General features: G+C 42.9%; 1 protein-coding gene across 3 annotated transcripts; it reads left to right on the top strand.

The window, feature by feature from the left end:
• The first annotated feature begins 15,808 nt into the window (after positions 1-15,808).
• On the top strand, positions 15,809-49,953 carry BST1 (bone marrow stromal cell antigen 1). Of its 3 annotated transcripts, none has more exons than XM_060011790.1 (9): positions 15,809-16,100; positions 17,645-17,771; positions 19,919-20,054; positions 22,999-23,081; positions 26,131-26,207; positions 26,554-26,646; positions 30,638-30,724; positions 34,031-34,090; positions 49,680-49,953. In XM_060011790.1, exons 1-9 carry the CDS (start codon positions 15,907-15,909, stop codon positions 49,951-49,953), a joined length of 1,131 nt encoding a protein of 376 aa, XP_059867773.1. In that variant the 5' UTR covers positions 15,809-15,906. The 3 variants fall into 3 exon arrangements, with proteins under 3 accessions (XP_059867773.1, XP_059867772.1, XP_059867771.1); XM_060011789.1 differs by lacking the exon at positions 49,680-49,953 and adding an exon at positions 44,145-45,637; XM_060011788.1 differs by lacking the exon at positions 49,680-49,953 and adding an exon at positions 37,564-38,351.
• The last annotated feature ends 19,793 nt before the right edge of the window (positions 49,954-69,746 follow it).

The raw sequence follows: 69,746 nt of genomic DNA, 5'->3' as shown, positions 1-69,746 counted from the left end.
CTAATCTGCAAACATCAACTTCATTTGAGCCATGTTTCAAAAAGAAAAAAGTAACTGCAAGGCGTTATAATGAAGATTATTTAAAATATGGTTTTATCAAATGTGAAAAACCCTTTGAAAATGACAGACCTCAGTGTCTTATTTGTAATAATATTCTTGCAAATGAAAGCTTAAAACCTTCAAAATTAAAAAGGCACTTAGAAACACAGCATGCTGAACTTATTGATAAGCCTCTTGAATATTTTCAAAGAAAGAAAATAGATGTAAAGTCATCAACACAATTTCTTAGCTGCTCTACTACTGTTAGTGAGAAAACCTTATTATCATCATATTTAGTTGCATATCGTGTGGCAAAAGAGAAAATGGCTCACACAGCTGCTGAAAAAATTATTCTTCCAGCATGTTTGGATACGGTGCGTACAATTTTTGATGATAAATCTGCTGATAAATTAAAAACGATTCCTAGTAATAACACAATATCTCTTCGAATTTGTACAATTGCTGAACATTTAGGGGCAATGCTTATTACTGGGTTACAGTCGGGAATGGATTTTGCAATCCAGCTTGATGAAAGCACAGATACTGGAAGCTGCACAGCACTTTTAGTCTATGTCAGATATGCGTGGCAAGGCGATTTTATGGAGGATTTTTTGTGTTGTTTAAACTTAACCTCACACCTAAGTGGATTAGATATTTTCACAGAATTATAAAAGTGCATTGTTGGTCAGTATAAATTAAACTGGAAAAACTGCAAAGGAATTACAAGTGACGGAACAGCAAACATCACTGGAAAACAGAGCAGAGTAATTAAAAAATTGCTAGAAGTTACTAGTGGTGCGTGGAATCATTGTTTTATACATCATGAAGCATTAGCATCCAGAGAGATCCCACAGGAGCTCATGGAAGTATTGAAAAAGGCAGTGAAAGTTGTTAACTTTATTAAAGGAAGCTCATTAAACAGCCGACTTCTTGAAACGTTTTGTTCGGAGATTGGAGCTAATTATACCCACTTACTGTTTCACACCAAAGTTCGTTGGTTGTCTCTAGGGAAAATACTGAGCAGGGTTTACGAACTTAGGAATGAGATCCACGTTTTTCTTACTGAAAAGAAGTCTCATTTGGCAACTATTTTTGAGGATGATATTTGGGTAACGAAACTGGCATATTTAACTGATATTTTTGGCATCCTTAATGAACTACGTTTAAAACTACAGGGGAAAAACAGTGACATATTCCAACAGGCCGAATGTATCCAAGGATTCCAGAAGGCGTTACTGTTGTGGCAAGCGAAGCTTAAAAGCAATCGTCCTAGCTACTACATGTTTCCAAGGTTTTTGCAGCACATTGAAGAGAATGTTATCAATGAAAACATTTTGGAAGAAATAAAACTAGAGATATTGTTGCACCTCACTTCTCTCTGTCAAACCTTTAACCATTTATTCCCAGAAGAGAAATTTGAAACATTAAGACAGAATTGTTGGGTAAAAGATCCGTTTGCTTTTCGAAACCCAGAATCAATAATTGAGTTAAACTTGGTGCCTGAAGAAGAAAATGAATTATTGCAGCTCAGTTCTTCATATACATCGAAGAATGATTATGAAACACTAAGTTTATCAGCATTTTGGATTAAGATAAAGGAAGACTTTCCTTTGATAAGTCAAAAGAGTATCCTGCTATTATTACCATTCACAGCAACTAGTTTGTGTGAAATAGGATTTTCGGTCTTAACCCAGTTAAAAGCAAAGGAAAGGACCGGATTAAATGGCGCAGCAGATATGCGACTAGCATTATCCTCCTGTGTTCCAGACTGGAATGAACTTATGAATGGGCAAGCACACCTACCACGTTAAATAAATCTTTTTTTTTTAATTGGAGTATAGTCACTTTACAATGTTGTGTAAACAAATCTTACCTGGTTTTTGTTTCTGCAGTTCTCATTTTGTGATTTTTTTATCTGTTGTATTTAAATGTTAATATAGCAGTGTATGTGATAACTTTGTTTTTATTTTTGTTATATTTTAATACTAATAAAATCAGTGTAATTTTATGTTCATTGAACAAAAATTTAATGAACTTCTATTAGAGGTCAGGTACCGTTCTAGGCACATTTGGGATACGAAATGAAGAAAACAGAGACCATTCTCTAGTGGAGCTTATGTTCTGGCAAGGAGAGAGAGAAACAATAAACATAATAAATAACCTTTATAATATTTAGACTTTAATAAGTGCTATAGAAAGTAATAAGAAAGGAAGTCAGGGAACTATTTGGGGACCAAATCATGAAGGGCTCTAGACCACTTTAGGGGCTCTGGATTTTTGTCAGTGAAATGGAGAGCAGTTGGGTTCTGTGGAGGAAAGACATGATGTGAATTCGGTTTTAAAAAACTCACTAAGTAGGCTTCCCTGGTGGCGCAGTGGTTGGGAGTCCGCGTGCCGATGCAGGGGACGCGGGTTCGTGCCCCGGTCCGGGAAGATCCCACATGCCGCGGAGCGGCTGGGCCCGTGAGCCATGGCCGCTGAGCCTGCGCGTCCGGAGCCTGTGCTCCGCAACGGGAGAGGCCACAACAGTGAGAGGCCCGCGTACCGCAAAAAAAAAAAAAAAAAAAAAAAAAAGAGGTAAAAAACTCACTCTGACTTCTATTTTGAGAATAGATTGAATTATATGTTACCTCTTTAAAGAGGTCTTTCCTAACCACTTTAGTTTGGGTACATCCTTCTTTATTCTTCCTTTTATTTCTTTGTTTTCTTGGTAGTATGTAATTTGTAATAGTTGTATTTATTTATGTGATTACTAGTTCTGTCAACCTCACCTTGAAATGCATGCTCTATAGGAGCAGAGATCGTGTCATCTTGCATGATACATAGTAAATGGACATTCCATTTACATTTGTTGGAGAAAAAAATCAATAACATCTAATACCTGTAACATGAGGTCATAGTCCCAGGAATAATAATTAAATGTATGGCAAATTTCTTTGCCATTTTTACGTTAAAAAATCTGATTTTGTCAGATAATCTCTATAAGCATCCCCAAACGGCATTGATTGATGTTGCTTCCTCACATCATTGCTGGAAATTAAGCAATTTAATTGCTTAATATGTCTTCCTCAAACTAATTTCAACTTCTGCCTCTCTTTACATATTTCCTGACCCCACTGGGTGATGTTTCTTTGGGCGTGGTCTTTCTCTAAAATCATATAGGTTGGCAGCTCCTTTCCATCAGCCACTCTTGGCATTATTGAAACATTTGATTTTTCAGATTTTCTATTCTATTAAAGGTAATAGATTTTCCCCCCTTATTCATGCTTAAAATACAGTTGGAAGACAGTTTTCCATGAATAGCTCACATTTCTGCACAGTCTGGATCCTCTGAATGAAAGTATTTGTGTTTAAGTTAAGAACACTTGTGTAAGGAGACATTCCAGAATGGTGAAACTAGAGACATCTTCCCAAGAAACATCCCAGGGAAGTAAATATAAAGCCTTTTCCTACCTCCCTGGAGACATTTGCGTGCATTCCAGAAGTAATGAGTGATCTCCCTGTAGGGAAGGGTGAGAGGATATACCAGCAGCCCCCACTGTGTGCAGAGCTAACACCTGTGGGAATTGGGGCATGGGAAACCAACCCACGATGCTGATCTGGCTCCTTTTTTTTTTTTTTTTTTTTTTGCTATGAGTGACAAATTGTATCTCTGACCCAAAGGTCTTGTGTCTTTATGTCAGTATATGTCACTTCTACAAAATCCCTTTTACTATGTACAACATATTCACAGGTTCCAGGGATTAAGACTTGGCTATCTTTACGGGGGACCATTATTCAGCTTATCACAGTCCACTGCCAGTCCGCGAAGACTCATACATCCCACATGAGAAATACCTTCACCCATTCCAAGGCCCCCCAGAGTCTCAGCCCATTACAGTATCAACTCAAGTCTAAAATCTCATATCTAATCATCTAAATTATGGGTGCAGTTCTGATATAATGTGTCCTGGGGCAAAATCCTCTACCTGTGGAGCTGTGAAACTAGAAAGCATGTTTGTGCTCTAGAAATACAGTGGTGGGACAGGCATAGAGTAACAGATCCATTCTCATTCAAGAAGGGAGAAAATGAAGAAAAAGAGTCAGTTAATTACTTTTGAAGTCCACCTAGGCAAACTCCATTAAGTTTCAAAGCCTGGAAATAAACTTACACGGCTCATGCCTCTGCCCTCTGGACCCCTGACTCCACTCTTTGGAGCTTTCCACCCTTGGAATCATCCTTTTTCATGAAGAGTAACACATGTCTGCCACTGGGTGGTTTTTCTCAGCATGTTTTCTGCCTGTAGAATTTTGAGAGTCTTTTCATTTTTGCCCTCTGTCCCTCTTAGTCCAATTTGACAATGTTTCTGTTGGTATAGCCTTCTCAAAAACTTTGTGGGTCACGGAGATTCACTTTACTAAAAAACAGGCTACTCCACAGATCTTTCCTGAATAATTTCATCTGTTTTTGGCTTCTGAGTCTTACACCTCTTCAGAGAGCCCTCTATGTACTTGAATGTACTAACCTTTTGTACTTTCCAAGTACTAGCAAAAGTCTATCTACACTTAAAAATGGTTAAGATGATAACTTTTATGCATATTTTACTACAATTTAAAACATTTTTAATCAAAAAAGAAAAAGCTGTGCAACTACATCATTGGCTTACTCTGCAGAGCATGCTTTCTTGGCAGTGGATCTCTTAACTTCAGCATTGTTTGCAATCTGTGTAGGCTGAGAATTTCCCAAATCAAATTCTGCTTCCTTTTTGTAACAGTTCTCTCCGCTCCTCTCTCACATTTTACTGAAAGCAACCAAGAAGAAACCAGGTCACACCTTCAATATTTTCCTTGGAAATCTCAACCAAATACCCAAATTCATTGCTTAAAAGTTCTGTTTTCTGTATAATTATAGGACACAATCTAAGCTTTCTACCATTATATAATAGATCCCCTTCCCTCCAGTTTCCCAAATCACATTCCTCATTTCCTCTGAGACCTCACCAGCAGTCTTTAACACCCATATTTCTACTAACAGTCTGTTCAAGGCAATCTAGGACTTTTCCATCATGTTCCTCAAAATTCTTCCAACTTCTACCCATTACCCACTTCCAAACCACTTTCATATTTTTAGTATTTGTCACAGTAGAGTTGCCATATTTGGAGCTAGAAAAACATCTTTTTTCTGATGACTGAACTCACCTCACCCCTTCGCCAATCTCTCTTCTTCTTTGGGGCAGCCTCCTTGCAGACTCTGGCCAAGACTAGCCAAGAGTAATAATCCTGTGCTAATGATGTCCCAAGCTCAGTCTTGGAACTGAGGACAAAGGGAGGCAGAAAGAGGGATACTTTCAGATACCAAAATCTGTACTCATTTCCTACGGCTGCTGTAACAAATTACCACAATATTAATGGCTTAAAACAACACGAATTTATTCTCTTTTGGAGGTCAGAAGTACAATGATAGTCTCATTAGACTAAAGTCAAGGTGTCAGCAGGGTTTGTTCCTTCTGGAGACTCTGGGGAAGAATCTGTTTCCGTACTTTTTCAAGCTTCTAGAGTCTGCCTGCATTCCCTGCCTCACATCTTCAAAGCCAGCAGCAAATCACCTTCAAATATCTCTCTGCTTCCATCATCACATTGCCTTCTCTGTACGATCACCTCTCTGGGTGATTGCCCTTCTCTTATGATTACATTGGACCCATCCAGACAATCTACTGTAATCTCTCCATCTCAAGATCCTTAAATTAATCGCATTTGCAAAGTCCCTTTTACTATGTAAGGTAATGTATTCAGAGGTTCTGGGGACTAGGACACGGACATCTTTGTGGGGCCATTACTCAGCTTACCACAACCCAAAATAAACAAGGAACAAATAAGCTGTTAATAAGTATTTGAAACATTCCTTGAGGGGACACTATGAAACACTGTTCTAAAAACTTCAAATTCATGATATCTCTTGCTTCATCCTCAAGCAACCAAAAATGCCAACTAATAAACAAGACAAAATTTTAAATAAGGAAGTTCAGAAAGTATTGAAAGCTCTTGATGTTCAAGAGCACAAATTTCAGAGAGCACTGAAATCACAACTAACTGCTGAACAATCATTGACAGAAAGACACCGGAACTCACCAAAAAAGATACCCCACATCCAAAGACAAAGGAGAGGTGACAAAGAGATGGTAGGAGGGGTGCAATCACAATAAAATCAAATCCCATAGCTGCTGGATGGGTGACTCACAAATTGGAGAACACTTATACCACAGAAGTCCACCCACTGGAATGAAGGTTCTGAGGCCCACGTCAGGCTTCCCAACCTGCGGGTCTAGTAACAGGAGGAGGAATTCCTAGAGAATCAGACTTTGAAGGCTAGCAGGATTTGATTGCAGGACTTTGACAGGACTGGGAGAAACAGAAACTGCACTCTTGGAGGGCACACACAAAGTAGTGTGCGCATCGGGACCCAGGGGAAGGAGCAGTGACCCCGTAGGAGACTGAATTAGACCTACCTGCTAGTATTAGAGGGTCTCCTGCAGAGACGGGCGGTGGCTGTGGTTCACTGTGGGGACAAGGACGCTGGCAGTGGAAGTTCTGGGAAGTACTCTTTGGCGTGAGCACTCCCAGAGTCCGCCATTAGCCCCACCAAAGAGCCAGGTAGGCCCCAGTGTTGGGTCGCCTCAGGCCAAAAAACCAACAGGGAGGGAACCCAGCCTCACCCATCAGCAGACAAGCAGATTAAAGTTTTACTGAGCACTGCTCACCACAGCAACAGCCAGCTCTACCCACCAACAGTCCCTCCCATCAGGAAACTTGCACAAGCCTCTTAGATAGACAGAGGGCAGACAGCAGAAGCAAGAAGAACTACAATCCTGCAGCCTGTGGAAGGAAACCACATTCACAGAAATATACACAAAATGAAAAGGCAGAGGACTTTGTACCGGATGAAGGAACAAGATAAAACCCCAGAAAAACAACTAAATGAAGTGGAGATAGGCAAACTTCCAGAAAAAGAATTAGAATAATCATAGTGAAGATGATCCAGGACCTTGGAAAAAGATTGGAGGCAAAGCTCGAGAAGATGCAAGAATGTTTAACAAAGACATTAGAAGAATTAAGAACAAACACCTAGAAGAATTAAATAACAAACAAACAGAAATGAACAATAAAATAATTGAAATGAAAAATACACTAGAAGGAATCAATAGCAGAATAACTGAGGCAGAAGAACACATAAGTGACCTGGAAGACAGAATGGTGGAATTCACTGCCATGGAACAGAATAAAGAAAAAGAATGAAAAGAAATGAAAACAGCCTAAGAGACAACTGGGACAACATGAAACACAACAACATTCACATTATAGGGGTCTCAGAAGGAGAAGGGAGAGAGAAAGGACCCGAGAAAATATTTGAAGAGATTATAATCAAAAACTTGCCTAACATGGAAAAGGAACTAGCCACCCAAGTCCAGGAAGCGCAGAGACTCCCAGGCAGGATAAACCCAAGGAGAAACATGACGAGACACATAGTAAACAAATTGGGAAAAATTAAAGACAAAGAAAATTGCTCAATGCAGCAAGGGAAAAACTACAAATAACATACAAGGGAACTCCCATAAGGTTAACAGCTGATTTCTCAGCAAAAACTCTACAAGCCTGAAGGGAGTGGCATGATATACTTAAAGTGATGAAAGGGAAGAACCTACAACCAAGATTACTCTACCTGGCAAGGATCTCATTCAGATTTGACAGAGAAATCAAAAGCTTTACAGACAAGCAAAAGCTAAGAGAATTCAGCACAACCAAACCAGCTCTACAGCAAATGCTAAAGGAACTTCTTTACATGGGAAACACAAGAGAAGAAAAGGACCTAAAAAAACAAACCGAAAACTATTAAGAAAATGGTAATAGGAACATACATATTGATAATTACCTTAAACGTGAATGGATTAAATGCTACAACCAAAAGACACAGTCTCGCTGAATGGATACAAAAACAAGACCCATATATGTGCTGTCTACAAGAGACCCACTTCAGACCTAGGGACACATACTGACTGAAAGTGAGGGGATGGAAAAAGATTTTCCATGCAAATGGAAATCAAAAGAAAGCTGGAGTAGCAATTTCTTATCAGATAAAGGGGACTTTAAAATAAAGAATGTTACAAGAGACAAGGAAGGACACTACATAATGATCAAGGGATCAATCCAAGAAGAAGATATAACAATTATAAATATATATGCACTCAAAATAGGAGCACCTCAATACATAAGACAAATGTTAACAGCTATAACAGAGGAAATCAACAGTAACACAATAATAGTGAGGGACTTTAACACCTCACTTACACCAATGGACAGATCATCCAGACAGAAAATTAATAAGGAAACACAAGCTTTAAGTGACACAATAGACCAGATAGATTTAATTGATATTTATATGACATTCCAGTCAAAAACAGCAGATTACACTTTCTTTTCAAGTGCACATGGAACATTCTCCAGGATAGATCACATCTTGGGTCACAAATCAGGCCTCAGTAAATTTAAGAAAATTGAAATCATATCAAGCATTGTTTCTGACCACAGTGCTATGAGATTAGAAATCAATTACAGGGAAATAAATGTAAAAAACACAAACACATGGAGGCTAAACAATATGTTACTAAGTAACCAAGAGATCACTGAAGAAATCAAAGAGGAAATCAAAAAATGCCTAGAGACAAATTACAATGAAAACACGATGATCCAAAACTTATTGGATGCAGTAAAAACAGTTCTAAGAGGGAATTTTATAGCAATACAAGCCTACCTCAAGGAACAAGAAAAATCTCAAATAAACAATCTAACCTTACACCTAAAGGAACTAGAGAAAGAAGAACAAACAAAACCCAAAGTTAGTAGAAGGAAAGAAATCATAGAGATCAGAGCAGAACTAAATGAAATAGAAACAAAGAAAATAATAGCAAAGATCAATAAAACTAATAGCTGGTTCTTTCAGAAGGTAAACAAAATTGACAAACCATTAGCCAGACTCATCAAGAAAAAGAGGGAGAGGACTCAAATCAATAAAATTAGAAATGAAATAGGAAAAGTTACAACAGACACCACAGAAATACAAAGGATTCTAAGAGACTACTATAAGCAAATCTATGCCAATAAAATGGACAATCTGGAAGAAATGGACAAATTCTTAGGAAGGTATAGCCTTCCAAGACTGAACCAGGAAGAAATAGAAAATATGAACAGACAAATCACAAGTAATGAAATTGAAACTGTGATTAAAAATCTTCCAAGAGGAACTTCCCTGGTGGCACAGTGGTTGAGAATCTGCCTGCTAATGCAGGGGACACGGGTTCGAGCCCTGGTCTGGGAGGATCCCACATGCCACGGAGCAACTAGGCCTGTGAGCCACAACTACTGAGCCTGTGTGTCTGGAGCCTGTGCTCCGCAACAAAAGAGGCGGAGATAGTGAGAGGCCCGCGCACCACGATGTAAAGTGGCCCCCGCTTGCGACAACTAGAGAAAGCCCTCACACAGAAACGAAGACCCAACACAGCCAAAAATAAATAAATAAATTAATTAATTAAAAAAAAATCTTCTAGCAAACAAAAGTCCAGGACCAGATGGCTTCACAGGTGAATTCTATCAAACATTTAGAGAAGAGCTAACACCCATCCTTCTCAAACTCTTTCAAAAAGTTACAGAGGAAGGACCACTCCCAAAGTCATTCTACGAAGCCACCATTACCCTGATATCAAAACCAGACAAAGATATAACAAAAAAAGAAAATTAGAGAAAAATATCACTGATGAATATTAATGCAAAAATCCTCAACAAAATACTAGCGAACAGAATCCAACAACATATTAAAAAGATCATACACCATGATCAAGTGGGATTTATCCCAGGGATGCAAGGATTCTTCAATATACACAAATCAGTCCATGTGATACACCATATTAACAAATTGAAGAAGAAAAAGCATATGATCATCTCAATAGATGCAGAAAAAGGTTTTGACAAAATTCAACACCCATTTATGGTAAAAACTCTCCAGAAAGTTGGCATAGAGGGAACCTACCTCAACATAATAAAGGCCATATATGACAAGCCCACAGCAAAATGGTGAAAAACTGAAAGCATTTCCTCTAACACCAGGAACAAGACAAGGATGTCCACTCTCACCACTGTTATTCAGCATCGTTTTGGAAGTCCTAGCCATGGCAATCAGAGAAGAAAAGAGAAGTAAAAGGAATCCAAATTGGAAAAGAAGCAGTAAAAATGTCACTGTTTGCAGATGACATGATACCATACATAGAGAATCCTAAAGATGCCACCAGAAAACTACTAGAGCTAATCAATGAATTTGGTAAATTTGAAGGATACAAAATTAATGCACAGAAATCTCTTGCATTCACATACACTAATGATGAAAAATCTGAAAGAGAAATTAAGGAAACACTTCCATTGACCACTGCAACAACAACAACAAAAAATACCTAGGAATAAACCTACCTAACGAGACAAATGACCTGTATGCAGAAAACTGTAAGACACTGATGAAAGAAATTAAAGATGATACCAACAGATGGAGAGATATACCATGTTCTTGGATTGGAAGAATCAATATTGTGAAAATGACTATACTACCCAAAGCAATCTACAGATTCAAAGCAATCCCTATCAAATTACCAATGGCATTTTTTATAGGACTAGAACAAAAAATCTTTAAAATTATTATGGAGACACAAAAGACCCTGAATAACCAAAGTAGTCTTGAGGGAAAAAAACAGAGCTGGACTAATCAGACTCCCTGACTTCAGACTATACTACAAAGCTACAGTAAAAAAGACAATATGGTACTGGCACAAAAACAGAAATATAGATCGATGGAACAGGATAGAAAGCCCAGAAATAAACCCACGCATCTATGGTCAACTTAGCTATGACAAGGGAGGCAAGGATATACAATGGACAAAAGCCAGCCTCTTCAATAAATGGTGCTGAGAAAACTGGACAGCTACATGTAAAAGAATGAAATTTGAACACTCCCTAACACCGTACACAAAAATAAACTCAAAATGGATTAGAGACCTAAATGTAAGACTGTACACTATAAAACTCCTAGAGGAAAACATAGGAAGAACACACTCTGACATAAATCACAGCAAGATGGTTTTTTGATCCACCTCCTAGAGTAATGGAAATAAAATAAAAAATAAACAAATGGGACCTAATGAAACTTAAAAGCTTTTGCAAAGCAAAAGAAACTACAAACAAGGTGAAAATGCAACCCTCAGAATGGGAGAAAATATTGGCAAACGAATCAACGGACAAAGGATTAATATCCAAAATATATAAACAGCTCATGCAGCTCAATATTAAACAAACAACCCAATCAAAAAAATGTGCAGAAGACCTAAATAGACATTTCTCCAAAGAAGACATACAGATGGCCAAAAGGCACATGAAAAGCTGCTCAACATCACTAATTATTAGAGAAATGCAAATCAAAACTACAATGAGGTATCACCTCACACCAGTTAGATTGGCCATCATCAGAAAATCTAGAAACAACAAATGCTGGAGTGGGTGTGAAGAAAAGGGAACCCTCTTGCACTGTTAGTGGGAATGTGAATTGATACAGCCACTATGGAGCAGTATGGAGATTCCTTAAAGAACTAAAAATAGAATTACCATATGACCCAGCAATCCCACTACTGGGCACATGCCCAGAGAAAACCATAATTCAAAAAGACATGTGCACCCCAATATTCATTGTAGCACTATTTACAGTAGCCAGGTCATGGAAGCAACCAAAATGCCCATCGACAGACAAATGGATAAAGGAGATGTGATACACAGATACAATGGAATATTACTCAGCCATAAAAAGGAACGAAACTGGGTCATTTGTAGAGACGTGGATGTTTCCAGAGACTGTCATAGAGAGTGAAGTAAGTCAGAAAGAGAAAAACAAATATTGAATATTAACACATATATGTGGAACCTAGAAAAATGGTACAGATGAACCGGTTTTCAGGGCAGAAATAGTGACACAGATGTAGAGAACCAATGTATGGACACCAAGGGGAGAAAGTGGCAGGGGGAGGGGGTGGTGGTATGATGAATTGCAAGATTGGGATTGACATGTATACACTAATATGTATAAAATGGATAACTAATAAGAACTTGCTGTATAAAAAATATATAAAATAAAATTCAAAAAAAAAGAAAAAGAGCACAAAGTTCAAACTATTATTGTGTCCAAGGTCTTTAAGATATAATATATGGGAGTGGGATAGAGAAGGTGGGAGGGAGACGGAAGAGGGAGGAGATGTGGTGATATATGTATATATATAGCTGATTCACTTTGTTATAAAGCAGAAACTAACGCACCATTGTAAAGCAATTATACTCCGATAAAGATGATAAAAAAAAAGAAAAAGAAAAAATGATATAGGACCCTAGGAATTCCCTGGAGGTCCACTGGTTAGGACTTCGTGCTTTCACTGCCGATGGTATGGGTTCAATCCTGTGTCAGGGGACTCAGATCCTGCAAGCTGCTAGGCGTGGGGAAAAAAAAAAGGTATGACCTTAACTTATTTTGTCAAGTCTCAACCTGTACCCTATTTATCAGTCAAAATAAAACTTTACCTTTTTCAGGAGAAGCCCCATGCTTTCCCGTTATTCTGTATTTGCTCAGGCAGTTGGGTCCATCTGAAATCTCTTTTCCCCCAATTCTGTATATCAGCATCCTATTCCTTCTAGAACTTCATGTACGGAGAATAAAAAAGTGTGTATTATTTTATATCTAGCTTCTTTCATTTAGCATATACATTTTTTTACATTCTTCAGTGTATCAGTAGTTCATTCCTTTGCACTGCTTAGTAGTATTTTATTGTAGCCTATATCACAATTTGTTTATTCTTCTCTTGTTGGGTATTTGCGTTGTTTAGGGGTTACTATGAATTAAGCTGCTGTGAACATTTCATGTATAAATCTTTGGGCAGGCATATTTTCATTTTCTCTTTGGTACATACCTAGTAGTGGAATGTCTTTTGGTGAGGTATCTGCTCAACTATTTTAAAAGCAGATACCATTTAAAAATTTGGGTTGTTTTTCTTATTTTTGAGTTGTCAAATTCTTTCTATTTTCTGGATATAAATGTTAAAGCATTAATTGAAACCATGCACCTCAGATTGCGACTTGAACCCATGCGGCCGGGACTTGAATATGGCCAAAACCCTGCTTGGGACTCGAACTCACGGTGTTTTAATTAGAATCACTCACCTGGTGTCTGGACTTACTGAGGCTCATGTTCTTTGTGTCTCAGCGTGGAAAGAATTCAGTGAGAGACAGAGTGATAGGTAAGAAGCAGATTTATTTAGAGTGAAACACACTCCACAGACAGAGTGTGGGCCATCTCAGAAGGTGAGAAAGGCACCAAGGTATGAGGTTGTCAGTTTTTATAGGGGTGGGTAATTTCATAGCCTAATGAGTGGGAGGAGTATTCCAACTGGTTCAGGAAGGGATGGTGGTTTCCAGGAATTGGGCCACCGCCCACTTTTTGATCCTTATGGTTGGCCTTGGAACTGTCATGGCACCTGTAGGTGTGTCATTTAGCTTGCTGATGTGTTACAGTGAGCATATACTGAGGCTCAGGGTCTAGTGGAATTTGACTTATCTGCCATCTTGGACCCATTTGGTTCTAATCAGTTTATGTCTCATCCTCTGGCTATGTCATTGTTTCAAAGGTTGTGCCCTGCCGCCTTCCCTCCTGTTTCATAATCAGCATTTACTTTATTATGACTTGTGAATATTATTCATGGCTGAGCTTAGAGAATTATATGACTATATATTTTTTTCTTATAAACTTGCTTAACTAGAGGTAGTAATCGTCTCCCTCCCCCTCCCCACCAGCTTATTTGTTTGATTGGTATTCTACATACATTTATGATTATGGTTAAATTCTCTGCAAGACATATAAATCTCACAATGCATTCAAAAGCATCAGTCAATACTTCAGGTGGTGTGTGTGTGATTTCTTTCCCTCTGTCTCTCTCTCTCTTTTTTTTTTTTGTTTCTTGGAAACATCCTTCCTAGAGCTGTCAGCACAATGAATGGAAATTACTTGCTCTCAAGTTCATCTCTGAAATTTCATACTCTTGAGATTTATCTTAAAAACTTCCAGAGAGAAGGTCAAATAAACAGGATTAGGAAAAGGGCTCTAGATTTTTCAATAGTAACATAGAAATCAGAGAACAGTGGAGCGCTGCCTTCAAAATTTTGAGGGAAAATGATTTGCAACTTAAAATTCTCTCTAACCAAACTCTCAATCAAGCATGAGGGTAGAATAATGACATTTTACATTATTATGCAAAAGTCAAAAAATTTAGCCCCTATGGCATCTTCTCAAGAAGCTATTGGAAGGTGTGCTTTAGACAAGGGATCTAGGAAACAGGGCATCAATCCAGGAGGGACAAGAACAGGCATCTTCCTGGGCCACTGCAAGACAACTATGCAGCAAGTTGAGAGCAGTAAGCTCAGACTGGGACAGTAAACTGGACAAAAAAGGGTGTTTCCAAGAAACAAAAAGAAAAGAGAGAGAGAGAAAGAAATCACACACACCACCTGAAATATTGACTGATGCTTTTAAATGCATTGAAAGATTTACATGCCTTGTAGAGAATTTGACCATAATCATAAGTGTACATATAATATCACAAACAAACAAATAAGCCAGTGGTTGGGGATGGTGGGAGGGAGACTATTATTACCTCTAGGGTAAGCACGAAGTTCACAAGAAAGGAAACAGAATCATAGAATACTACAACTCAGCCATGAATAATATTCACAAGTCATAATAACATAAATGCTGATTACTGAGTTAAAGCTTTGGATAAAAAGACTTGGACAATGAAGGGTGCAGAAGGATGCCTTTTGAGGATGTGTGGGGTTAAAGATAGAATTTCCTTTGACGTGGTGGGATGTCATAGAATACCATCCAAAATGGAAACATCAAGAAACAGCATACAGGCATATTATTTGGAAATGTGGAAGTAAATGCCAGGAAAACAAAAACAAAATACCTGTTGAAATAATTTAAAATGCTTATATCTGGAAAGTGGACTCGAGTTAGGGAGGGGCTGGACAGGACAATGAGAGTTTGGGTAATAAACTTTAAAAATAGAAAAGAGAGATTAAAATAAAATATTCCAGAACCCTCCACCCTACCTCTCACGGGTCTCCCACATTTATCACGTCTGCCAGGCACATAGCTATCATTACCGTAGGAATTGAGGACTTGGCCCTCCAGTGAGTTCTGTTAATCTCAAATCTCTACACTGATTGTCTCTGGAATTTTGCATCTATCTGGAAGGGAGATTGCGACCTCCGACAAGCTACTTAACTTCCCTGAATTCACTCACCTGTAAATGGGAGTGATGAACCTAGCTTGGAGGGATATTGTGAAAAGGCAATGAAAATTATGCTTGCAAAGTGGTTGGCACATAGTAACAGCTCAATAAATATTAGCTTTTGTGGTTATTATTTCCTGAAAACAAACACCGTCCACTCATCATTAGTCAGTGAGAAAGAGGGTGTCTGTGAAAGTTGTCATTGTTTGAAGCCAGAAAAATCTTCCTTCGGGAGGCCGAACTCGCCTCACCCCTTCTCCAACCTTGCTTCTTCTTTGGGCCTCCCACCTCGTGGACTCCGGCCGAGATTAGGCAAGGGCAATACTCCTGCCCCCGGAAATATCCCAACTCAGTTCCGGAGCTGAAGCAGAAAGAGAGACAACAAGTGAGCGCCGGTTCCGTTAGGGCTCGGGGAGCCACCTCAGCGCGACGGGAGGAGGCGAGTCTGGGAGGCACCCCCAAAGTGACTGCGATGGAAGCCCGGGGGTGCGCGCGGTCCCGGCGGCCGCTGCCGGCGCTGCTGCTGATCCTGCTGCTGCCGCCGGCCGCGGGCGCTGCAGGCGCTGCGGACGCGCGCTGGAGCGGGCAGGGCACCACCCCGTACCTGCAGAGCATCTTCCTGGGCCGCTGCGCGGAGTACATTGCGGTGCTGAGCCCCGAGCTGCGGTGAGCGCGGCGGCTGGCGAGGGAGCCGGAGAGGGAGAGGAAGGGAGGGGGAGAGGAAGGGGAGGAGGAGGGGGGAGAGGGAAGGAGGATGGGGAATCTACTGGGGAGGGTGCACTGGGTGGGGTCTGGAGGGTGTGTGTGTGTGTGTGTGTGTGTGTGTGTGTGCGTGCGTGTGTGTGTGTGTGTGTGTGTGTGTGTGTGTGTGTGTAAAAATGAAGCGGGTGTTGGGGAGCCGGAGAGGGAGAGGAAGGGAGGGGGAGAGGAAGGGGAGGAGGAGGGGGGAGCGGGAAGGAGGATGGGGAATCTACTGGGGAGGGTGCACTGGGTGGGGTCTGGAGGGTGTGTGTGTGTGTGTGTGTGTGTGCGCGTGTGTGTGTGTGTGTGTGTGTGTGTGTGTGTAAAAATGAAGCGGGTGTTGGGGAGCCGGAGAGGGAGAGGAAGGGAGGGGGAGAGGAAGGGGAGGAGGAGGGGGGAGCGGGAAGGAGGATGGGGAATCTACTGGGGAGGGTGCACTGGGTGGGGTCTGGAGGGTGTGTGTGTGTGTGTGTGTGTGTGTGTGTGTGTGTGTGTGTGTGTGTGTGTGTGTGTGTGTGTGTGTGAAAATGAAGCGGGTGTTGGGGAGTGGATGAGGATTAGGTAGTGGTGAGTTTGGACGACAGCCAGCGTAAGGTTAACCAGAACCCATGACCCAGGAATATGGTCTCCAGCTGGAATTCCCCGAGTCCAGGTACTTTGGGAATTCAAATTTCAGGTCTTCTAATTTAGAGGACTTTTAAAGTTTGAGTCTCTCTTGCCAGCACTGTGCTTCTTACTAATTTTTGCTCCTTCCTTGGACACATGTTTTCTGTTTTCATGAAGTCCCTCTCTTGTGCCAGTTGTTTTTATTGTGACAGATTTTAGGCCAATAAAAAAGAATGGAAAAAAATGGGAACACCCATGGAACACCATGTTACCACCCAGCATAAGAAATAAGTTACAAATGCAGTGGGAAATGGTTTTGGAAAGCTAGGTTGGACTTGAGGAGTTGTAGCGGACACTGGAAGTCATACTTTCTGCCTTAGCAGGAGGTGGAACAGTCTTTTTCCACACTCTGTGCTCACTCCTGATTTTACAAGGTCGCATGTCCGCCTGATCTCACCTGGCCCCCAACCCCAGGATGGACCTGTGTCTAAATGAAGGGGCACCTGAAGCTGGCAGCCCATGTGGTTTATTGGAATCGTCACCTTCTGGCTCTGTGCATTTTCTGCTGTCTCTGTGAGCCTGTTCTAAGTTCTAAGAAATGTGTGTTGAACCTCTGAAAGACACTTCCACTGTCAGATTGCTAAATCCATCACCAAAGTTATTTTTCTTCCTCTTCTGAATTGGGGTTAATGCAAGAGTTATGACAATTTCCTGTCTTTTTTGTATGCCCAGTTCTGCAGAGTTGATATTTGACAAAATCACTAGTAAAAAACTTGGAGAGAGAAACGGAAATATATCACACTGGAATGTGGTCTTTTGTTTTGTTTCTTCTTTTTCTTTTTTAAACTTGTACTTTTCTGCAGGGACAAGAACTGCACAGCGATCTGGGAAGCCTTTAAACTGGTGCTGGATAAGGATCCCTGTTCTGTGCTTCCCTCAGATTACGACCTTTTTATTAACCTCTCCAGGCACTCCATTCCCAGAGACAAGGTAACTCTACCTTCGCCTCGGTAAAACGTTGCTCTGTCTCTATAGAGACAGTGTCCAGGCCAAGCAGCCAACTCACAATGTGCGCCAGGCTCTCTGGTGGGAAAGTGGCTCTGTCTTCAACGGTGCTCCTGGGTCTCCTGCCTGTCCTGGGCAGAAGGAACTTTCCTAAGTCAAGAAGTCAGTGCAAAAACCACAAGAACATCAGGGCGTCACCACACCTTTCCCACGGGGCCTCTGCACCTGGCTAGTTCTGAACAATCTCCATCCTAACTGGCTCGAAAGACCTGAACCTTGAGTACTTCAGAAAACCCTCTATGTCAGTATCCTCCCGGGAGACCAATCCCTCCTCTTAACGGGTCTTAAGATTATATCCATTCAGGACCAGTTTCTTGAAGAAACTGGTTAACATATAATCATGTGGTTTACATGTCTGTATTCTGTCTGCACTCTAAGCACTAATACAGTGAAAGTAAATGAGAACATCTATGTAAATTGCTTATTTAGAACAGTATCTTGAGTTTAAAGAAAGTTAGATATCATTTTTATTTCTCTGACATAAATTTTTTTTTCTTAATGAAGGACATATTTTTGACATAAATTTTTTTTAAACGTCTTTATTGGAGTATAATTGCTTTACAATGGTGTGTTAGTTTCTGCTTTATAACAAAGTGAATCAGCTATACATATACATACATCACCATATCCCCTCCCTCTTGCGTCTCCCTCCCACCCTCCCTATCCCACCCCTCTAGGTGGTCACAAAGCACTGAGCTGATCTCTCTGTGCTATGTGGCTGCTTCCCACTAGCCATCTATTTTACATTTGGTAGTGTATATATGTTCATGCCACTCTCTCACTTCATCTCAGCTTACCGTTCCCCCTCCCCGTGTCCTCAAGTCCATTCACTACGTCTGCGTCTTTATTCCTGTCCTGCCCCTAGGTTCTTCAGAACCATTTTTTTTTTAGATTCCATATATATGTGTTAGTGTACGGTATTTGTTTTTCTCTTTCTCACTTACTTCACTCTGTATGACAGACTCTAGGTTGATTCACCTCACTACAAATAACTCAATTCCGATTCTTTTTATGGCTGAGTAATATTCCATTGTATATATGTGTCACATCTTCTTTATCCATTCATCTGTTGATGGACACTTAGGTTGCTTCCGTGTCCTGGCTATTGTAAATAGGTTGACACAAATTCTTAACTTGATTTTTTTCATTGTAAAGCCATGTAACATTGATGTTTACAAATGAAAACATCTTAACATTGATTTTTTTCATTTGTAAAGGCAGGTAAATGGAGTTGGGAGGTTCAAACACATAATAGGCTGAAAACATGATTTTTGAGTATATGTTGCCTTTGAACCTTGCAGCCTCTTGGTCAGTAAAAAGGGGAGCTGTTATTTTTGTTCTCCTTCCTCATGGACTTTGGTTGATAAACTCAGTAAATACTGAGCTAATTCCACGTACCAGGTGTTGTTCTCAGAGTTTCAGATGCAACAGGGAACAAAACAGCCTCTGCCCTCGGGAAGCATCCAGTCTAGACAGAGATTGCTGGTTGGAATACTGAGGATCTGATGGCATGATGAGGGGGATATTGTTATTTGTATTATTATTATGTGAAAACATTGTAACTTCATAGTAATGTATTTTTGAGGCACTTTACCCTTTAGGAATTCAATTTGTGATTGCATATCATCCTAACCACAGCTCTGGGAGAAGAGAAAGGGTTCATACTCCCCATTTTCCACATGTGGAAACTGAGGCACAGGGAGATTACATGGCTTGTTCAAGAGCGCACATTTAGTATGTGACAGACCCAAAATTTGAACACAGGTCCCTTGATTTAAAAAAAAATCGATCTATAATTTTTTAACTACTAGGAAAAATATATATGTATGTATGTATCTATATTTTTTCTCTGCTGGGAAAATATTTCATTAACATTTGCATGATACCCTTGGAATAAAGAAAAGAGGGCTGGTAGCACCCTCTGAATGGGTAACTAAAGACAAAAACAAAGAAGGTTCAGTTGTTGTGAGGCAAGTCCCAGGTGAATGAGAAATGGTTGGCCTGACTTGTCTTGATGATACTGTGCCTGAAGAAATCTGTTTTGATTTCATTTTGTGTTGGTTTTTCCTTAGTCCCTATTCTGGGAAAACAACCACCTCCTTGTCACCAGCTATGCGGAGAACGGCCGCCGCTTTATGCCACTGTGCAATGTTCTGTATGGCATGGTTGGGGATTTCTTGAGCTGGTGTCGACAGAAAAATGCCTCTGGTAAGACTTCTGCACAAATCACAAGAAAAGTCAGGGTTCCTATTTACTATGCATATGCCATTTGTGCTAAGTGCTTTCATATGCATTTTTATCTCTTTGGATTCCGCCCCCCTCAAATCCTCTCAGGTAAAGTCATAATAATAATTAAATAATAACAATGATAATAGAGGAAGAGAATCTATCTTTTGCTAGGTACTGTTCTAAGCACTTTATGGGTATTAACTCATTTAATCCCTGCAACAGCCCCATGGGATAGGTCCTATCCTGATTCCTATTTTGACAAACGAGAAAAGTGAGGCACAGCAAGATTGAGAAACTTGCTTAGGATTGCATAGTGCGTAAACAGCAAAGTCAGAGTCTGACTCAGAGTCCTGCATGACTCTGCCTCACTATCCCCATTTTCCAGAGGCGGAAACTGAGACTTTGGGAGGTTAAATGACTTGAAGTACTAGGGCCAGGATTCTCCCCTCTTCTCACTGATTCTGAAGCTGCTCCAGGCCACCAGCAGATATTTTGAGATTCAAATTATTGACTTAAAAAAAAAAAAAAGCACAACGTGAAAGCTGAGAGTTAAGCTTTATTTAGGGCAAAATGAGGACTATAGCCCATTAGACAGCACTTCAGATAGCTCTGAGAAACTGCTCCAAAGATGTAGGGGGGAAGATGTTATGTACGATTTTAATGAAGGGGGTGGGTGTGTGAAGTCAGGCACACATTTTGGCAAAGACCTGCTGCTAGTCACAAGGAACAGATGTCACCGTTAATAATTTTAGTACTTTCCTAGATATGAGGAGATGCAAGACTTGGGCTCATAAAATCTTCTCCTGAAACTATTTAACTATCTAAAGACCTGTTTTGCAAGCTTTTCCCACAGCACAGAGTGCCTCATTCCTGATCTCCACCCTGAACTCCTCTCAGGGGGTGTTGAAGGTCAGCGGCTGCAGCGGCTCATGATTTAATACTTGGTAGAGGTAGATGGCAAGTGGCAATTTTGTAGTTGGCAAAATCACAGTGAAAGTTAAAGTCACAGGGGCTGGCCTGATGGTAAGGAAAACGCTCTTCATTCATCAACTCCCACGCTAGGAGCTGGTGATGCAGCGGTCTCTGCCCTCAGGAAACATGTAGTTTTGTGAGTGCAGAGAGGTGTGCTCTGAGGCGGGAATGACCCAGAGCTAGGGAGTAGCAGAGGGAGACATAGACCAGAGCCTCGGGAAGCTTCCTGGCAGCTCCATTCATTCATCCATCTATAAAGTTTGTAGAGTGCCTCCTCCGTGCCAGTCCTTGCTCTTCTAGGCACTGGGAACACAGCAGAGAATAAACCAGGAAAGTAATACCTCATCCTTACTTTATAGGGGCAGGGGTGGAGGTAAGATCATCAACAGGCAAGTAAAAACATGTACGTATAGTTCGCCTTAAGATTATAAAGGTTCCAGAGAAAAACAAAACAGGGAAAAGAGGGTAGGGAGTGCTGGCTGGTAAGGAGGGGAGAGGGAAGCATTGCAGTTTTACACAGGCCCGGTGAAGGCCTCACTGAGAAGCTGATGTTTGAGCAAAGACCTAAAGGACTTGAGGAAGAGCATTTCCTGATAGAGGGAACAGCACGTGCAAAGGCCTTGAGGTGGGAGTGTGTATGGCATATTTAAGGAACAGAAAGGTAGGCAGTAAGTGAAGAGACAGGTAGTAGACTGTGAGGCTAGAGGAATAAGGGAGGGCCAGACAGCACAGGACATCGTGAGGCTGCGGACTTTCACTTTGCGTGAGGCGGGAAGCATGGCAGGGTGCAGATCAAATGGACATGGCCATTCTTCCAGTGGACTGTGACCAGGAAGCCTCAGTTTGATGATCCTACAGAGGGTGAGGGAGCATGGAGGAGGGGTGAGATGGAACGATCATGAAGGGAGGGAGACGGTGGTATACTACAAATTAATAGCTGGTCTTGGACCCCCTGGTTCCTGGCGCACAGCTCCTGAAACCCTTGGGCTCTGAGGAGTGATGAGTGTCTTTTGTATGGTAATGGGATGACTGGTGGTTGGGAGTCCCTAGATAGCTTCAGATGCGGGCTGGTCACCAAAAAGATAGAGGCATCATTAGAGAGTTGGGACTTTCAGCCCCATCCTCTGTCCTCTGGGAAGGGGCGGGGGACTGGAGATTGAGTTAATCACCAATGGTTTAATCAATCTACTAATGGTTAATCAGTCTACTTAATGAAATCTCCATAAAAACCCCTCTCTGATGGGGTTTGGGGAGCCTCCAAGTTGGTGAGCACATCGAGATGCTGGTGCTCCCAGAGGGAGCAAGGACGCTCCGTGTGTTTCCCTTCAAGAAGTTCACATTTTGCCCTGCTTTGTTCTCCCTGGAACGAATTGTCAGTTAGCACTTTCTCCTTTTGTTATAGAGTAAATGGGGAACAAATCCCATTATATATCTGCTGAATTTTGTCTTTAAAATTTTTTTTAATGTAATACATTTTAACATTTTCTATATTTTAAATGTTATAAAATTTCTATTTTCTGATTAAGGACTGTTACTTTCTTGGTCTATTTTTCTTGTATTTACTTCTAAGACCTGGGTTAATTGGAGAAGGCATTTCTCCCAACAATGCAAAAAAAAAGTTATATATGTAATAAATATACTTTTTAATATGGACATAATATTATTATATATATTTCTTGGATATATGTGTGTATATATATATATATATATATATATATATCACTTGCTAGAGCTCCAGTAGAGAATTAACCCAGCTGTTTAGTTCTCTGCTTTCCTCACATTTGTGCCGAGCACAATGACAAATGTCTGCGGGCAGAGCTATGAATGTTAAGCCCATACACATTATGTAGAATGAGTTTCAGTATATTTTGCGGAGCCAGCAAATATTTTCAATTAATTCTTCCTTGATATAATCTTTGAAATAAAATGTGTTTGTCTGTTTTCCCTGTAGGACTCGACTACCAATCCTGCCCTACATCTGAAGATTGTGAAAACAATCCTGTGGATTCTTACTGGAAAAGTGCCTCCATCCAGGTAATCCTGGGATGGCTGGCTGGGTGACTGAGCAGGTGCGGGATCTGTGAACAGGGGACAGAAGGGTTCAGAGGCTGGGCCATTGGGTCATTACTAAACTTCTCTGAGTCTCGGTTTCTACCTTTGCAACATTCTGATTCACGCTCTCTGCTCCATAAAGGGGTGAGGATTTAAGAAGCTAAAATGCTTAATGCAATGCCTGGTACAGAGAAAAAATTCTGAATGTTAGCTCCAGAAGAAGGTGTTAAACAGTCATTATTACTCTGGTGTTGTGGTGGTTGTTAGTAGTTCAAATCAATGTGATTTTGATTGAGGTGTGAAGTGGGGTAACCCCTGCTTTATAGGAGAGCCTGGGACCCCTAAGATCTAGATGTGGGCGTCAGAGATGTGCACAAGGTTGATATTAACTGAAGAGGAGGCAATAGGAGACCAGGGATAAGCTGGAGACAAAGAAATGGTCCCCTAAATGTGGGTCTGTTTCTCAGAGGATATTGTCACCAGAGTTGATGATAGCTATCGGTAGCTATAACATGCCAGTGACTTACATTTTCTGTCACCAGTGTTAGACCAAACATTCCAAATAAAGAGGGTGCAGTCCTTAGCTCAAGTACTGAGCAAAGCAGTCAGCTGTATTGACTAGGAGGCTGGTGGATGTGAAGTCCTTCTACCCACTGCCACCAAGCTCCTTTCAGGGCTCTCTGTGTCTCTTCTGGTCCTACTTCCTGCTCTGGACCACCAGGTGTCCGCTGGGTCCACTGTTAATCAGGGTGAGCGAGACTTTGGTCAAATCCTCCACCACAGCTGCAGTTTGGAACTAAGCAGAGGGCCTGCTCCAGACAGAAGCATTCTTATTCCTGTGCTCTCCTGCCAGCTCCGGTCGGAGCCCTCCATCCATGCCCACTCCCCACAGGTTCTGCTTGGACTGCAGGCTCCAGGCAGCTGGCAGTGAATTGCCCGAGCCCCTCAGTGAGGAGTGGGAGGTGGTGGATGCATCATCACTTGAACGTGGGATCATAACGACAACTTGGGGGTGATGTCAACATTATATGTTAAAAAAAACAAACCATATTCTCCCCAGCAGATCTGCCCAACTTCAAAGTGTGCCGGAAGCCACCATCTTATACTTCCTTCAACTCTAGAATGGGAATCTAATAATCATGCCCACATTTTATGAGCCCTTAGAATACGCTGGATGGTCTGAACATGAGGAGAGGTAGTCTAGTATAGTGATGAGGAGAGGGTCTGAACTATAGCAAATAAGTATTCCATAAATGTTAAGTATTATTTTAAGTGATTTGATCTTTACAATCCTATGGGGTAGGGACTCTTATTACCCTTGTTTTACAGATAGGAAAAATGAGGCACAGAGAGGCCAAGAAACTTGATCAGACTTATTACCCAGCTACTAAGTGCAGCAGCCAGAAACCACATTTTCGACCATGACTTCATAGAGCCTCACTGTATCTGCACGCATGTTTTTAATGAAAAACAATTTTTATCATCAATGTAATAACTGCTCAGGATAGAGAATGACAAATTATAGAAAGTATAAATAAGAAAACTAATCATTCATATTCATGCTACCTAAGGGCAAATAGTGGTCATCAGACCTTGACATTTGCAGATTGAACTGAGACTGTTAGCCTACTTGGAAGCAATCTGAGACAGGCGTGGCACGGAGTACATTGTTGCTTTGTTGCGGCTGGCATTCGGCGTGGCTCTGCCGGGCATGTGTCACAGAGCTGCGTGATACCCCCTGCCATCGCCCCCACCCGGCTTCACACTAGAATAAACGTTTTATCAGGGAAATTATATGCTCCAGTAGTGTTCTCAGCTGGAGATTTGGGAACTTCTCTGGACCTGTCTGTCCCTTGGGAATCTCAGGGACAGACAGGTCCAGAGAATATTGACTAGTATTCCCAGACTTCTGCCTATTTATTTATTTATTTATTTATTTATTTATTTATTTTTGCTGTACTCGGGCCTCTCACTGTTGTGGCCTCTCCCGTTGCGGAGCACAGGCTCCGGACGCGCAGGCTCAGCGGCCATGGCTCATGGGCCCAGCCGCTCCGCGGCATGTGGGATCTTCCCGGACCGGGGCACGAACCCGCGTCCCCCGCATCGGCAGGCAGACTCTCAACCACTGCGCCACCAGGGAAGCCATGCCTATTTATTTTTAACAGAGTGGAGCACATGCTCTGTCCACCTAGTCTTGCTTTTTGCTTTGAATGTAAGCACTTTCTATGTCATTGCATATCTTTTGTAGACTTTTATTAATGGCTGGGTAATATTTCAGACATGAAAGGGCCATAATTGACTTATCCTTCCCTGTTGTTGACTGTTTTAGACTGGTTACAAACCATGCTGCAATATACATCTTTGTGCACATCTCTGTGCACCAGGTGATCCTTCGTGCTGTTTACCAAGTATTTCTGGCTCATCTTCTGAGCATGTGGTTTGCACTCATTCTGTCTCTTGAAGTTACTTACGTGTGACTTACACTGGCCAATAGGATGTGAGTAGGAATGACTGTGTGACATCTGGGTGGAAACCTTTAAGAACTGGTCTGTGATTTGCCACTTTCTTCTCCCTTTCCTGATAACCAGTGACTCTGCATTTGTGGAAACTGCATCAGCTTGGGTCCCAGAGCAAGGACATATGGAGCAAAACCCAAACCCCAAATCCAAACACTTGTGATAAACATGTAGTGTGTGCATGAAATAAATCTTTCTTGTTTAAAGCCACCGTGATTTTGAGGTTGCTTGTAATGCCAGCATAAGTTAGTGTACACCAGCTGAAACAATGCTGGAATCTGATACTGGTTTGCATTATTTTATAATGGTAGATTCCCGGGCATGGAATTACTGCGTTTTTGACATTTCAAAGCAATTTGCTTTCCAAGATATGCCAGTTTGCATCCCTCTGGCTCTATGAAATACCAAATTTATCCCATCCTTGCCAGTATTGAAAATTGTCAATTTAAAAAACAATTGACCATTTCATAGCTTAAAAATGACAGCTTACTCAAAATGCTTGTTTCTTTTTGCAGTATGCAAAGGATAGTTCTGGGGTGATCAATGTCATGCTGAATGGTTCAGAGCCAACAGGAGCCTATCCTGTAAAAGGGTAAGAATGCAGCACCAACATGTAAGACAAAGATGCCAAAATGTGTTTTTAGTTGTTTTCAACGGAGGCTTAAGAGAATCATTCACATCCCCAGTCTAATGCTTGCTTCTGTAAGATCAGGTAGAGAAAAACAATTGAATGACCTGGAGATCAGAACTATGTCCATACATTTATAAAACTAACAGCTGATGAATGCCTGAATGAAATAAGTAACCTAAAAATTAAAGCTAAAAAGTGCCTCCCGCAAAGCTTTAAAACAAAAGTAATGTGTAAGTCAACTAACATTGATATGGGAACCGTATCATATTGCTTTAGGACTTTAAGAAATGTCTTTCCTGTTTCTCAGGTTTTTTGCAGATTTTGAAATTCCCCACTTACAGAAGGATAAAATCACACGCATTGAGATCTGGGTTATGCATGAAATCGGGGGAACCAATGTGTAAGTTATGATGCTACTGATCTTTGTGCAAACCTGCTTTTCTTGGATGTAATATGATCCAGTCTGATTTACATTTACATTTCTGGGGAATCAATGGTCTTCTCTGTTTCTAATGTGGTGGGCAGAGAAAGGCAAAGGCTTGACTTTCTGGAAATGCCATGAGTCAGTCCTGAGCCCAGAGAGAAAACCTCCTTTATCCAGATACTCCTCTCAGCCTTTCTGAGTAGGTCATTTGTGTAGGTCAAAGCCAGTTTTTCTCCCTGGTCATTTAAAGCTCAAAAGCCTCACTGGGAGTTCACAGAATGAACTCATGGATCATGTAATGAAGACGTTCTTCTCAGAGAACAACCAGTTTCGCAGCTGGGTCTCAGGTAACTGGCCAAGGAAATATTTATGATCCATATTTTTCTCGGAAGCCGCTAACTCAAGTGGTTATATCAACTCAGATATCAAGCAAACTTGAACTCATCCTTCTCATCAACAAAGGGCAGTGCTGGCAAAACTAAAGATAAAAAACGTAAAGCCAGTTGGCTCAGAGACAAGCCAATAAGGCCAAGCCTGGTAAAAGCTGTGCAGCCGTGATGGTGCTTCAGAAGCAGCTGGGGCCCTGTCCTTCAGAGCATTGAATCTACATTGGGGAAAGCGTTGAGTGGATGTGTTATTGAAAGAATGTTCTGGAAGAATCTTAGCAAATTCCCCATTTCAGGCCGCCAGGACCCCCTAAGACTCACCATATAATGAGTGATATTTTTTTTTCTCTTGGGCAGAAGATTAAATTTGCAAATGACTTATTACATAGTCATACCAGAATCTGCTCCTCTCTTCCCAGAAGACAACTTATACCTATTGTTGCATGAAAAACAATGTGTATTGTTTTTCTTGTTGCTGTGAGAAGTTGCTTTTTGTCTAGATATTATGCTTGCTTGTTGTTTTAAGGTATCTATCAGAGAAAGATTGTCCTTTGAATCTTTTTTTTTTAAAAAACATCTTTATTGGAGTATAATTGCTTTACATTGTTGTGTTAGTTTCTGCTGTATAACAAAGTGAATCAGCTATAGGTATACATATATCCCCATATCCCTTCCCTCTTGCGTTTCCCTCCCACCCTCCCTATTCCACCCCCTTAGGAGGTCACAAAGCATGGAGCTGATCTCCCTGTGCTATGTGGCTGCTTCCCACTAGCTAGCTATTTGACATTTGGTAGTGTATATATGTCAATACCACTCTCTCACTTCTTCCCAGCTCATCCTTCCCTCTCCCCATGTCCTCAAGTCCATTCTCTACATCTGCATCTTTATTCCTGTCCTACCCCTAGGTTCTTCAGAACTATTTTTTTTTAGGTTCTATATATACATGTTTGCATACGGTACTTGTTTTTCTCTTTCTCACTTACTTCACTCTGTATGACAGACTCTAGGTCCATCCACCTCACTACAAATAACTCAATTTCGTTTCTTTTTATGGCTGAGTAATATTCCATTGTATATATGTGCCACATCTTCTTTATCCATTCATCTGTTGATGGACACTTAGGTTGCTTCTATGTCCTGGCTATTGTAAATAGTGCTGCAATGAACATCGTGGTACATGACTCTTTTTGAATTATGGTTTTCTCAGGGTATATGCCCAGTGGTGGAATTGCTGGGTCATGTGGTAGTTCTATTTTTAGCTTTTTTTTTTTTTGCGGTACGCGGGCCTCTCACTGTTGTGGCCTCTCCTGTTGCGGAGCACAGGCTCCGGACGCGCCGGCTCAGCGGCCATGGCTAACGGGCCTAGCCACTCCACGGCACGTGGGATCTTCCCGGACCAGGGTACAAACCCGTGTCCCCTGCATCAGCAGGTGGACTCTCAACCACTGCGCCACCAGGAAAGCCCTATTTTTAGCTTTCTAAGGAACCTCCATACTGGTCTCCATAGTGGCTGTATCAATTTACATTCCCACCAAAGTGCAAGAGGGTTCCCTCTTCTCAACACCCACTCCAGCATTTATTGTTTCTAGATATTTTGACGATGGCCATTCTGACCAGTGTGAGATGATATCTCATTGTAGTTTTGATTTGCATTTCTCTAATGATTAGTGATGTTGAGCATCCTTTCATGTGTTTGTTGGCAATCTGTATATCTTCTTTGGAGAAATGTCTATTTAGGTCTTCTGCCCATTTTTGGACTGGGTTTTTTGTTTTTTTGATATTGAGCTGCATGAGCTGCTTGTATATTTTGGAGATTAATCCTTTGTAGTTGCTTTGTTTGCAAATATTTTCTCCCATTCTGAGGGTTGTCTTTTTGTCTTGCTTATGGTTTCCTTTGCTGTGCAAAAACTTTTAAGTTTTATTAGGTCACATTTGTTTATTTTGGTTTTCTTTGAATCTGTTTTTAATGAGATAAGGAAATTGCAATTCATTGTCATCTCAGCACATTATTCCTGTGTCAGGAGAGATAATAAAGGGGTAAGATCACCTGGTTGTCCACATCTGTGCCACAGGATCGAGGTGCAGGTCATGAGCTAAGAAAATGGGGGTCCCAAACTGCTCAGATTTTAGGGGAAAAAATCATAGAGAGTGAAAAATCACATGGCTGATAGCTAGTTGTGTTTAGCACTGCTTTGATTTCTTTTATTAAAAAAAAAAAAAAGGTTAAATAACCCATTGACTGAGCTCTGTGTCTAGGTGTCCTGAAACCTCCCTGTTGTTGCTTACCAAAAAGTTCTAAGTAGTGAACTTGGCCCAGAGAAGGACATAGTCCCAGATTTTGGCAAGGTTCTAAAACATGATGTCACTCAACACCTTACCCTCTTCACTCCCGTAATGCCTAGAATTCCACTTCTGTGAAAACTTCCTCCAATGGCTCATTTCCTCCCTGTACACTCCCTCTCTGTTAATTTTATAGTGGGGAGGCTGTTCACCTTCCCACTCCAGGTAAACTGAGGCCGGATCCTGTCTGCAACGTGAATAACATACCTACTCATCACAGCTGGCCGTGTTGTACCCACCTCTCTTTGCCTTTATCAATCCGCCTGCTTAACTCTGACCGTCGAGAGGGCAAGAATCCTTGTTGATGAGAACGTGGGGAGATAGACATCTTATACTCTGTTGGGGTGGTCAACGTGGGGTTCAGTGTGGCAGTGCTACCAAGAGCCTGAAAATGCATTCAAAACCTCGGTGACAGAAAACCTACTTCCAGGAATGTATGCTAAGGAAACAAATAATTAAGCATGTGTATGAAAATGAAACTTCAACAAGGTTTTTTTGTAGTGTCAATGACATTGCAATATAGGAATGAACCTTGATCTTTAACAAGAGGCGACTGCTTTTATGAACTGTGTTCTGATTATGTAAGGTAGACCAGGCAGGAATTAAGAATAATGGCAGAGAGGTATATATGTATAGACACAGACATGGGCAAATGCATATTACAAAATGCGCTGGGCAACAGAATCACATTGAAATATTTTAAAAGTCTTGTGGGAATAAATATACTGTAAAAGTCTAGAATGATGTACACCAAAGTGTTAGCAGCAGTTATCTCTAGTGATGTGAGATTTGGGTTTTTTTCCCTTTTGTTGAGTTGAGTTTTCAAGTATTTTTTGACACGTATGTTTTTGTTTCCATTTGAAGCTTAACTTAATACACTCTGGGTTGAACAGGCTGGCACTCGCCTTTGGTCAGGCTCGGCGCACAAGCACAGTGCTGCGTTGACGGGTGGGGCTACGATGAGCCCTGTGGAGCACCGCGCATGCGCCGGCAGAAGCCCTCCGAAGGCGTGTGACTCGCAAAACGTCGGGCAGGTTTGAAGGCTCAGAGCACCCCGTCCTGGGCACCCGCGGCTTGACTGCCGGCAGCCTTTTTGGGTCCAGAGAATTTGCCACGTATTTCTCCAGAGAGAAGAACATCTAGGGAGCACACGGTCAAAATATTTTTTGATTAACACAGAAACAGCTCCCCCCATCCTCTTCTCCTTCTATTTTGATAGTTTTTATGTTTTTGTGTTTCAGGGAATCCTGTGGAGAAGGCAGTGTGAAAATCCTGGAAGAGAGACTGGAGAAAATGGGTTTCCAGTATAGCTGTATCAATGACTACAAGTAGGTGGCATATTATAGTCAGTGTATATATTCAAAGGAGGAGCAGAGGGTTGCCGAAAAGGTTTTTCAGAGATCAGCTCCAAAGGCCATGGAACTGTGCCTTCTGGGTTGTCACTGGGTGTGGGGACTGGGAGGGCCTTCTGGCCAGGGTTCCACCTGGCCCCCGCCCACTTCTGTCCAGAGTCCTTTTTAATGACGCTAAAGGACAGACAGCAGCCCTTTGTCATTTGTGTATGTCTAGTTTTCTCTTCACTCGCTTACTGCATGTGCGTCATCTGAGAACAGGGACTATGGTCCCTGCATCTCTGGATGCCACACTGCGCATGACATGTGCTAAGGTGGAGTTTGAGATACTTACAGAGAGATGCATGGTGACTGTGGACCAACAGGAAAAGCATCATAGCTACCATTTATTGAGCACGTTATGGGCCAGGCGCTTTATATACGTATAATCAGAGATCGTTTCAGGGCATTCCTGATACTTGGAAATGTAGGTAAATTTGGCTCAAACCCTGCAACGGTTGAAAGCCCTCCCCTGGACTGGGAATTACTCACCTTGCTGCTTCCTTCTTCTCTCTGTGTCGGCACCTGAGTCTGCAGGCCTGTTTGTCTCCTTAGGGGCTAGAGTCCAACACCGCAAGGACTTAGTGGCTTTCCCGAACGTTTGTGGGTATGGCAGGGTGCACATTACATCTGCAGTCTTTGCCAGTGTCCGTGACCGTCCAGGCGGCCCTGTTGCCCTCTGCTGTCTCAAAAGTTCCATGGACCTGGTAACTGTCCCACCTGAGCAAAGCCCCTGGAAGTATGGGTCTCCCCCTACTCTGGACTCCCCAGGAGAACAAGCCCCTCAAAGCTGTTCTTCCACAGCTTAAGGCTGTACCATTTTACTCATCTATTATTGCTAATGCTCTCAGGAATCTCTCAAGTTAGGTGTTGTTATCACCCTCTTTTGAAAACAAAGTGAAGCACGTACTCTTTTTTGGAAATATAATCTGTGTACAGAAAAAATGCAGAAACCGTAAGTATACAGGTGGGTGAATTTTCACCAGTTCAACATACACATGTACCCAGCATGTAGATCAAGAAACAGGGCACAACCAGCACCCCTAGTCTCCCTTTGGCTTCCCTTTCAGGATCCCCACCTGCCTACAATAGTAACCACTCTCTAGACTTGTAAGAGCATAGGTTAGTTTTGTCTGTTTTTTCAATATTTTATTTTTATTTACTTTTGGCTGTGTTGAGTCTTCGTTGCTATGCGCGGGCTTCCTCTAGTTGAGGCAAGCGAGAGCTATTCTTTGTTGTGGTGGGCAGGCTTCTCACCGCGGTGGCTTCTCTTGTTGTGGAGCACGGGCCATAGGCGTGCGGGCTTCAGTAGTTGTGGCACGCGGGCTCAGTAGTTGTGGCTCGCGGGCTCTAGAGTGCAGGCTCAGTAGTTGTGGCTCACGGGCTTAGTTGCTCCGCAGCATGTGGGATCCTCCCAGACCAGGGCTTGAACCCATGTCCCCTGCATTGGCAGGTGGATTCTTAACCACTGTGCCACCAGGGAAGCCCTAGTTTTGTCTATTTTTAAGGTTTATATAAATATCCGCTTTTCATGGATGGGTAAATTAAGTGTTAAGAGAGGTTGAGCAAGTTCCCAAAGGTCTCCACTCAGTGACAGAGCTGAATTTTGAATCCAGCATTGTGTGGCCCTGAAGATTCCTCTTTTCTTTCTACTATAGAACTCTAATTCTTAATCAAGGCATCAGATTTTAGTAAATTAAATAAAAGGTAATTCTTATTCTAAAACAGCTCAATGATAGAGAAAAATATGGCTAAAAATTCCACAGTTATGACCCCTTTGCTTTGGTCCAGGACCTCCCCCAAGGAGGCTGTCTTTTTATAAGTCATCAGGTCAAGTGTGGGAGCCCAGCCAGGGTCTCATTCCTGACTCACGGCTGTGAGCCTCAGGGTCTCAGCCTGCTTTTACTGGCTCGAGTTTACCCTACCAAAGCTGGTTTCAGGGCTCCTCCCTTGCCTGGCTCAGCCTCCCAACTCCCATTTTTGTACTGCTCGTGGGCTCTTTCTGTGTTAAGGTAGGGTTTTTATTGCTCCTGGGAGCCCAGAGGCGATAACAACAGGCTTAACATGGGAGAGCGAACAAGGTTAAAAAATCAGACTCAAACTAGATGCCTCTCAAAATTCAGGTGACATTGACCTCTGTCCTGTGGCAGTTGAAAGTTCTCCCCAGAATTCCTGCAAATTTTGGCGATGTCTTTCTTCAGAGCCTCTCTTGTCTCTTGATTGTTTTCTGCTTAGTGCTGTATTGATCCAGACTCGTGAAACTCAATGCATCTTTTTGGGGGGACATAACACAGCAATAACAAACTACTCTTGTAAAAAATATCTGAATAGGGCTTCCCTGGTGGCGCAGTGGTTGAGAGTCCACCTGCCAATGCAGGGGACACGGGTTCGTGCCCCGGTCCAGGAAGATCCCACATGCCGCGGAGCGGCTGCGCCCGTGAGCCATAGCTGCTGAGCCTGCGCGTCCGCAGCCTGTGCTCCGCAGTGGGAGAGGCCACAACAGTGAGAGGCCCGGTAACACACACACACACACACACAAAATCTGAATAGTGTAGACTGAGAAGTAGGGAGTCCTACGGAGGGGTCACATAGCGTGCCATAGACCGAACCTGTTTCCTGTTCTTCCAGAGTCCCCTCTGGTCCCCCTACCCAGAGATCCTTCCTTGGCCTTCCTCCCACTGTTACCTGGATCCTGTCTTCACTGCTGCTTTCCCTTCCCTCCTGGCTGCCTGGACCCCACATCTTCTACCTCTACTGTACAAGCAATTTAACTTTCTTCACTGAAGCCTGGGCACCAGCCATCACCTGTGTGCTTCGAGTCCAACCTGCCCAAAATTCTTATCAAGAGGTTTTTCCAAGCAAAATCATACATCCTTAACAGAAGTGGTTCCATGCTCGGGCTCTGGAGTGGAGGTTCAAGTTCAGCTCCACAGCTTGCTACTGTGAGAACTTGGGCAAGTTCCTCTGGGCAGCTTTCTCAACTGCAGATTGGAGATGATAATAGTACCTGCTTTGTTTGGCTGTTGTGAGGATTAAATGACATAATCTATGTAAAATATGTAATCAGATTTCTTGGTACATAGTAAGTGCTCAATAAATGCTGGCTAATATTTTTAAAAAGAAACTATGCTCTTCGAGGTCAAAGACTTTGTATCTCCAGTACCTTGCAGGCCCCCCATAAATGTTTGATGAATGAAAGTCGTTAAAATAATCCCTTAAATATTACTTCTTTTCATTTTATAGACCAGTGAAGCTCTTACAGTGTGTGCAACACAGCAGTCATCCTGACTGTGCCTTAAATTCGTAAGTGAATGTCTTAACCCAACTTCCGTGCCTCCCCGAAATAATCAGTCCGTACTATTTACAGAATGCTGGTGGATTGCAATATCATTTTACACCCACCCCCTAAAACGTCTGGCTGCAGAGTAAGACTGGTACTTCTACACTGCACTTCTCTTCATATCTGAGCTGCTGGGTTGGTGCAGGTTTGCTGAACATCTGTGCAGCTGAGCTGAATGAACCCCTGCCATGTACCACAGAGCAGAGTCTGCCCTGATGCCTCAGCTTCAGCACAAAGGCTGGGAATGGGGTGGCAGGAGGACCTATTAAAACTTATTTCTGTTGCCCTTAGAGATGACAGTTATTTTACCAGCAAAATGGGTTTATTTGGGAATAGCAGAGGAACTGCAGTTCGGGACAAGCAGGCTAGAGCAAAAGCCATAGACAAGTCCAATAAATGAAGGAGAGGAACTTTATTTTATAGAGAAAAAGGAGGAAGTAGGGAGAGGGTGTTTTGAATGAAAGTCCGTCAGAGAAAAGTGAGAATTCAAGGTGATGACAGTTTCTCATTGGCTGAGTTGCTGGGGTGGTCGATTTCTTACGGAAGATGCAGTGTACATCTCTCCTGCTGTGGCCTGTTGATGACTGATGATTGTTCCTGTGGATGATTCTGTTGGGGTCTGTAATCAACAATTCTTCCTATAGTTGATGAGTGGCACTGCATGAGAGCTCCCCCTTCTGACCTCCTGACTCCATTTAAGTGGTAAGGTTTACATTTCTCAATCCTAATGTATCTATTTTTAAAAATTAATTAATTTATTTGCTTTTATTTTTGGCTGTGTTGGGTCTTCATTGCTGTGCATGGGCTTTTTCTCGTTAAGGCAAGCGGGGGCTACTCCTTGTTGTGGTGCACGGGCTTCTCATTGTCGTGGCTTCTCTTGTTGCAGAGCACGGGCTCTAGAGTACGGGCTCTAGAGCGCAGGCTCAGTAGTTGTGGCGCATGGGCTTAGTTGCTCCGCAGCATGTGGGATCTTCCCGGGCCAGGGATCGAACTCGTGTCCCCTGCATTGGCAGGCGGATTCTTAACCACTGTGCCACCAGGGAAGCCCTATACTATTAGTATAAATGATAGTATACATAGGATTCTGCAATGTGCTTTTTTCGCATAATAGTGTCTTGGTGTTGTTTTCCTATCTGTGGTGTTCTGTTGTGTGCGCACGTCATGATTTATTTAACCCATTGCCCATAGGTGGACATTTAGATTGTTTCCAGTATTTAGCTATCATCAACAGTGAATAAGATGAAGCCTTTTCCCTCTACTTCCATTTCCTCAGAGTAATTTCTTTCAACATTTTGGTCCATCTCTCCCATATATCCCAGTACACACACATACACATATGTTACCAGGCAGAGATGTAAGTTTGTTCATCTATTTGTTTTTGGTTTGGTCTTATTTTCATTTATTTACTTGCCTCTGTTTTTGTACAAAGAGCAGTCATGCTGGACAGACTGTTCTGCTGTGGTCCCTTTTCACTTAACGATATAAGGACGTCATCCTTTTCTGTCTGTGCGTACTTTCTGACTCCGTCTTTTAGTGGCTGTGGAGTATTCTGTAGGATGGCCACTCGCCATTTATGTAACCATTTTTCAGTCATAGGCTGGCTTCATTGTAGGTTGTGGTTGTAGTTGTTTATTATTATAAACAATGCTGAAATATGATCCTTGATTGCATGCCTTGAGCTCTTTTTCAAGTGTCTGCATAGGAAAGATTACCAGAAAGGGAGTTGCTGGGTCAAAGAATGTATTTTTAGTTTGAATTTTGATATGTTTCAACAAAGCTGCCCCAGTGTGCGCTCCCACCAACAGTACGTGGCAGGTGCCCCTTTCTCCCCTTCTTCACTAACCCTGGGTATTATCTGTACTTGTACCTGTATCTATACCTAATTTTAGTCAGTCTTCTGGATAAAACATGATGCTTTATTGTTGTTCTTTTGGTTTTTTTTTTTTTTTTTTTTTTTTGCGGTACGCGGGCCTCTCACTGTTGTGGCCTCTCCCGTTGCGGAGCACAGGCTCCGGACTCGCAGGCCCAGCGGCCATGGCTCACGGGCCTAGCCGCTCTGCGGCATGTGGAATCTTCCTGGGCTGGGTCACGAACCCGCGTCCGCTGCATCAGCAGGTGGACTCTCAACCACTGCGCCACCAGGGAAGCCCTGTATTGTTGTTTTGATTTGTGTTGGCAGGAAGATTTCTTATGCCAACACCTGAGTTCTCTTCCCTTCCTTTCCTATCTGCTAAAATTGTGTGTACCTTTAAGGACCCAACTCCAAATGTCCCTTTGTCTGTAAGGCTTTCCTAATTCTGTAGGTGGATGTAAGAACTCCCTTCTCTGTGCTCCATGGACTTTGTGCACAACCCAACTGCAGCACTTGCCTCTCTCCAGTCATGTTGTAATTCATTCCTCACCATCTGTCGCCAACACTCGACGTAGAGATTGCATGAACTTCCTCTTTGCGTGTCTCATCACAATTGCACAGAGTAGGTGCTTCATAAATGTCTGTAGGGTCCATTTCTCCATCTAGAAGGAGAAGAGAACTAATCTGGGCTGGACATCAACTGTATGCCAGGGGCTGTGCTGTGTGCATTGCATAGAACATTCTGTTCATCCTTCTAACTAGTCCATTAGATAGACACAGAGCGGGGAGAGAAAGACAGACAGACAGACAGGCAGAGAGACTGCTCATCATCCCCATATAGCTCTTCTTCCCATCTTCATTTAGTAATAGAACCCTTGAATGTTAGTTGGCCTCATAGTGGCCAAGAATAACAATTGTACTTCCCAGCCTCTCTTTCCTCTGGGGCCGAGTGATGTGGGTGACTTGAAAGGAAAGAACATTCATTCCCTCCCCCTTTGTTGGCTGGTGTATGGACCCAAAAGGTGTGGTGACGAGCCACCTTCGCTGGGCATGGCAGAGCAAGCCATAGACGGAGGCTGGGTGCCCCCTACCATGGAAACACAGTATCAGCCTGCACAGTTACAGAGAGAGAGACAAACATGTGTCTTGTCTAAGCCCCTGGGATTTGGGGTCCTTTCAACAGCAACCAAACCTATATCTGAACCGATACGGATAGGTTCTGTTACCCTCATTTCAGGGGTGTAGAAACTCTGGCTTAGGGAAGATAATGACGGATTTGCCCAAGAAAAGACTACCCAGCCAGTGAGTGGGTCTGAAGGGAGTCTATGAGACTTCCAGAATTCACCCTGGCGACTGTTAGGCTCTTTTGACTAGAAATTGGGATAAGAGATCCACCAACACCAGCATGTGTCCCAGGGTGGCTGGTGAGGTTGAGTCCTCTCCCACTCTCTGCTGTTCACTGTCTGTGAATTAGGCATGCATGTTTTTGAGTCCTCTCACAGGAAGTAAAGAACAGTCTGTGTACCTGGGTCTTCACTTTCCTCACCTGAGAATGAAATCCACTCTCCTGTCCCTTCTGCTCAGAAACCTTCAACGTTCCCTGCTACCGAGTCTGAACTTCTGGCCTGGCCTTCCTGGTTATAAAAACCTCCTTCTAAACACACCACCCACTGCTCCCCACTGGAAACTTTCACTGCAGGCTTGGATCCACTTCCCTGAAGACACCCTGTGCTTTCCTGCCCACAGTCCTGTGGACACTGACCCTTCTGGCCATGGTGAGAGCAATGCAGTTGGAGTCAGATGACCTGAATTTGACATTTTTCTCATCTACAAAACTGAAATAATGGGAACTGCCACATGGGTTTGTTGTGAAGACGGCGCCCAACCTCCCTTCTAGACAGGATACTAGAAAGACTCCCCGGAGCCTGGACCCAGGCGCAGGCTTCGGGTTCCTAAAGTTCAAGTAAGGAGCACATTGGTGGAAACTCATAATCGCAAAGCATCGCACACCAGATCCAGGTAGCTCAGCAGAAATGGGATGTGTTGAAGGATATTGGGTCACTCAGAGTCTTCTGGGAGAGCCAGAGAAGCAGGGCTGGAGGCTATGCCAAAGTCCCACCCAGAACTGCCCTAGGGGAGATCCCCCTGCAGCCTGTTGGGCACAGACACCGCAGGGAGTTCCTCTGATGCTCGTGCCTGGATGCTCCTTCTAGAATGTCTGCCACGGCTGCCTCGGAGAGCTGGTGCCAGGGCACCCCCGGCGACAATGAACCCTCGGTGGCATCCGCTGTTTTAATCTACTCTGCCCACAGCTATACCCAGATGTGGGTACATCTGGTTGGCAGAGTTTTGGGCATGTGTTTGTGCTGTAACTCCAGGGAGGTTGGGAAATTGAATCTCTGCTTTAAACCCAGTCTCACGGCTTTAAATCTCATCTGTATGCTGGTGACTCCAAAATGAGTATTTCTATAGTCCAGGCCCTGTACTGAGCGCCACACTTGTATATTCAGCAGTTTACTCTGATGTCTAATAGATATTTCAGATGCAACACATCCCAAACCGGACTGAATTTACCCAGGGTGGTAGGCTGAGTCATGGCATCCAAAGATAGGCAGGTCCTAATTCCTGGAATGAGTGGATTTTACTTTATATTACAAGGGGCTTTGCAGATACGATGAAGTTAACGATCTTGAGGTGGGGAGATTATTCTGGACTATCCTGGTGGGCTCTGCATGTAATGTAAGTGTCCTCATAAGAACAAGGCAGAGGGACATTTGGTTCAAGAGGAGGGGAAGGCAGTGTGGTGATGGAAGCAGAGATTAGAATGATATACTTTAAAGGTAGATAAAGGTCAAGGACACAGAGTCTTCCCTCAGGAGATTTTCCAAAAGGAAGCAGCCCCACTGACACCTCGACTAACCCTGGAAACTGGTTTCAGGCTCTTGACCTCCAGAACTGTAAGAGAATAAATAAAACTGTGGTGTTTTGAGCCACTGAGTTTATTACAGCAGCAACGGGAAACTAATACACCCCTCAGGTGGTCTACCCATACATCCCTGTCTCAATTGATGGTAACAACCCACCTTTCCAAAAATCTCCAAATGCCTGTTCCTAAAATCTTAGCGCCATTCTTGATGCCTTCGCTTCTTTCACCCTTCAGCAAAAAATCCTGTTGATTCAACTTACAAATTTAATGGAAAATCCCATCATCTACTGTGACCAGCCTGGTCTGAGCCACTGGGCCTCTTTGAAACCCAGCTACTAAGAAGTTAGCCTTTTATTTTTATTGTTCATTAGGGAAATTTCAAACATGCACATAGTATAAGGAATAGTCCTTTAAAAATTCGGTCATGTCACTCATCTGCTCACAGCCCTGCAGTCAGTCCCACATCACTCAGAGTTAATGCCAAACAGCCTTCCCAGGAACCCCAGCCCCACTTGTCTCCAAATTTTTTCTTCCTCTCCTTCCCTCACTGGGCCTCAGCCACAGTCACCTCCTGGGACTTGACAGCACATTCGCACTACAGGGTCTTGGTCGCTGTTTTCTCTGCCCAGAAGTCCTTCCCCATGTGGCCAACTCACTCACTCACTGTGTTTGCTCACATCTCAGCTCCCTGAGGCAACCTTGACCTCTGTGTTTAAAGCTGCAGCCTGCACCGTCAGCTCTGGCTCTGCAAACCCCCTCATGTTGCTCTACTTTTCTTTTCTGTAGTGTTTGTTTATCATCTTCTGACTTATTTGCTTGTTAAGTTTGTTTTTTATTACCTGTTTCCCATCTGTTAGAACATCAACTCCAGGAGGACAGGGGCTTTTCCTTGTTCTGTTCGCTGATGAATGTGATTCAAGAACCTAGGAGGGAGCCTGCAGCCTGGTAGGCACTGAGGAACGAATGAATGAGTAAACAAATGATTGATTTTTCTACCCTGGGGAGGCATAGATTTGAGACAAAGGATGTTGAAAGGGGCTGGGCAACTGAAGGGAATGACACGGGTCCTGTGAGAGTTTGTCCTATAAGAAGTGAACAGGGGCAGCATGTGTAGAAGTAACAGATTTTGATTGTAAGAAACAGAATCCAGCTGTGGCTCATGTAGGTGGAAAAAAGGGGAATAAAGTTGTTGGGGGGATTTAATAGAAGAGACTCTCCAGTGAGCAGAGTGCCTCATAAGGTCTGGAGAGGTAAATGTCCTTATTGTTACTGTGTAACTTAGGTCTTTCTGGTTTTACTCTGTCTCCTTAAACACACTTTAAACTTTATGCAGATACAGATGGTGTAAAGTTCCTTCCTGTAAAACCTGTTGCACCCTACACTGCCATTCCCAAAATAGGCAAGTGGGGCCACCCTGGCACTGGTGCCTGCTTTTCCCTCCCCTGCTGCAGACTCTGTACGGTGAATGAGGGCAGCTCTCCTCACCAGTCTTCAGGTCTTTCTGAGCACTTTGCCCATGTCAGCCTGTCAACCTGGTCTTCGGAGTCATCATCTCATTACATCCAACCACATTCTTGGAAGGTGGGCAGTTTGATCACCATTAGTGATGCTGAGGTTCAGAGAGGTTAAGTGACCCCTTAAAGTCACTCAGGACTGGCTAGAGGCAGAAGTGGCACCCAGGTCTGTCGGTGTGTAAAGTCCTTGCTCTTCCCACTGAACCACACTGCCTCCAGATGTTTCTGGGGTTCACACCACAGCAGAGAAGTAAGAGGTTTATAGTTCCTGACCTGTTCTTTCTTTCTTTGGGCATTCTTTCAGTAACTGTTGAACAGATTTATTTATGACAGTTCTTTCCCAAGTCCATTGAACGTCAAGAATAAAACCCTCTTTCACGCTTTGCTGAGGTTTTCTCCACTTTCATTACTTTGGAAGGAATTTTACTAATCTCCTTTAAAAATGATTTAGCAAAGAATACTGGTAGATAATTTACAGAAGAGGAACCATCAGTGGCAAATATGAAACATTATTTTATTGATCTAATAATAATGAACTACACATTCAATAAGGGGCAATTTCCACCTCAATTTCTTTAGCATACCGTGACAAAAAATAGCAGAAAAATATATATATATATATTTTTTGCGGTACGCGGGCCTCTCACTGTTGTGGCCTCTTCTGTTGCGGAGCCCAGGCTCTGGACACGCAGGCTCAGCGGCCATGGCTCACGAGCCCAGCCGCTCCGCGACACGTGGGATCTTCCCGGACCGGGGCACGAACCCGCGTCCCCTGCATTGGCAGGCGGACTCTCAACCACTGCGCCACCAGGGAAGCCCAGCAGAAAAATATTTTAAAGATGTTATTCAATGCTTGATGGCATTGTAAGTTGCTAAAATGCTTTGGGAGAACAACTTGATAATATGTACCAAGAATTATAAAAATATTCATAATCTTTGACCTAAGTCAGACTTTAGGTACCCTATTCTAAAGACATGATTCAAAATACAGATTCATTCTACATGCTCACAGATGTTCACAAACAATTCTCTATAATGCAGTATCAGAAGTGCAAACATTGAGAGCTGGAGCTAAATATTCAAGGGTATGAGAATGGTTACATCAAAGGGTTATACTTACTACATGGAATAGAATGTAGCCATTAAAAACAATCGTAGGTGGTTTATGTCAGTTATATCTCCATAAAGCTGGAGGTGAAGGTGAAACAACCGTAATCACGATAATCATGCAGCAATATGGAAAAATTCTCACAAACAATTAAAGTGAAAAACACGTAGAAAACAACTTTATATGCTTATAGGTTATAATATTGGCCAAAAATTCAGTAGATGGATAATCTACAGGATTGGTGAGGATATGAGACAACAGACGTACTCATGTTACTGACATAGGGTTCGCTGTGTCAGTCAGGGTCAAGGGAAAACATCAGATTTCCCATCTTGCCCTGAATTCTTTCTCCAAAATGTGTTCCCCCACTGTGCCCTGGCCCTAGGCCACAGAAGTGGGATGGCAAATTTCACTTGCTTAGGAATAATGGGGTAAAAGACTTTGAACCTGCAAAAGTTTAGGATCCAAATCGCAAGTTTAGGTACAATCTGTACCTAAGGTACAGGTAAGTTTAGGAACAATCTGTATTTTTTGATATTTAATTTATTTACATCATTTTAATTTATTTACAACATTTTAGAGAGTTTATCATTTAAGAATAGCTCTTGGAATAGCCCTGTGATTCCAATATAAGTGTAACTATTAAATAACTGATTTAAAAAAAACAAAAAAACTTATTTCAGACTTAGGATTTTTAGTTGAAAGTTATAAGAGAATTTTACTAAGTTTTTAATCAGTACTGGAATGTTTAAGAGAATTAAGATTAAATTTTATACATTTATTAGATTTACTAGAATTAAGTATTCGAGAAAGTTTTGCTCACTTAAAGTCATTTAAAATATTTTATAAAGAAAATGTAATGTGTTAAAATGTAAGTTTAAAATAATTTAACCTAAAATAACTTGAGTTTAAAATATTCAGGAAATTGGAATAATTGTGAAGCCCCCTTAAAAGTTATTATCAGAGTTGACTAGGCTTTTAAATTAGAAGAATACTATTCATAAATTAACTAGAAAAGTGTATGGGAAAGTCAAGCTTTTGAATTTATAAATTTAATAGTTAGAATTAATTTTTAAAACCAAAGTAACTGCAAATAATGTGCTTTTTCTCTTCATAAACACCACCCTCAAGCAAAGCCTCACAGTGACATGAAAAGCTTAAGCTAAAATGTGACAAGTGGACCCATGCATCTAAAGTGAAAGAAAACAAAATTATATTCTGTTTGTGCATGATAATAGATGTAAATGATAGAAATAGATCTAAGATAAACTCCCAATGGCTAGGGAAGGGAGTGAGAACTGGAAAAAGACGAAGAGAGACTCATTATTACTGTTTAGTTCTGTATTATTTTATTTTCTTAAAAAGTAAAAGTAAATTTGTCTTTGTCTTAATTGGTTAATTATTTAACAGCAAAAACACTAATCAATTTTGAATGAACTGTCTGGAACATTAACTGAATTAGAAGTGCAATTATAGAAAATATCCAGCAGGAGGAGCCCTAGTACAAATTTGTGGGCTGCTCGAGATTCCTTTAGCAAAAAAGGGGCGAATAGCACTCATATGGAGTAAGCAGCTTTCAAGGACCCCAGCCACTAGTCAGGATCCAGGGAATAAAAACCTCAGATTGTTTCATAATTTTAAAAGTTTGTTTTTTAATTGTTTTCAAAGAATTCAGTAATTTCTGTTTTTAAAAATCTGGTGGTCAGACCCTATTTGCTATGACCAGAGTCCCTATTTTGGCCAGATCCTTTCTCAGTGTCTTTATGTCATGGCTGGTTTTTCCTCACCAGTTAAACTGTGATGATGTAATGTCCATCAGTAGGGAAGTTGGGGAACTTTATGGTACATCCATACAATCAGAATTCACCCATGAGGAAGAATGAATAAACTCCACGTGTACCGATATGGAAGTATGTGCAAGATGTGCTGTTGGGTGAAAAAACAAGTTGTAGATTCCACCTGTACTTAGATAAAAGGATATGTGAGTCTGTGTGTGTGTGTGTGCGTGGGAGTGTGTGTGCACATGTGTGTGTGGGGGGGGGGGAGTGTGTATCGCATTCCTGGAAGGACAAATCAAAACTATCAAGGATGATTCTCTATGGAAAGTGGGAATAGGGAAGCTAAGGAGCTTTTACTTTTCACTTTGTAACTTTCTGTACTAGTTATTTTATTTATCTATTTATTTATTTATTTTTGGCTGCATTGGATCTTCATTGCTGCGCGTGGGCTTTTCTCTAGCTGTGGCGAGCCGGGGTCACTCTTTGTTGCAGTGCGCGGGCTTCTCACTGCAGTGGCTTCTCTTGTTGCAGAGCATGGGCTCTAGGCGTGCGGGCTTCAGTAGTTGTGGCACGCGGGCTCAGTAGTTGTGGCTCGCGGGCTCTAGAGTGCAGGCTCAGTAGTTGTGGTGCACGGGCTTAGTTGCTCCGCAGCATGTGGGATCTTCCGGGACCAGAGATCAAACCGGTGTTCCCTGCACTGGCAGGCAGATTCTTAACCACTGCGCTGCCAGGGAAGTCCCATGTACTATTTAAATTTTCTGCAGTGTGCGTATATGTTTTTGAAAGTAGGTGTCATCCACCAATACTGACATGTTTTCTATTTCCTTTTTAATTTGCAGGGCAGCAACCTCTACTCAAAGAGAAGCCCTGTCCCTTTATGCAGAACGAAGTGCCAGCTTTGTCTTTCCTCTCTTAGTGGCTTTGGCTTCAGTTGCTCAGATGTAATAACTAGAAACTCAGCTATGTTGCGCTAAGCAGCCTGCAGTCCTGAAACCTGCCCTTGCCCAGTCATCCTTCTTGTTCTGTGTACGCCAGGTGACTCCATTGTCTAAAGAAGCTTCCTGCTGGGAAAACAATGTCCTGAAATGGGTTTTGAATGATATACACGGTCAGGATTTCAGAAATTAAGCTAGTTCTATTTCACCGGTTAAAACTACTGCATTAACAATTTGATTGACATATATACACTACTATGTATAAAATAGAAAACTAGTGAGAACCTATTGTACAGCACAGGGAAAAAGAACTACTGCATTAGAATTAAAGCTAGTTATTATTTTCTTATTTTCATAATGATGCAACATATTGAGGCTCAGACTGTTTGTTATATAAGCAAACATTTTAAGAAAATTTTGGTAGAATTGTACGTATATATATTTATATTTTCTTATACAACCAGCAGGGCACACTGCATGTTTGTTGATAGCTTCAAATATATGTATACTATATAAGTGTATTCATACATGCTTGGTAGGCAAAGAGTTATGTATAATGACATCCATTTAAGGCTTATTTATAATGAGGGGGAACTAAACATTCTACTAATAGGGAACTCTTTGCATATGTTTGGTATATCTGTAGGATGGAATATTATTCAAATAGGAAAAGTTATGTTTACCAGCCCAAATGTCCTTCATCTGGTGAATGGATAAACGAACCTTGGTATATCTATACAGTGGAATACTACTCAGCAATAAAAAATAACTAACTATGGATAAATGCAGCAGTGTGGGCGAGGCTCAGTTGCAGCATGCCAAGTGAAAGAAGCCAGACCAGAAGGCTACATACCGTATAATTCTGTTTACAGGACATTCTGGAAAAGGTGAAACTATAGGAATGGAGAACTTTTTGGTTTCAGGGTTAAGACTAGGGGGAGGGGCTAACTGAAAAGGAGCATCCTGAGGGAATTTGAGGGGAGTGACAAGACTGTTCTGGATCACTGGCTATGGTGGTGGCGACAGGACTCTATATTTGCCAACACTCAGAACTGTATGCCATAAAGTCATTTCACTGTTTGTAAATTAAAAATTTTCAAAGAACATTTCGTGACATAGAAAAATGCCAGCGATCGGTGTAAGACATAGGACATAAAACTGTTTATATGATCTAATTGTCTAAAATATAATACAAATGTAACATTGTGGATGTATGTTTGTATTATACGCATATTGTAAATGAATGAAAGGAAAAGAAATAAGCCCAAAAGTGGAGCAGTGATCTCTGGAGAATGTTCTTATTAGTGATCCCTATTCTTGACTTTTGACTTTTTGTGTTTTCCAAATTTTCTCTAATGAGCATGCATTACTTTTCTAATCAGAAAAAGAGAAATAAACACATACATCATCTACGTGTGGTAATTTGACACAACACAAAACATTTCCAGAAGAGGAAAAGAAAACCAAAACTCCTCACAGACACTTCCTGTTCTTACTCCCTTTTTCACCTAAAGTGAGCATGGGAGCTTTAGATGTGAGAACTCGCAGATTCTCGTGCCCCAGCGGCCAGCAACTGGGAGTGAGAGCTCTCACATTCTGTCGTTTCCTGTAAACCTCTGGAGAGAAAAAGAATTGCCCATTGCGGGCAGGGCCATTCCTCAAACCTGCTGCCCTGACTGCAGAGCTCTTTCTTCCTCCTGACAGAGCCTCTACTCCATTTTATGTAACCACTTGCCCAAGTGTTCACTGTAAAGCTGGGAATCCTCACAGCTTGATTGTTTTATATAACACACATTTACAATTCAATCTCGTGCGTTTTTAGAGATCACTTCAGACACTGCGCTGGGCAGGGAATCTCACTGGGAATGATTGCACAGGTCTCCCAACTAGCTCCCTGTGCCTCCAATCTCTCTCTTGGTTCCTTCTTATCTCCCATCACTACCCCTTTCTTGTGGGGTCTACACACCCAGCCGCCCCACACCATGGTGCTCATTCCAGGGTTCGGGAGAGGGCAGGTCCCTTGACCATCACCATCAGTCACCTTCATCATCTTCATCATCTTAACAGTCATCATCACCACCATCATTATCACCATCATCATCACCATGCCTAGTATTTATTGAGTTCTTACCATGAACCGGTCACTGTTTCAATTTTTAATCATTCTTTGAATTCTCATTACTATCCTTATTTTGCAGATGAGAAAACTGAGGCTTGACAAGGTTAAATCACTTCTGCAAGGTCACCCAGTTAGTAATGGAGGAGAAGTGTTACAACCAGGTGGACTGACTCCATCATTGAGGTGCTTTTCTCCATCTGCTGCACTAAATAAGGCCCCAGGAATGTTAACAACACTTGGATTCTGCTCCAGAACCCCCCGAACTCACTTCCCCCTTCCTCTTTCTATTTCCTCAGTCTTCTTAGATCTCCAACCCCACACTCCACCTACCATTTATGTCTTTGCTTTTCTTTTGCACTTTGACACCAGTCTCTCTTGTCCCAAACTGAACTCCCATCTTTTCTACACCTGCATCTCTCCTCCTCACCTCAGCACATTTAAGGACACTTGTCAGGGTGACATGCCTTCTACCTCACCTTCCCAGAGCTGACATTGTCAGATCCCTATTCAGACCGCCTGAGCATTGTAGGTGGGCATTAGACTTAGAGCTAGAATCCTTCCAGGTGTGCAGATGAGCATGAGGTATTACCAGTGTCAAGATTTTTTTTTTTTGTAGCTGAGGCCCATGGGTTTTGGAGAAGCCTGGTATGGATGGTTGAAACTTGGGATTTTTTTTTTTCTTTTTATATAAATGCTGAACACGTGTATCCTTTGTCATGAAATACCAGGTTATGGATGTCTTACCTTAGCTTCAGAGAATACATTTGACCAAGGTTTCTAGAAGAAAGAAGGAAAGAAAGAAAGGAAAGAAAGAAAGAAAGAAAAAAGAAAACCTTCTCTGTAATGTTTCACAACGCTGTCCCAGTTCACTCACCATAACAACCCATGTGCCATGACAAGAAGTAGAGCATTATAAAGAGAGGCAGGATGAACAAGCTTGCCAAAGCAACTTTTGTTCTCAATTCAGCCTTGGAATTCATCATTTCTTCTTCTTTGTGTAGGTTCCAGAATTTTATGATACCTCTCCCCCTACCCAATGAGCTCTAATAGGTTTCCAGACGGATCCAGACCTTACCATGTATCTTATTATTGAGGATATCACTTGAGTTAGCGCCTCTTCCCACCATGTCTAGCAACAGTAGATTAGACAAGTGTCCAAACGACATAAATCCTACTGGCCAACCGGAAGAAAAAGGAGGTAGAGCCAGCTTCAAGGGTTGTGATCTGTGCAGTTACACAGGGACCCATGCTCAGAGGGGCCCATGCTTGGTTTACTGTTCTTCTGTCTCTGTCTTTAAATTTTTAATTTTTGAACAAGGAGCACAGCATTTTCGTTTTTCACTGGGACCTGTAAATTATGTAGCTGGTCCTGAGTGGAAGTAAAGCATTCCAAAGCAAAGGGAGCCTTATTCTGTCGAAGGTGGCCCTGTTATATATATAAGAAATAGGTGATGGAGGCCCTGACTGTGCCCAATCTTGATCACAGGCTTTCAGCGCTTAATGGGAGCTGAAAACACCCCTGTTGGCTCCTCTTCAGCGTATTTCATATACCTGGGGAATTTTTTATCTTCTAAGTCCCGCTTCCCCAAGAAGGAAGCTAGCAGCATGCTTTCCCAGTCTTCTTTGAAGCTAGGGTGCAGACATGTGACCTGTACTTCGCTGGTCAGGTGCTCATGCAGGAGACTTCCCTTCAGGGGAAAGAGAGGTGAACATGGAGATGCCTCCAGGATTTGGCCTGATCAGAGGGGAAAGGCATGAAGAGTGGGGTGTTATTGGTGCCTTGACTGGTGCAGGCTGAGGCGACCGTGCCCAGCGGTCACTGGGCTCAGAATCTCTGCTGGGTGGATGGACGTTGTTAATTTGGGTGTGGTTTCAGGTTTCATAGTCTGGAAGTTTCATTCCCTGACTCTCCTGGAGATTCTATGAGTGCTTTCTGCTTACACTGGCTGGAGTGGATTCTGTTGTTTGCAACTGATAAGCTTCTGACTCTAACTGAAGCCCTCTCCAGCTCAAGGTGAAGGTTAGAGATGACTTGCTCAGCCATGTCTCCATATTTTGGGAGCTTATGAGGTTTTTCACTGATGAAGAGGAGCATCCCTATGTGAAATGGCAGTGGTTGCCAGTGTGCGTGTCTGGGCTTGCCAATTTCCTGTGGCTTCTGGTGCCCTTGTGGTATACTTTCTTTCTAACTTGCAGTGGTGGACAGAAGTGCTGAGTGTCCATCACTTTACACTTCTGCTGCTGAGGTCTGAGCCACCATCTCTTCTTGTATGAATCTCAACAACTCCCCTGCTGCCCCCCCCCAAAAAAGGATACTGTCTTAGTCCACTTCGGCTGCTGCTATAATAAAATACTACAGACTGGGTAGCTTAAAAACAGTAGAAATGTATTTCTCACAGTTCTGGAGGCTGAGAAGTCCAAGATCAAGTTACCAGCAAGGTCATGTTCTGGTGAGGACCCTCCTCTTGATACGTAAGCAGGGGCATTCTTGCTGTGTCCTTACATGGAAGAATGAACTAGGGGTCTCTCTGGAGCCTCTTTGTAAAGGCACTCATCTCGTTCATGAGGGCTCCACCTTCAAGGCTTAAGCACCTCCCCAAACCATCACTTCAGCCATTAGGATTTCAACATTTTGGGGATGAGTTTTGGGAGGACCACAAACATTTAGACCATAACAAGCACTGATGCCCAAGCCAACTCAGAACTCTTCATAGCTCATCCATCTTGCACTCCACCCCTTCACCTTAGAGGGTTCAACCAAACTCTATCCACAAAGCCATCTGGCTCTCCCTGTGTGCTCAGAATGCTCTAACCTTCTGCTCCACCCACTACATCTCTGCCAGTTATCTCCTGCTCATCATTTAGATCTCAGCTCAAGGGTCTCTTCCTCCATGAAGCTTTCCCTGACCACCATTCCCACTCTAGGTCAGATTCAAAGTTCTTTTCCTTATTTCGGTTTGTAATTGTACGTTTGTTAATATGAATATTGATTAACATCTGTACCTGCCCACTTACAACAAGGCCAGGGACCAGAGGTAGCATTAAAAATAACCATCACTAAAAAAAAAAAAAAAAAAAAAAATAACCATCACTGTGGCACAGGCCTGACCAATCAGAGCAGACACTAAATGTCCTAATCAGGAAGGCCACTAGCTTTAACAACTGGTCAGCCATGGTGAGGGTACCAGTAGCAGCCACAGCAGGGATGGGATTAACTCTCCTCATTGTATCTTCAGCCCCTGGCCCAGTGCATGGCACATAAAAAAATGCTCAATAAATATCCCTGTGAATAAATGATTGTTCTCTGTTGTTGATCCTAGATTTGCTCCAAAGCAATTCTCGGACCTAATGTGTTGGACCTTTTGTGACTGCCTAGCCTGCCCTTACTCAGGACGTGGACACCAGTTAGCCCTGCTCCCTGAAGCTACTGGTCATGCTTTCCAGCTTCCATATAGAGCAGACACTCAGGTACCTGGTAGAAGAGTGGATTCCTCCCTCCAAGCCAGGACACTCGGGGGACCACGGTGTGGTAGGACACTGGCTACACAGGGAGTGGATGGGGCTGGGAACCAGGTCAAGCTCAGAATGGGCTAAGTAAACAGGGTATGGGAAGAAAGACGGTAGAGGAACGAAATCCAAGAAGAGCTGGCATGATGTAGAATGTTCATTGGTGTGGCTACTGCTGTGAACTGTGAGTGGTGTCAGCATCTTAGAGAGGCTGTACCCAGCTGGGCACTGTCAAACCAAGTAGCTTGCCATAACCCAGATGTGTCCTGCTTTCCCACTCCTTGGGGTCTTGAATGCGATGGTCTCTCTGCACTGATTTCCCTTCCTGCTCTGCCATCCATTTGTCAGATTTTGAGGCCCATCTTAAGCATCACCTTGTAAGGGAGTAAAATTTTCCACCCCAGAATATCTCTTTGGCATGTGGATTACCTTGAGCTGAAAATAACCAAGGCCCAAAAGACTCAGGAAGAAACTTTGAAATTCCCCCTAACTGCCTAAAAGAATTAAGAAAGAGGGCCAGTTCCCTAGAATAGAGCTATCACCAGAGATACCTGCAAAGATATGGGCTCAGTGTGGAGGGGGAAACTCAGCAGGGCTTAGAGAAAAGACAATGGGTCCACTCTGTGACCCGTTGTCTCTGCATGACCCAGCAAACATTTATTTACCAGACATTTGCTTTACTATCTTCATGTGAATTGCATTTTTACCCTTTGAAGTCCCCAACCACTACCCTCAATGTCCTCTTTCATCTTTAGCTGAAGATAGTATTTAAGGTGAAGACTTCAGTCATTTTGGTGAGTTGCTCCGTTTATCTGGGTCTCTCCCATGTATACGTTATTAAACTCCTTTTTGATTTCTCCTGCTAATCCATCTCATGTCAATTCAATTCTTAGGCCAGAAGCACCTAGAAGGGTAGAGGAAAATTTCTTCCTCCCCGACAGCCTCCTGCGTCCTCTGGTACCTCTACCACCAGAGCCTTGGCTGTTCTTTGCTCCTTTGCTGCCTCAGCCCCTGTGCATTCCCCTAAGGTGGTCCATCTTCACTGTCTTGTCATCGTTGGGACTGTGGTTTTTTGAAGACTTACTCATCATTTCCTCCCTGGCCTGACCTTGCCTGGATAAAGTGGACATTCCACATGTGGCTTTAACGAGAGAATGGATATGTGAATGAACTGGGTTTCAGAGAAGAAAACATAGGGTGGGTGATTCTTTAATTTTCTTTTAATGTAAGTTTTGTTGAAGGAGGTCAGGGATGGTACAAGGGAAGATTAAAAGCATCACATGTCAGGCTTCCCTGGTGGCACATTCGTTGAGAGTCCGCCTGCCAATGCAAGGGACACGGATTCGTGCCCCGGTCTGGGAAGATCCCACATGCCGCGGAGCGGCTGTGCCCGTGAGCCACGGTCGCTGAGCCTGCGCATTCGGAGCTTGTGCTCCGCAACGGGAGAGGCCACAACAGTGAGAGGCCCGTGTACTGTAAAAAAAAAAAAAAAAAAAGCATCACATGTCATACTTTTCTGTATTTATGCTATACTTCAATAAAACATGTGAAATATATGATATATTCTAGTGTGGGTGAGGGGAGTAGAAGGGAGGATGACAAGTGGCATAAGAACTTGGGATTCCTAGAAAGGAAGAGAAAGGTCCCTACTGACTTCCAGTTCAGCTTGTCTCAGGGTCAGCTGGCTCCTCAGGCTAATCCCATGGAAGCCCCAGCCAAGGGCATCTCTCAGGCCAGGCTTGGAGAACACAGTGTCCACTGCCTTTGGGTTGCCTGGGTTACCAGTGGATTTACACAGTCATTCACAGCACACCGGCCTGTGACTTAATTAGATGCTGTCATTTTGAGCTCCGCGGAAAAGAAAGTGTTTTATTTTTTAAAAAATAAAAATAACTTTACATTTTTAATGACATCTGATCACTTGGAAAACTTTAAACAATACAGAAAAATTAAGGAAGAAGGCGATAAATATCCTCTATCATCCTATATGCAACGTAGCAGATTTTTCTCTATATACATTCAAACACATACTCGTGTTTTTTGAACACATGAAGCTATGTTTGATATCAGGAATACAACTGAGAGCAGAATCGTTCAACTGCAAGTTCTAGGCTTTTTACACATTAACAGGCTGATTTCAAACATTTCCTGATCTGTTTCCTCTCCAGCCTAACTTCTACAGTGCTCCCAGAGCAAGCACCCTAAGTGAGGGTCCTGACCGAATGATCTGATCCCCTACTTAAGATGTCGTAGGAAAATGGGGTGCGAGAGGATGGTCACATCCCAGGTCTCCAGTGAGTCCCTGGGACTGGCCGCCAAATGAGGGTCCTTGGCTTCATGCAGGAAAGAATTGCAGAGCGAGCTGAAGTAGAGTGAAAGCAGATTTAAAGCAGAAATACACCCTCTACAGACAGAGTGTGGGCCATCTCAGAAGATGAGAGGCCCTGAAATATGGGGTTGTTAGTGTTTATGGGCTGGGTATTTTCATAGCCTAACCAGTGGGAGGATTACTCCAACTATTTTGGAGAAGGGACAGGGATTTCAAGGAATTGGGCCACTGCTCACTTTTGGCCTTTTATGGTCAGCCTCAGAACTGTCGTGGCACCTGTGGGTGTGTCATTTAGATGCTAATGCATTACCATGAGCATATGATGAGGCTCAAGGTCCCCTGGAAGTTGAATCTCCTGCCACCTGGGCCTAGTTGGTTCTAACCAGTTTATGTCATGTCCTCAGCGGCTGTGTCCTTCTTTTAAAGGTTGTGCCATGCCCCCTTCCCTCCTGTCTCACAAACTCACCAGTGCAAAATAAAATCCGTAGTTTTAAATCTAGGATTCAAGGTCTTTCCACTTGCCCCCAAACTGCCTTCCTCACCTTGTGTCCCCAGAGACCCTCCATGCTCTGCAGCCGCCTATTCTCAGTTCCCCATTCTCAACAAAACCCTCATATCCGGTCCCTTCACTCACCTCCTCCTTGAAGCCTCACTTTGTTCCAGTTTCAGATACATTTGTTTTTAACGTCTCTCTGAAGGACAGTGACTTCATCCATTGTCTTTGTGTTTGTCAGAAGGCTTCACCCTGAACTATGATGACCCAGTGAGCATTTGATATGTGAAGGAATCAATACTGAATTTGCATTTAAGATTGAGCAAGATGATCAGGTTTGGGGAATATGAAGAAAAATCCTACACTACTCATGGGGCTTCCCTGGTGGCGCAGTGGTTGAGAATCTGCCTGCTAATTCAGGGGACACGGGTTTGAGCCCTGGTCTGGGAGGATCCCACATGCCGCGGAGCAACTAGGCCCGTGAGCCACAACTACTGAGCCTGCGCATCTGGAGCCTGTGCTCCGCAACGAGAGGCCACGATAGTGAGAGGCCCGCGCACCGCGATGAAGAGTGGCCCCCGCTTGCCACCACTAGAGAAAGCCCTCGCACAGAAACGAAGACCCAACACAGCAAAAATAAATAAATTAATTAATAAACTCCAACCCCCAACATCTTAAAAAAAAAAAAAAATCCTACACTACTCTTGTTGACCGCAAGTTCACGTGTCCGAAGCACAGTGAGGCCAAATGAAAGGAAACATCGGAGTTTGGAGCAGGGAAAGGTTTATTGCAGGACCGAGCAAGGAGAATGGGTGACTCATGCTCAAATACCCCAGACTCCTCAATGGGTTTGGGGGAATAGGTTTTATAGGCAAAATTTGGGGTGAGGGATGCAGGGTGTGTGACTTTCCTCTGATTGGTTGGTGATGAGATAACAGGATGGTGTTCCAAGAATCTCAATCATCAGCCTTCTGGTTCCAACCAGTCTTCGGTCTCAGTGTGTAGTTACCACCCAAGTGGAGGGTTCCTGTAGAAGAGCTCAAAGATGTATTGTCATGCATGGGGAGGAACTAGGTCTCTGTTTTATTGCCAAACTATTGTTTCTTAACGGATTTTCCTTTGTTTCTATAACACATTCTCTCACTTCCCAGATTAGCAACTGTTGAAATCTGCCCTTTGGTTCAGGGAAGGTCTAGGGGGCTGAAGACTTTTTCCTGCAAATAAGAAATGGGGACACAGAAAGGATTTTGTACCCAGGAGGGCCCCACAGTGTCCTGCTCCATTTCACTACTCCTCCTGGGTTTCCCCTTTACTAGCCACACAGAACACCTCACTTCTGACACTTCTGGTTGCCAGATATGTGGGGGTTTTCCCACATCAAGGAACTCTCTGACACCAGCCGCGTGTCCTACATTTCAGCTTGATTCAGATGCTATCTACCTGGAGACAGCGTTAGATTCCACAGGTTAAGGGCTCAGTCCCACAAGACTGCCCCTCCCCTCCTCCACCAAGCCAGTTGTCAGCCCATGTTTGTTACTGAACCAAACTTGGGTCTGGTGGTCCATGCACACTAAAGCCAATCTACTGACACTGGGTCGAGGTAAAGCAAAGTGCAGCGTGTATTGTAAGATGCCATACAAGGAGTCCAGAACAGCTAGTGCTCAAAAAAGCCCGAACTCCCTGATGCGGTTCAGCAAAGCAGTGTTAAAGGCCAGGTAAGGGAGGGGAGTTGCAGGGTATATGGTCAGCTCGTGCACAATTCTCTGATTGGTTGAAGGTGAGGTAACAGGGCAGTGTCATAATGATAACTAACATGATCAATCCTCAGGCTCCAGGAAGTCTGGGGGCTACGTGCTCATGGTCATCAAGTAGTCAACATCTTCCATTTGCTGGGGGTTTTAGCATCTGAAAAAACAACTCAAGAAATGTGCATCAGATACTGTTAACTAGGTACTTCAGAGAGGAGCTGCAGCAGAGGATATGGGGGTGGGGTCTGTCCTGGGAAAGCCCCATAGTGTCCTGCTCCTTTACAGGTTGTCACCTGTGCTTCTGACTGACCAGCTATAGACCAGCGGTTCCTATGACCTCCTCTTTGTGTTTGATTCATGTGCTGAAGTGGGTCACATGACTCAGGTCACATAACTCTAGTGTTTACTCACTAGATTACCATTTAATACAATGTATGTAACTTAGGAACAGACAGATGGAAGAGATGCAGAGGACAAGGTACAGGGAAAGGGCACAGAGCTTCCACGCCCTCTGCAAGCCCCACTTCTGCCACCTCTCTGTGGATTCACAAACCTGGAAGCTCTCCTATGGAGCCTTCCTTACACAGGCATGATTGATTAAATCATTGGCCATTGGTGATTGGACTCAAACTCCAGCCCTTCTTCCCTCCCCTGAGGTCAAGGGGGTGAAATTGAAAGTTCCAATCCTCTAGTCATGTGGTTGGTTCCCCTGACAAGCAGCCTCCATTCTTACCTGTTGGCTTTCCAAAATTTCACTCATTAAGATAACAAAGACACATTTACTGCCCTCCTCAGGAAATTCCAAGGTTTTTAGGAGCTCTGTGCCAGGAGCAGGGATGAAGACCAAACCTGTATTTCTTATTATAAATCACAATATTACAGGGAACCAAATGGGGTTGCAGCCCAACATTGTGGCTAAGAGCAGATTCTGTTAGGTGTGAATGAAAAATATTGCCCCGCCATATCAGTAAACAAAGGATGTTGCAGCCTTCAAGCCATCAGCCACTGCAGTCACCTTCCAACGATGCGCCTTGAGGAGACTCAGGTCGAGACAGCACAAGATACTGGCCACAGACGGCTGAGGTGCATAGCAAAAGAAGATTTCAGTGAACCCAGACTCTTGCATCTTCCCATATATAGAAAAGCGCTAAATTCCTTAACTCAAGATATCTGGATTTTTTAAATTAACAGTAATCTTTTGATGTTCCACTACCTGGCCTTTGCTGCAGAAACTCCTCTGTATCCTGGCTCCTCCCTTACCTCTTTGGAGCAGTCCCTCAGAGCTATTTGAGATGCTGCATTCTGGGCTTAAGTCCTCAGTTTTGTCTGCCGAATGAAACATAATTCTCAACTTTTACGTCGTGCATTTTTTTCAGTCGACATAGGTCTGGCCAGTCCTGCCTCTATCACTTGCTAGCTGTGTGGCCCCGGGCAGATCATGTATGTCTCCAAGTTGCATCACCTTGTTGTAAATAGGGATTACAAGTACTCAGAATGAAATTGGTCCATGTGCATAAAGAACCCAGGACAGTGCCAGGCCTGTGATAAGTGAGCACTGTGTCAGTGTTAGTTGCTAATATTGTTATTGAGACAGGAGGGAAGGGGGTAGGGCACAACCTTTTAAAAGAATGACATAGCCATTGAGGCTATGACATAAACTGGTTAGAACCAATTATGCCCACGACGGTGGGAGATTTGACTTCCAGTAGAACGTGAGCCTCATTATACGCTCACTGTAATGCGGTAGCATGCTATATGACACACCCACAAGCGCCATGACAGTTTCGAGGCCAACCATGAAAGGCCAAAAAGGGGGCTGTGGCCCAATTCCTGGAAATCTCTGCCCCTTCCCCAAATAGTTGGAATAAGCCTCCCACTTAGCTTATAGAATTGCCCAGCCCATAGAAACTAACCACCCCGTATTTCAGGGCTTCTCGCCTTCTAAGATGGCCAACACTCTGTCTATGGAGTGTGTATCTCCCTAAATAAACCGGCTTTCCCACTTAATTCTTGGGGCAGAGTCCCCTGCCTGCCCTCTTGTATCTCTCACAAGGGTCCTGTATTAATAAATCTACTTCTTGCCTATCCCTCTGCCTCTCGCTGAATTCCTTCTGCGTTGAGACATAAAGAACATGAGCTTCAGTAAGTCCTGATACCAGGTGAGTGATTTTAATTAAAAGACAGAGGGTTTGACCCCCGGCCCGTGGGTTCAAGTTCTAATCTGAGTTTTGGCTGGTTTCAAGTGCCAGTCTGAGGTGTGCGCTTTCATTATTACTACTAGAGATGTTTGATACTTATCTAAACACTATCTACCAATACAGTACTTTCTAGTGCAGTCCAGAGATTACTGTGCAGCAGGCACTGTGCCAAGTACCTTCATAGGTGCCCTTTTTAGTCCTCACCGCCCCATGAGATCAGTTCTATTATATCCTGTTTTACGAGGAGAAACTGTAGAAGGAGAGAGTTTCATTACATGGCTAAGATCACACAACTCCAGCATCTCTGAGAGTTCCTCCTGCCCTGGGCAAGGATTGTGGCAGCCAGCCTTAGCAGAAGTAGTGATATACCAGCTCTGCTTCTTCATGAACTGACATCCAGTGCTAGCACCAAGCCTGGCACTTAGTAGGTACTTAATGCATATCTTCTGAGTGACTGAATAATGATTGGCATTTGACCACAAACGAAATGCTTACGAAAGGCCCCAGAGCACAAGAGAGAGAGCTGGGCAGGCAGGTTGAGGAACTGAGTACTAGTCTATTCTGTTCTGTTCTGGGTCTCCTTGGTAGCCACCCTAAAAATTGGTCATTTTCCCTCTAGCACGACATACTTGATAACAAGTGACTTTCGGAACCTGAAGAGGAATGGTAGAAACTATGATGGTGAAGATGGTTAACTTAAAATGATAAAATTTGCAGTTACTCTACCAGCAAAATGGGTTTATCTGGGAGCAGCAAAGAATTGCAATTCAGGACAGGCAAGTATGGCAACCATATGCAAGTCCAGTAGAGCAAAAGAGAGGGAACTATTTTACAGAGGAATAGGGGAAGTTAAGACGGGCTGTTATAAACAAAAAGTCCACTGGAGGAAACTGGGAGTTCGAAGTATGGTGGCTTTTCATTGGCTGAGTTGTGACAGTCTCTCATTGGCTGAGTTGTTGCCAGGCGAGGAGAAAAATTTTCTCCCTTCTGCTGGCAGTAGTAAAGTAGTGTCATTTCCTGTAGGAGATGCAAGATACATCTCTTCCTTTTGGGATCTGTATTGACCTAGAGTGGTACCTGCATGAGAATTCCCCTTCAGCCCTCCTGACTCCGTTTTAGTGAGGTTTCCCTTTATTAATTTTGACATGATACTGACAGCTCAGCAAGTCTCAAATGCCTTTGACTCCCACAGAAAGGAAGCCAAAATCTCCAGCGACCCTGGCTGAGGTCGGTCCGTGTCAACGTCCCTCAAAAACTTCAGAAGCAACAGGACAAAATAGAAACCCAATTTGAAAAGGAATTTCAGACCTTTGAGATAAAGTGTAATGTTTATGAGCCTTTCCTTGCTAAGATATTCGCTCTGTATGGTGCACGTATTAATGTAGTGGAGGGACGTGCACAAAGATGAGAAAATGTGATGTTAAAGAGGGAGGACCTGGATTCTGAGGCATCTGAGGTAAATTAAAAAGAAAAAGAATGGTAAAAAATCCTAAAAACATTCCTGCATATTGATTGATTTAACAAATATTTTGGAAGGCACAGGACTTTGATCAAAAAATGAGGTGACCCTCTCCTGGTGATCTTCAGAGACGTGTAGTGGGAGTGAGCACATCTTGGCCGGCTGATCAGTTACATGTCTGAAATTCCCTTGAACACAAATGTTGCGGACTAAATTAGGTTCCTCCCCGGTTCATGTTTTGTTATGGCAGCCCCAACAAACTAATACAACAATGAATATTTCAAAAGTAAGATGTAGAGGCAGACCTGTGCTGAAGTGAAAACCAGCTTTCTCAACTCCTTCTTCTGTGAGATAATGAAAATTGAGGTTTGCAAGAGTGCTAAATAGATACGGTGAATAAAGAGTGTCACTTAGAGAAGAATTCGTGGCCTCACTCCATGTGGGACAGTCCAAAGCAGAGCTGAACCAGCCCTGAATGGTATTCTTCCATTTATTTAGTCTTTCCAAAATTCCTCAGTGCCCGAAAGTGGAACTCATGAAAACGAAACTTCACTGAAGACTTTGCAATTGCTAGAACTTCATTTATAGGCTTTTGAAACACAGAGCACAGTTTTACACTTTACACAAGGAGACTTGTGGCACCAAAGAAAAGGGTAAACTCAAACACTTTACTGGCCAGCAGGGCTCAACTATTGTTGAGACTGGGAAGCTGTCTTTTTAAGACCTGGCCAGGGTTCTGAACATCCACATTAATAACCAATGAAGCAGGTGGCAGGATCTGCACTATGCTAATTTCAACACAACTATTCATTACTTATAGCCTTATGTTTCTGTGTTTTCTTGGTAGAGTCTATCCCCAAATTCGTCCCAATAATAAGAAATGTGTATGTATGAAATCGCTTTACTTAGAATTTTAGGAATATAGTTTTTTTTTCCCCAAAAGATGTGGATTGAAGCAGATTCCCCAAATCATATTTTCATTGTTATGTTATTTTCGTCCTTTCAAATTCCCATTGTCATGTAGCTGTTAAAGGGTTGCTGTCAAAACTACCCAAAGTCTTCACTCAAATGATTTATTTACTTGAGAAAAATGCATGTCAAAAAGCCATTCCAAGTGTGTGTGTTTCTGACCTGTGCGGAAATAGAAAGGGTTTAATTTGACTTGTATCAGCTGCACCTGCATGATTTTGTGATAGAAATGTGACGTGATAATTCTAAGATGCGGCTTGTAAAATTTTGCTATTTGGGAATAGCTGGCACATAGTTAAAATCTCTTGGAAGAACACATTAAGCTTGTTTGGACTGGATTCTGTGTGACACAGTGATCTGCACAGAATTATAATCAGAATGGAGTTCTTGTTTACCATTGCTGCTGTTAGTAGAATTTAGGAGGGTTGGAGAGAGGTGGGGAGGGAGAGAGACTCTCCTGACCCTGATAATTAAACTAGGAATTGATCTCTATTTTTATGTGTGTGATGGAGACACAGGGTGCTTTGGGATGGCAGAGTGGGGACCTAACTCGATGTAACATCAGGGAAGGAAGGCTTCCTAGAGGAAGTGACCTCTAAGTTGAGATGGGAAAGATAAGGGCTATTCAGCCAGATGAGAGGTGGGGGCATGAGGAGGTGCGTTGAAAGTATTTCCAGGCATAGAGACTAATATGTACAAAGGTTTATGTCCTCAACTTATTGAGTCTGTCTTAAATGTTTGCACTTTGTTTATTTAACACGTTTATACTACTCAGCCAATAGTTGTTGGTTATCTTGATTAGGAGTCCTGGGAGAGGTAGTGACTGTTGGAGGTGTCATATCCAAGAACCCAGGACTGTTTGAATCTCTCCCCTCTCCTCCAGTGGAGTTGCCAAACAAGCTACAGGCAAGCCAAGCACAGATTGGAAACTGACAATTATTATTTAACCACTCGATTGTCAGGCTGCTGATTAGGGACAACCCTGGCTAAGCTGAGTGAATGTGCCCCAGAGCACATCACTCTCATGATGTGGTCACCTCGCCCACGAGTAAAAGTGGCTCAAGAATTCCTTGCTCCCAGAAATCATATCAGGATCTGCTCCTTCCTGAAAGGGGGTGACAGGGCATTGGGGTGTGGAAGGAGGTGAGGCTAGGCAGATTAAGTAGGGAGAAGTGCTGAAACGTTCTGTCTGTACCCTCGATAATCTTCATGAAAAGTCACAGTGATAGACATGGAAGCAACCTAAATGTTCATTGACAGATGAATGTGTAAAGAAGATGTGGTGCATATATACAATGGACTATTACTTAGCCATAAAAAAAATGGAATTATGCCTTTTGCAGCAAGATGGATGGACCTGGAGATTATTATACTAAGTGAAGAAAGCCAGACAGAGAAAGATGAATATCATATGACATCACTTATATGTGGGATCTAAAAAAATGATACAAATGAACTTACTTATAAAATAGAAACAGACTCTCAGTCTTCAAAAAAAAACTTATGGTTACCAAAAGGGAAAGGTAGGTGGGGGAGGGATAAACTGAGAGTTTGGGAATAACATATACACACTACTATATATAAAATAGATAATCAACAAGGACCCACTGTATGGCACAGGGAACTCTACTCAGTATTCTGTAATAAACTAAATGGGAAAAAAATCTGAAAAAGAATGGATATATGTATATGAATAAGTGAATCATTTTGCTGTACATCTGAAACTAACACAACATTGTCAATCAACTATACTCTAATATAAAATAAAAACTAAAAAAAAAAAAAGGTCACAGTGATAGATGCCCAGAAGCTCTCAGACTTCAAAGGGGCTCACAAGGTAGTTGAGGAGGGGTACAACTGACAGCATTATTGAGAGTATGTTTGTCAATGGTCCACAGGGGCCACATTTGACCCATCACTTGCTTTTGTACAACCCAAAAGCCATGAGGGGGTTTTACATTTTTAAATAGTTGAAAAAAGCAAAAGAAGAACAATATTTCATGACGTGGAAATGACATGAAATTTCAGTGTCCAGAAGTAAAGTTTTATTGGAACCCAGCCACGTTCACTTGTTTACATATTGTCTGTGGCTGCTTCTGAGATACAGTAGCAGAATTGAGTAGTTGCAACAGAGATTGTATGACCAGCAAAGTTGAAAGTACTTATTATTGGGCCCTTTAAAGAAAATGCGAACTGACCTATGACCTAAAAGTCTGAGGCGGGCTTCCCTGGTGGCGCAGTGGTTGAGAGTCCGCCTAACAGGGGACACGGGTTCGTGCCCCGGTCCGGGAAGATCTCACATGCCGCGGAGCGGCTGGGCCCGTGAGCCATGGCCGCTGAGCCTGCGCGTCCGGAGCCTGTGCTCCACAATGGGAGAGGCCACAACAGTGAGAGGCCCGCGTACTGCAAAAAAATAAAAAAGTTTGAGGAAGTCAGTAGCCCCCAGCCCAGTTGCTACACTGGGAGAAGCATGGACAGTCTGGTTGGTGCCTCATGGCTCCACTCTCTCCTTCCTTCAGACACGTGATGCAAACCAATAATATTACCTTTCCTCCTAACATTCTCAGCTCTGCTGTCACAGCTGTGACAAGCCCGTGACAAGCAGTTTCTCAGCAAGAAGGAGGAGAAGGTCTTTTTTCCCCAGGCTTTTGTTGAGCTGTTTTCCCTGGAGAGCTTGAGAATAAAGGAATCTCTTTTATTAATTGTGCCAGATTAAGATGTTGACTGACTTAACGACTTAGTCAGAAGTTATACTGACTTTCTTCAAAAGCAGACCCGGTGACAGAAAATAAGTCCAAGTAAATTCCAAGTCAGTTTGGGAAGTGCTCCCAAGAAACGCTGGTGAGGGAGTGGAAAGTGAGTCAGGGAGGGCAGCAAGGCAATCCAGGTTATCAGGGGAGCAACAGTAGACAGTGTAGAACATACTTCAGAGTTTCTGCACCTGAGAGTGGGAGGAGGTTGAGATATTTTTCTACCCATCAGTCATGGATGGAGGACGGCTCCCACGAGGACCTCTGGTCTACACCATAGTGGCAACCGCCAGCAGGAGCAGAGATGGGACACCAATGGTGGCAGTGTGATGCCATTTGCTCTTTTGTCCCCGAGCCTGTGCCTGTGGCAGTTGCACAAATCTCTGGCCTGAGATCTGTGACAGAAATTGCCAGTCATAAAGGATATCGGTAAATTATTACAAAACAAAAGTATACGCATGGGCATCGCAACAAAGCACGTCAGGGATTATTGGAATTTTTCTAAGAATCTAGAGTCTCTGGTTTTGAAAACTGCTGCAACATTCCAAAGCAAATATCCACAGGCTTAGAGATAAAGCTAAATGTAAAGATCAATGCAATGGACAGAAAATAAACGGTATGTTCACATGAAGCTCTAGATGAACTAATGATTAATGAGAAACCATTTTAAAGAGGGTTTTCCCCTGTAATTTAAGGTACAGTGAAAGAATGAATAAAGAAGCACTTAGAATTATGTACAAATCATGAAGCCACTTCCGGTTTGTTACACAAGTTACAGAAACCATCAGAGGAAGCATCAAAATGCTATTGTATAGCTTAACACTTGAAACCGAATTCAGACTTACACAGAAGTTCCTTGAGAAACAGCCAGTACAAGAGGAACACTTTGACCGTCCTCTGTCCTCCTGCAAGCAGGAGTTAAATCTCCCACATGAAAGGTACCCTCCCTGTCCCAAGAGGTTAGAAGGCATCCTTATCACCAGAAATAGAAAATTTGGACTAAGCAGGCTGTATAAACAAAGCCTGTTACTTCTTCACTAATTTACTACTCTAAACCCAAAACCCTTTTTCTTGTTAGTTCTTTACATATTACTGTGTCTACAAGGTATAAAAGCTTTCTGCTTTGGTCACTTCTTTGTGTCTCATAATTTAATGGGGCTCCTGTATGTATGAAATTAAATTTGTTTTTCTCCTGTTAATCTATCTTATGTTCATTTAATTATTAGACCAGCCAAAGAATCTAGAACGGAGGAAGGGCAAAATTTCCACCCTTACAGTGCCCTCTTGTTATTAGAGACATTAAAAGTCAAAAGCGTTCCAAGTTATACAGTTAATGGATCCAAGCCATATACCCAAGGGTGGTTTGTGCTGTTTTCAACATCCACTGAAGTCTTCCAAGGGGCATACTTCTTTCATAGCCATAGGAGGTGCAAGATGTAAGATGTTCTTTATTTTGTAGGGCACATCTTGACATGCCCCAGACCACTGGCTCACTCTAACTTTACTGCTGAATCTTTATAGGGTTGTTTTATCTCCCACATTCTAGCTTGCATGTGTTTTACCAGGGCATCTAGGAGACTTTCTACTTCATACTACTAGTTTTAGCCAGCATGATATCAATATAAGGGGCCAGACTGTTGTTAGACAGAATGTTTAGACAATCAAGGTCTTTTTAGACTGTCCAGGGATCTAGAGCAGTAGAGCTACCATAGCCCTTGGGCAAGATGGTGAGCCCCTGCATGTTCCAGGTGAGCGTGAACTGCTTCTGGTCCTTCTTACCAAAGGAGATTGAAAATAAGGCATTCGAAGCATACCAAGTGCCCAAATCTGCGATAATTTACTCTAATAAAGATACTACCGGGCTTCCCTGGTGGCGCAGTGGTTGAGGGTCCGCCTGCCGATGCAGGGGACACAGGTTCGTGCCCCGGTCCGGGAGGATCCCACATGCCGCGGAGCGGCTGGGCCCGTGAGCCATGGCCGCTGAGCCTGCGCGTCCGGAGCCTGTGCTCCGCAACGGGAGAGGCCACAGCAGTGAGAGGCCCGCGTACAGCAAAAAAAAAAAAAAAAAAAAAGATACTACCTTCTGGCATTGCAACTACGAATTGGGATTATCACTTGATTAAATATATAATAGCCTGCTGCCTTCTGACATAATCCATCTAGTGTTTGGTTTTTGCAGGGTCTAGACTGAATTAAATGAGGATATGGTGGAATAATCCACCCTACTTTATTTTTTTGAGACTTTGAGGGTGGTCTTAAGCTCTTGCATTGCACCTGGGATGTGGTCCTGCTTCTGGAATGGAGGTCAGTTTCAGAGGCTTCCATTTGGTCTTTCCTACTGTAATAGCTATTACAGGTCAAGGAACCAATGTGAGAAGGGCTAGGGAAATGACCACTGGATGGGTCCCTGGACAATGGGACCCACTGTGGTAAACTTTGGCCAGGAGTCCATTAGTTACCTGGCCTCAGTAAGCCCTTATTTAACTAAGGGGGGGCCATGACTGTGTTTTGGGTCTTGTAGCTGTGACAGTTCAAATTTTATAGTCAGTGGTCATAAGAAGGTCAGAATATTTCCATTCTTCTAATGTGCAGTAACTCAGATAAATGGCCATAGGTCATTTTGAAGGAAAGGTTGAGAGAATCACTATTTTATATACTTGCTGTGGCATTGCAGGACACTTCCTCCCCCTTAAATAATTGGATCTGGGTCTGAGGTTCCAGATACAGGTCTGGGGATTGGGTGAATAATTGCGATCCCCCACTGTAATAGCGGACATCAGCCTTTGGCTCATTTGCTCTATATCACTCTTTTTTTTTTTTTTTTTTTGCAGTACGCGGGCCTCTCACTTCTGTGGCCTCTCCCGTTGTGGAGCACAGGCTCCGGTTGCGCAGGCTCAGTGGCCATGGCCCACGGGCCCAGCCTCTCGGCAGCATGTGGAATCTTCCCAGACCGGGGCACGAACCCATGTCCCCTGCATTGGCAGGCGAACTCTCAACCACTGCGCCACCAGGGAAGCCCTATATCACTCTTGATTGTAAAGGTCAAGCAACATTCTCATTGATTGCCCACAGCTATATCTTGCTCTAAGGAGCTATAGGATCTATTAGCCTCTGTGGCAGATTCCTTCCTGCCAGGCCCCCATTTGCCATGTCAACTCATTGCCACATGGCAGTCATATCTGCCTTGCCTATGCCAGTTAAGTGTTGCCTCCCAGTCTCTGCAATTCTGGACTCCTGTTTTTCCTCCTGGCGCTAGGAAGCACAATCCCATGGCAACATCACTACCACCATCCCTGGCCTTCAGAACACAGGCACTTATGAGCTTCTCCGTGAGGACAGTACCCCCATCACTAGCACATTCTTTATTGTTTTAACAAAGAGCATCTCTGGGCGCTCTGAGGGAACATAGTCAGCTGGATGTGTTATATATTCTTTCCAGCATGCCCATCTCTCTGAGCCTTTAACCCCTTTCTTACTACTCTGCCAAAGTAAAATAATAAATAAATCTTATCTCATTTACTTCAGGGCATCTTTTATTCCAGATTTCAATGAACCATTCCAACAATGTTATTAGGACTAGGTCCTAGGTGTCCTTGTCAGATTGTTAAATTTTGAATTATGGGAGAGTGTCCCGTTATCAATACATTTTTTTCTTTTTTAATTAATTAATTAATTAATTTTATTTGTTTTCAGGGGTGTTGGGTCTTCGTTGCTGCGCATGGGCTTTCTCTAGTTGCATTGAGCAGGGGCTACTCTGTGTTGTGGTGCACAGGCATCTCACTGCAGTGGCTTCCCTTGTTGCAGAGCACGGGCTCTAGGGAGCATGGGCTTCAGCAGTTGTGGCACACGGGCTCAGCAGTTGTGGCTCACAGTCTCCAGAGTGTAGGCTCAGTAGTTGTGGCGCACGGGCTTATTTGCTCCGCGGCATGTGGGATCTTCCCGGACCAGGGCTCCAACCCGTGTCCCCTGCATTGGCAGGTGTATTCTTAACCCCTGTGCCACCAGGGAAGCCCCGAACCTAGTTATGATCTAAAAGCAACGAAGGGAGTCAGGTCCTGAAGAGGGCAAGAATCACCCTGCCATGTGAAGCCTGTGCACATCTTCAGGCAAAGGGAGCTGCTGTCCTCCAGAAAGGAAGAGAAAGCCAGTCCTACCAACTCTGGGGGTTCAAGGTTTTCAATCACATATACAAAGATGTGCCCATCCTGAGTCTCAGGGTCTCACTCCTTGCCTGGAAGGGATGTAGACCTACCAGGGCTATGAATTCAGATTTCTTGTCACTCTGCTCTGCTCACGGTGAACATACTGGGCTCACATGATGTTCAGCACAGTCTGCCCTGCAGCTGCAGGAGGTGAGTGTCTCCTTAAATGCACCATAGAGGTCTTCTAGCCTCCCACCATACCTTAGTTGATAGCTGGCTGACCTGATTCTATCATTTTCTTCCCTTAGCACTTTGGGGGTAGTAGAAAGCAACCTCCACATTCCTTATAATACTATTTTCCTTACATCTCTCAGTGGCTCAGATAGTATATAAATGGATGCATCCATTTCACTGAGCCCATGAGCTTCCCTCCTGTGATGGTCCTAGTGATTGTAATGCCACTGCATGTCAGGGGAGGGGTACATTGAGACCAGGGAGGGAAGAAGCCAATAAAGGATGGATTTCCAGGCAAATTGTCACTGAGGGCAACTGGAACTTGATCCTGCAGGCAGCTTTGGGCTGACAGGGTAGAACACTGCAGAGACACATGTGAGCTGAGGTCTTTATTCTTCATTCCAGTCAGTCATTGGTTGAGGGCTGCTCCCAGGGAGGGTGTGAATTCCTGGGCACTTTCAAGCTACCCTGTGTGTGGATAGAGCAGGTATTGGAAGTCAGAGAAAGCTCCCAGACAAAGAGTTGCAGGTGCCTCCCCTGGGCAGTTGGACAAGTGCCCAGAAAATGCCCAAGTGGGTAAGCATCACACACCAGCATTATCTGCTATGGTTGGTTTCTTTCTCACTTGATTTAAATACTTCCCAGTTGAGATAAGGGATTTTATTTAGGGATTCTCTCTGGGATCCTTTCAATTTTGCCTCTGCCTCAAAATCCCTTCTTGCTGCAGTACTGCCTAATTCATGGCAGACTTCCTACTCTATCACTTTCCTGGTCACTTTCTTATTTTTCAAAGCAAAGGATACCTTTGAAAATAAAGGTATTTATTTCATTAAAATGACGGAGCTTCCTTGTTTAAAATGATAACAAACCCAAAATGTAGCAGATGTGGCTTTCTCTAGCAAATGACAGTGAGGAATAGTTAGCAATCCATTCCTACCCCTTCAGGTGGAAGAATTTTAATATGTGTCTCTGCTCAAAACTAGAGAGAGGTTCATTAATTATTTGTAAAAGACAGCAGGATGAAGAAGATACAGATCTTAAACCTCAAGGAACTACTATTCAGAACTGTGCTGTCCACTATGGTAGCCACTAGCCCCTTGTGTCTACTGAGCATCCCAACTGAGATGTCTTATAAATATAAAATAAACACCATATGTCAGAAACTTAGTACAAAGAAAAAAGAATGTAAGCAATCACATTAATAATTCTTATATTCACTGTATGTTGAAATGATGTTTTGGATTGGTTGGGTTAAATAAAATATATTATTAAAATTAATTATGCCTGTTTCTTTTTGCTTTTTAAAAAAAATATGGCTACTGGAAAAATTAAAATTACATCTATGGCTCACGTTATATTTCTACTGGACAGTGCTGATCTAGAAAGAATTATCACATGGCCCGCCATGAACTACAATGTGAGTCAAAAGTCCACAAATTTGAGCCCTCAGGACAGTTAAGCTATTTCTGAATTCTTGAAGAGGGAACAATTAATTAAAAAATGAAACCATTGTGCACTTCTCACCAATTTACCTGTCACAGCAAATTATTTCATTCACCAATTAGAGCAAGTCATGTAATCTCACCAAATCTGTGTCCTAATTGAAAGGGAACAAAATCCAGTATTAAAGATTGGTGACATGTTGATAACTGTTTAAGTCAGATGAAAGGTGTAGCGGGGTTCATTTCTGGTCTCTCTACTTTTGTGTGTTTGAAAAGCTATGTAAAATCTAAAACGAAGCAAACAAACAAAACAAAACACTAAAACAAAATGAAACAACAACATAAAACCCCAGCAGAGTATTAATTACCATCCTAAGAGCTCCAGTTATATTGCTATAAAAATCCCAGCCCTATATCCTAAAGGTTTTGTGAATAAGCTAGAAGACCAGAAATGACTGGACAATATTAGCTAACAATGATGACATATTTGCTGTGTGTCTGGAGCAGTTCTAAGTGTTTTCCATGCAGTACCTCTTTTGAGCCTCGCACTGCAATTTATAGTTAATAATATCCTCCCTCCCCCTTTTTAAGGTGAGAAAACTCAGGAGCGTAGAGCAGGAAAATAAGTCAGCGAGATACCACATCTAGGAAATTACAGAGCCAGGACTCAAACCCAGCGAAGTAATTCTAGAACTTGTACTCTTAACAACTATGTTGGATCATCCATGTAGTTACTATTTGCCAGAATCATCCTCATCATTATCAACTTCTATCTGCAGGCTCTAATTAATGTATTTCTTTAATTGCCAAAAAATTAAGAAATGTATTAAGTGAAAGTACCTTTGCCGCATTTCATTCACTAGAGATAACTGATCTGAGTGTAGTGGATACTTTTCCAAATTTTTCCTATTTACACATAGCTTATATTCGAGTGCTTGCTTCGTGCCAGGCAGAGTTCTAACTGCTTTACATGTATTAACTCATTAATCCCCACATACATGTTGATTTCAGGGGCGAAGGTCTGAGACTTTCGTTACTGACCAGTTAGTATGAACCCTGGCTGCAAGATTCCAGAAACCTGTACTGGAGCTCAAGTGCTGCCCTGCAGCCCTGGTCTGCTCCCTCTTGGTGTGGACTCTCAGGGATGGGCTGAGGTCCAGGGAGAACAGTCCCAGCATCCCCCACAGCCCCTCCCAGGGCTCCAGGAGACCAAGCAGTCCCATGTCCTCAGCTTTAGGTCCCCGATTTCAGGAGCTTCCTTCCAAGCAGTGAGACTGAGTTCACATGGTGAATAACTTGCCTGTGAAACCACATGGCTTATTTCCTCCTGCTGACCCTGCCCAGAGACTCTGGGAGAAGTATCTGACCAGTGACAAAGATTCTCCTTGACCTCACTCTAGTCAGGCTCCTCTAAACTCTCAAGACCCTGACCTGGGGCTCTGATCTTGAACTCTGTTCAGTCCAGTTTTAGCAAAGACTCTTGCTAAAGCAGAATGCCGCTGGGTCAGTTTAGCCAAAGTCCCCCACCTTTGATGGATGGTCGAGTTCATCGCCTCCCACCCTCAAAATCTTATCACCCTACCCTGTGAAGGGGAGTAGAATATGTCACCCCAAAATGTGCCTCTTGGGCCAAAGGATTACTTTGAGCTGATTAAGAAACAGCAGACACTTGAGAAGCTCAAAAACTGAGGATTAATTACCCTTTTGTAAGGGAAATTTACATTTATAAAGGAAATCTCCATTTGTAAGGGTGTCTCCCACTCTGTACCAGGAAGAGAAAAGCTATATCTTTGGTTTAAGAGAAAAAGGATTAAAAAAAAAGAAGAGTTGAATACCACCAGGAATATTTGCTATTTGTTCCAGCTGAAATCTGATAATAAGATATTTGAAAGGATTTTTAAAAATAGCTCTATGGTCAGAAGTTAGCCACATTGGCAGTTGATATTCAGAGGCTGATCGGAGCTATTTTTAAAAGGTCTCTGTTCTGTCTGTTTTATTTGATGCTGCTCCTCCCATGGGAACTTCTCAGTCGGAACCCCCTTCTCAAACTCCTGCTGACTCTATGCTCTGTCAACTCTGCCCATCTCATTGTTAGCGTGATTTTGCTGAGGATAAT

The sequence above is a fragment of the Delphinus delphis genome, chromosome 5 (assembly GCF_949987515.2).
Source record: "Delphinus delphis chromosome 5, mDelDel1.2, whole genome shotgun sequence".
In the NCBI taxonomy this organism is placed as follows: Eukaryota; Metazoa; Chordata; class Mammalia; order Artiodactyla; family Delphinidae; genus Delphinus; species Delphinus delphis.
The sequence above is the reverse complement of the archived record's forward strand: the minus strand, read 5'-3'. Positions and strand labels throughout refer to the sequence as shown.

Excerpts from the sequence above, each read along its gene's own strand:
- BST1 (XM_060011790.1), top strand. The coding sequence starts at position 15,907 with ATGGAAGCCCGGGGGTGCGCGCGGTCCCGGCGGCCGCTGCCGGCGCTG. Across the intron at positions 20,055-22,998 it reads TCGACAGAAAAATGCCTCTG|GACTCGACTACCAATCCTGC; the intron begins GTAAGACTTCTG and ends TTTTCCCTGTAG. Across the intron at positions 30,725-34,030 it reads AGCTGTATCAATGACTACAA|ACCAGTGAAGCTCTTACAGT; the intron begins GTAGGTGGCATA and ends TTCATTTTATAG.